This window comes from Pipistrellus hanaki (assembly GCF_964339955.1).
Source record: "Pipistrellus hanaki genome assembly, chromosome: 1".
In the NCBI taxonomy this organism is placed as follows: Eukaryota; Metazoa; Chordata; class Mammalia; order Chiroptera; family Vespertilionidae; genus Pipistrellus; species Pipistrellus hanaki.
Window position 1 is genome coordinate 69762551 of NC_140503.1, and position 72089 is coordinate 69834639.

Here is a 72089-nt window from a genome sequence, read left to right on the forward strand (position 1 = left end):
GGTGTTCCCTTCTCCGCCAGCCACAAGCTCTGAGCCTGGGAACAGGACTAAAGCCAAGTTTTCTTCATCTTGACATTAAAATAGCCTTAAGGGAGAGGTTAGCACTTTCCTAATGACACAGTTAAAAGAAAACTCACAGTTCGAAGGTTGGGGTGTCCTCTTGGAACGGAGTAGCCTAGATCTCTGTGCCATTGTATTTACAATGAACAAAAGGGACCTGCAAACCTGTGGCAGATCTCCAAGCTTCCTCCAGTAAATGCCACTCCAATAAATTTGGTGAGTGTGCCATCTGCCCAAATCTCCACAGGTGCTGGATTTAAGCCTATGCATGTGTTTATTCGTTTTCTTTTCCCCCCGAATAAGAAAACCTGAACACAGAATGTGAACTCTGAGCACTTAAAAATGGGAAAGCAGAATGGGGGCTGGGAGAGAACACGTGAAACATAGATGTAAACCCATATTCCAAATTCCATCTAGATTAAACTTTTGCCCAGGCCAAAGCCTATATTTCAGAAACACTTCTCTCTATTCCCCTTTATTCAAAATAGTTAGGTTCCTCCAGGGCTGAATAAACCACAGAATCAGAGAACACCAGGAAGAAAAAAAAGTTGCACCAAAAACCTGAATTCCAGAAGGCTGCCTGTGTTGAAGTAGTATCTATTGGTGCTACTCTGTTATGATCATTTGAGCACAGTCTGATGCTCACTTTCCAGAAAATCCCACAGGTATGTATGGAGGGTGGGGGTGAAGTGTGGGAAAGGATCACTCAGGAAGGATGGCAGATTCTACTAGGTGGCCTTAATACAAGCTACAGTGTAACTATCAGGGACATGATCCTATCATATATTTTTTTTATTTTTATTAAATTTACTAGAGTCCCAGTGCATGAAATTTGTGCACAGGTAGAGAGAGCTTCTATGCCTGCCTGGCTGGCAATCAAGGCTGATCTGTGGGGTGGCCAGAGAGGTGTTTGGGGGGGGGGCCCTGTTGGCACTCACTTTCACCAGCCTGGTACTGCCCACTCACCAGCCCCAGCCCCCACTGCTGCCACTGGTCACCTCCCTCTGTGGGGCAACAGGTGGGGATAATTGAGAAGGAGGTTCTGCTGGCACCCACCTTAGCTGGCCTGGGGCCTGCAGGCTGGGGCAGCTCCTACATTGAATATCTGCCCCCTGGAGATCAGTGCACGTCATAGTGACCGTTCATTCTACCAGCCATTCCACGGTTTGGTTGATTTGCATATTAGGCTTTTATTATATAGGATTGGGGCAACATTGGTTAATAAGATTTTATAGGTTTCAAGAATATATATCTATGATACATTATCTGTATATCGCATTGTGAGCCCACCACCCAAAGTCAAATCTTCTTCTGTCACCATATATTTGACTTTGACCCCTTTACTCTTAACTATCCCCCACCCCCTGTCCCTCTGGGAACCACCATACTATGTCTGTGTCTATTAGTTTTTGTTTGTTTTTCTTGTTTGTTCATGTGTTGCTTTCAGTTTTATACCCCACATACGAGTGAAATCATATAGTTCTCAACTTTTTCTGTCTGACTTATTTTGCTTAACATGGTATTCTCAAGGTCCATCCATGATATCTTAAATGGCAGTATTTCATCTTTTCTTATGGGTGAGTACTAATCCATTGTATATATGTATCACATCTTTATCCACTCATCTATCGAATGACACTTCAGTTGTTTCCATGTCTTGGCCACTGTGAATAATGATCACTTAAAATAATAATGGTGATCCCTACAAGGAAAGCAGTTTATATAGAATAACATAAGCACTCTGGTGTGTTTGATGGGTAAAAATTTTCTTAAAAAGAAGCTTATTAGGAAGTTGTAATGGGTGTGGTTTGTGGGGACTGAGGAGTGCCCTCCTATTCATACACACACACATACACACACATACATACATATACTTAGCCTGTCACATGCTAAAATTCCGCAAACAAAAACATTCCTTGGCATTTTGAAATTAGCTAAATTTATAAAGATTAACAAGGGATAGTTAATAAGATAGCATCATAATAATAACATAAAATCTTATATAATAAAAGGCTAATATGCAATTGACCAAACTGTGGAATGACTGGTCACTATGATGTGCACTGAGCACCAGGGGGCAGACGCTCAACACATGAGCTGCCCCCTAGTAGTCAGTGTGCTTCCATAGGGGGAGAGCTGCTCAGCCAGAACCTGGCGGTGGCTGGGCAGGCTGCTTCCATGGCAACACTAAGGATATCCAACTGATGGCTTAGGCCCGCTCCATCCCCTGGGGGCTCCCAGACTGTGAGAGGGCATAGGCTGGGCTGAGGGCCTCCCTCCACTCCCCCCTCCCCCCGCACGCCCAGAATGTATGAATTTTGTGCAGCAGGCCTCTAGTAATAACATAAAATCCCTGAATGGGTTTGTTTTTTGTTTTTTTTTTAATGAATAGTTTTTAATAATTTAAATTTCTGTAGCATTTTATAATTTGTAAACTGCTTTTGTACATATCATTTTATGCAATTTTCATGCCATCCTTGCTATGGAGGTATTATTATTTTTTTAAAATATATTTTTACTTTTATTGATTTTAGAAAGGAAGGTAGAGGGAGAGAGATAGAAATAGTGATGAGAGAGAATCATTGATCACCTGCCTTCTTCTTCTTTTTTTTAATATATTTTATTGATTTTTTTACAGAGAGGAAGAGAGAGGGACAGAGAGTTAGAAACATCGATGAGAGAGAATCATCAACCAGCTGCCTCCTGCACACCCCCTACTGGGGATGTGCCCGCAACCAATGTACATGCCCTTGACCAGAATCGAACCCGGGACCCTTCAGTCCGCAGGCCGATGCTCTATCCACTGAGCTAAACCAGTGTTGGCTGGAGGTATTATTATTATTCATATTTTACAGAGCAAGTAACATAGTCTCAGAGCTTAAGTCTTTCTCCAAGGAAATGCTCCTCAAGATCTATAATCCCAAAGCTATGCTCAACTATGCCAGTGGACTCCAAACCTGAGCTGGAGCCAAAAATCTACATCTTTCAAAGGTTCCTCCACAAAATTCTGATAATATCAAAGTCTGGAGCCAATGTACCACACCATCCTACAAAGAGAGAAATATATAAAAGCCTAAGCAACAGAACAACCAAATGACCAAATAACCAGTCAACCAATTGCTGGGATGCACACTGACCACGAGGGGGCAGACGTTCAACACAGGAGCTGCCCCCAGTGGTCAGTGCACTCCCACAGCAGGAGCGCCACTCAGCTGGCTGACAGGTGCCAACCACAGGCTGGTGACCCTCTTCCGCCTCTGCAGCAGTGCTACCAAGTGGCAGCAGCAGGTGCAGTGGGGCTGGGATGAGCGGGAGTGACACAGCATCTAACCTGGGCTTGGGCTCCTCCCTGGCCACCTGCTGCTTTATGCACATCCCTTGGGGGGTGTTGGACTACCGATTTTCGGCCCAATATTCGGCCTGTCCTGTAGGGACCGGGCCTCTAGTATATTAATAATGGCCTATAAATGGTCACTTAAAGTCATTCTGTAGTTATTTTCACTCCTGGCTATTGAGCTTCATGCTCCCTCCTTCATGTCACTTACCTGATATTACTGTTTTGTTCTGTATATTTCTCAGTTCTGGTTGTTTTAGGATTGAATTGCCCATGTTAGAGTTTACATCTCATTTTTAAAACGTATCTTTATTGTTGAAAGTATTACAGATATCCTCCTTTCCACCCCCCCCCCTTCATTTTACATCTCAATTTAGCTTTAGCCAGCCACTTATCTGTATTGTATAGACCACATGTGTCAAACACAAGGCCCGAGGGCCAAATCCAGCCCACCAGGCCTTGCAATGTGGCCCGCACTGCGCTGTCATCACTGCACTCTGCTGTCAGTTTATGACATTGTCAGTTTATGACTGTTCAGTAAACCATTCGGCCCGCGATTTAGGCTGGATTTTAGATTTTGGCCCCTTCTCTGATTGAGTTCGACACCCCTAGTATAGACCAACGTTCTTCAGAGTTGGGTGTACTAGGAAACCCAATGAAGGATGCAGAAAGGAAATATCTGAATGCCTACTTTTATTTTAATTCTAAGAAAGTCTTTTTCAAAATATTTACCAATACTTATTACAGTGATTGGTAGTAGTTTGTATACAGTTTAAAAGCAAATAGTCACATATAAGAGAGTGTACTCAACAACTGTATTGTTGGGGTGCCCAGTCAGAAACAGAAACCACCGGTCTAGGCCACTTCCTCTATGAGCAGGAAAATGTGCTCGCTCTCCTGGGGAAAAATCAGGAGGCAAAATTCTCTTTGTATATGTAATTTCTGTTGTAATCCTCACAGGATGGAAGAAAATGACCACAGAGCCCAGTAACATTTCTCACACTGTGAGTGAGTTCATTCTCCTGGGCTTCCCTTGCCGCTGGGAAATACAGATCCTCCTCTTTTCCATATTCTTCGTGACTTACATCCTGACCCTCTTTGGAAACATGGCCATCGTGTGTGCAGTGCGCTGGGACCACCGGCTCCACACCCCGATGTACATTCTGCTAGCTAACTTCTCCTTCCTGGAGATTTGCTATGTCAACTCGGACGTGCCCAACATGCTGGCCAACTTCCTTTCCAAGACCAAAACCATCTCCTTTGCGTGCTGCCTGCTCCAGTTGTACTTCTTCTTCTCACTGGGCACTACCGAATGCTTATTTCTCTCCATCATGGCCTACGACCGGTTCCTGGCCATCTGCCGCCCACTGCACTACCCCACCGTCATGACCATTAAGTTCTGCAGCAGCCTGGTTGTTTTCTGCTGGGTGTATGGTTTCCTCTGGTTTCTGATTCCGGTGATCCTCGTCACACAGCTACCATTTTGTGGCCAGAATGTGATTGATGACTTTCTGTGTGACCTGGGTCCTCTGCTGGCCCTGGCTTCAACCTGTGCCCCAATTCCAGGGACTGTTCTTCTGTGTGGCACCATGAGCTCCCTCCTCATATTTGCCACCTTTTTCTACATTGTTGGCTCCTATACCCTGGTGCTGAGGGCCGTACTCCAGGTCCCCTCGGTTGCTGGCCGGAAGAAGGCCTTCTCCACCTGCTCCTCACACCTGGCTGTTGTGTTTTTATTCTATGGTTCTGTGATGATGACGTATGTAAGCCCAGGGGCAGGACAAGCAGAGAGCATGCAGAAGTTCACAACTTTGTTCTACTCAGTTTTGACCCCTTTCTTCAACCCCATGATCTACAGCCTTCGGAATAAAGAAATGAAGGATGCCTTCAAGAAAGTTCTAAGAGGTTCCTAAAATTGGGTCTGCGACTTAGTGACTTATTCCCCAATGAATTAAAACTGTTAGCTTTCTGTCAGTGAACAGTTAAGAAACTGGAAAACAGGTGTGAACTTTTTGAAGGAGCCATTTCAAAATCTAAGTGCTAGGACACTAATGAAGTCTTTCCTTGGGCAGAATTAATTGACTCTCCCACAGCACATTACTTATACTTCTATTTAACATATCCTTCCTTCTTTCTTGAATTATAGTTAGCTGTTTACAAATCTGTCTCCACGTGCTTCCTCATCCTTATTAGACTGTGAATTTCTTAAGAGCAGAGACTATGCTTTATTAATTTCTATACTCTCAGAACCTAGCACAAAAATGTCAATAATTTTAATTTAAATAAAAATATATATACTATTCATAGTTCCTCACTAGACTATCATTCCTAAAATTTAGGACAATATATAAAGAAGCTATACAAATTCTGTAAGAACCTGTATTTTATATGTCCTATGGATGAAATGAAAAAAAAAAAAACTTTCCTAGAAAAATGTGAGATTGACCTGGATTGATTGGACCAGTCATTACATGATAATCCAATCAATGGAAAAGTCTCACCAAATGAAAATTAATGTCTAAGAAATTATCTGCTTCCTGCCCTTCACCAATCCCTTTTACCTGATAAGGTAGCCACTTTATTTCATTCTCTTATTACTAACCATACTTCCACTACTGCATATTTTAAAACATATTATGCAACCCTTATCACTGAAATATGGTTTGGGGATCATTTTGCCAGGCATCACTAGGAAATATTTATTTATTTATTTAATATATTTTATTGATTTTTTTACAGAGAGGAAGGGAGAGAGAGAGCTAGAAACGTCGATGAGAGAGAAACATCGACCAGCTGCCTCTTGCACACCCCCTACCAGGGATGTGCCTGCAACCAATGTACATGCCCTTGACCGGAATCGAACCTGGGACCTTTCAGTCTGCAGACCAATGCTCTACCACTGAGCCAAACCGGCTTCAGCTATTTATTTATTTATTATTGAAAACTATTTTTCAAATTTTATTTTTCAATTACAATTTACATTCAAAATTATTTTGTATTAGTTTCTGGTGTACAGCATAGTGGTTGGACAATCATATACTTTACAAAGCGATCCCACTGGGAGCTTTTAGAAGGTGGGATTTCAGGGCCCCATCTTAGGCCTATTTTCAGAATCTGTTTTCTATCTTCAGTAGATTATTATGCACATTACAGTTAGAAAGCCACTGATCTACAACAGGATGTCTACAAGGCTAATATGATGTTGATGTCCTCTAATGTTTTCTTCATTTCAGTTATTGCATTTAACATTTCTGATTGGTTCTTGTTTATGTTTTCTATATCATTGCTGAAATTCTCACTGAGTTCATCTATGCTTCTCCCAAGTTCATCGAGCATCCTCATAACCAGTGTTATGAACTCTTTATCTGACAGATTGCTTGTCTCTGTTTTATTTAGTTATTTTTCTAGATTTTTGTCTGGTCTTTCATGTGGGACATATTTCTCTGTCTCTTTATGTTGACTGTCTCTCTACATTTGTTTCTATGAATCAAACAAAAGAGTGACCTTGTATAGGAGCTACTCCTTTGTAGAATGTGGGTGCTGGGTATATCTTTGGTGGGCCAGCTGGAGCATGTGTGGGTCACAGGAGGCAAATCTTACCAGGGCCTGGAGTGGTAGCTAAAATGGAGAGGGGCCAACAGCACGCTGCACTGGGACCATCTTGGCAGGCCAATTGGAGTTGCAGGTGGAGTGGGCTCAGGCCTTAGGTAGTGCCACATCAGGACATGGAGCTAAAGATAGATTAGGTGTGACTTGTAGGAATTCCCAGAGGTAAGCCACTCGGACTATAGCTAAAGCTGATCTACACGAAGTCCAGGGGACAAGCCACACCTGGGCAGGAGCTGTATCTAGAACTACAGCTGAGGAAAGTCACATGGCTGGAAGCTAGAGCTACAGCAGGCTGCAGAGAGACCTGCTTCTGTGTCATTTCTCTCTATCATGTGCAGAAGCTGTTCATTTAACCCTCAGTAAACTAGATGTGTTCCTGGGAGGAGGTGAGTTCAGTATCTTCCTATCCCACCAGCTTGGACTGAAAGCCAAGCTAATTTTTAAATTCATGTGGGAATGCAAAGAACTTAGACTAGACAAAACAAAGTTGGAGGAGTAACACTATCTGATTTTTCAAAGCTTAAATAAAATTACAATGATCAAAACAATGTGGCATTGACAGCTTTTCCTCAAAAAATTAAAAATGGAGCTTCCATTTGATCCAGTAATCCCACTTCTAGGAATATATCCCAAGAAAACAGAAACACCACTCAGAAAGAACGTATGTACCCCTATGTTCATAGCAGCACTTACAATAGCTAAGATTTGGAAACAGCCTAAGTGCCCATCAGCAGATGAGTGGATTAGAAAACTGTGCTACAGCTACACAATGGAATATTATGCTGCTGGAAAAAAAAAGGAATTCTTACCATTTGCATCAGCATGGATGGAACTGGAAAGCATTATGTTAAGCAAAATAAGCCAATCAGAGAAAGATAAATATCACATGATCTCACTCATTTGTGGAATACAATGAACAACATAAATTGATGAACAAAGATAGAACCAGAGTCATAGAAGCATCAAACAGACTGCCCAACCTATGAAGGAAGGTAGAAGGTGAGGGAGTAAGAGATCAACCAAAGGACTTGTATGCATGCATATGAGCAAAACCAATGAACACAGACAATGGGGGGTGAGGCATGTGCTGGGGGGGTGGGGGCTGCTGGGGAGAGGTCAATAGGGAGGAAAGGAGATACATGTAATACTTTAAACAATAAAGAATTAAAAAATAAATAAAAATAAAATAGCAATCACTCGTTTTAGCCAAGAAGGGAGGATATTTGGTAGTGTATGGGTGGTACAGTAATCTTGCTTTTTCTGCGCTTAGACAAAATTACAAAGCAGTCTAATTTTGTCTCATTTTATCATGGTCCTAGCTCCATGGTCGGCAAACTGCGACTCATGAGCCACATGCTGCTCTTTGGCCCCTTGAGTGTGTCTCTTCCACAAAATATAATGGCCTGGGTGAGTCTATTTTGAAGAAGTGGTATTAGAAGAAGTTTGAGTTTAAAAATTTTGCCTCTCAAAAGAAATTTCAATCTTTGTACTGTTGATATTTGGCTCTGTTGACTAATGAGTTTGCCAACCACCGTCCTAGATGAACCTTGACTGAGATTTTACTTGTGATGTTATATCCAATACCAGAACAGCATGACCTATCTGAGAGTGGCAGCAGAGTTTGTAATAATTTTGAGGCCTAGTTGTGAATGTCAGGTCCATTATAAACATCTGGAGCTACTTTTATCCCCTTCAGGTTCGTAAAATTCTTCATTGACCACGTAGTCAGCACTTAGGGAAGTTAGAGATACGCTTTCTGGTGTGTTAATTTATATAACAATCCATTTTTTGCTAATATTTCATTCCACCTGGGAGAGGTTTAAAGCAAAGGCATTATTTAAACTTGAACAGAAAAAAGAAAAAAAAAAGATGGCTGCACAGGTAAACACCTAGCCGCAGCCACACACAACAATTTCAATAAAATATAAAATGGACATTACCCAGAACTACAGGAAAGTCAACTGACTGGAAATTCTACAACGAGAAGCAAGGAGAAAACCAGAAGGAAGAGCGGAGGAGCTGTAAAAGCCTAAGGTACAGAGATACGCGGCAAGCGCGAGGAGAGGATGGAGCTGGAGAGGAGGGAGGCTGAGTGCCTGGCTGGCGTTCCCTAGCAGGAAGGAGATAAAAGCTCCGACTGTGCTGGGCCCCAGTTCCGACTGCTCTGAACCCCAGTTCTAGGCCAGACCCCGGGGACCCAGGCTCAAAGAGAGGGAGCTGGGCTGTAAGGCGGAACCCCGGGGGAGCGGCGAAAGGAGGTTCCAGAGATGCGCACATTGCGTGCAGAGAAGAGACGGTTGGCTATGCCGTGGGATTGCCCTGGTGGGAAGGAGACAGGGCAGACTTCTCTGAACGCCACCTCCAACTCCACTTCCAACTGAACTGAACCCCAGTTCCAGGCTCATTGGGGGAGAGCCTAGACTGTTTGGTAGCAGGCGAAAATCGAGGGCACCTTTCTCTTAGAGGTGCTTGCAACAAATACTGAAGGACCCTGAGACTCAGGAGCCGCATAGGGCAGGGCTGACAGAAGCCAAAGCTGTAGGCTCCACCCTGAAACCCCGCCCCATCAGGGAAGCTGCGAAAATGCCAAAATGAAATAGATCACAAACGAAAGAAATGGAGGACAAAAAGCGACTGGATATAGAGTTCAAATCTACGCTTATAAGGATAAGGTTTTTCAAGAATTTCCTAGAAAAGATCAATAAGACCTATGAGGATATGAAAAGGGATCAACTAGAAATAATAAGGAATCAATGAGAAATGATAAGGGATCAACAAGAAATAAAGAATACACTGTCTGAAATTAAAAAAATATCATAAAGAGTCCTAAAAACAGAATGGAAGATCGCAAGAATCAAGTCAAAGATTTGGAACATAAAGAGCCAGAAGACACTCCTCCACAGAAGCAAGAAGGTAAGAGAATCCAGAAAGTTGAAGATAATGTAAGAAACCTCTGGGACAACTTCAAGCGAACCAACATCAGAATTATGGGGGTCCCAGAAGATGAGAGAGAGCAAGATATCAAAAACATACGGAAAGAAATAGTGACATAAAATTTCCCCCACCTGGTAAAAGAAATAGACTTACAAGTCCAGGAAGTGCACAGAACTCCAAACAAAAGGAATCCAAAGAGGACCACACCAAGACAAATCATAATTAAAATTCCAAGAGCAAAAGACAAAGAGAGAATATTAAAAGCAGCAAGAGCAAAGCAGGTAGTTACCTATAAAGGAGCACCTATACGATTGTCAGCTGATTTCTCAACAGAAACCATGCAGGCTAGACAGGAATGGCAAGAAATATTCAAGGTGATGAATAGTAAGAACTTACAGCCAAAGATAATCTATCCAGCAAAGCTATCACTCAGAATCGAAGGCCAGATAAAGAGCTTCACTAATAATAAAAAAAAAAAAAAAAAGCTAAAGGAGTTCATCACCACCAAACCAGAATTATATGAATTGCTGAAGGGGGTTCTTTCAGAAGAAAAAGTAAATAAAAATAAAAATTATGAACAACAAATACGTAACTATCAACAAGTGAACCTAAAAACCAAGGAAATTTTTTAAAAAATCTGATGAACAATATTAACTGGTGAATATAATAGAATCAGAGGTACTAGCTTTTGGCAGATTTGCACCATGCGTGAATATAAGCTAGTCATTCTTGGCTCAGGAGGTATTGGAAAATCTGCTCTGACTGTACAGTTTGTTCAAGGAATTTTTGTTGAAAAATATGATCCTACGATAGAAGATTCTTACAGAAAGCAAGTTGAAGTTGATGCACAACAGTGTATGCTTGAAAACTTGGATACTGCAGGAACGGAACAATTTACAGCAATGAGGGATTTGTACATGAAAAATGGACAAGGCTTTGCATTAGTTTATTCCATCACAGCACAATCCACATTTAATGATTTACAAGATCTGAGAGAACAGATTCTTCGAGTGAAAGACACTGATGATGTTCCAATGATTCTGGTTGGTAATAAGTGTGACCTGGAAGATGAAAGAGTTGTAGAAAAGGAACAGGGTCAAAATCTAGCAAGACAATGGAACAACTGTGCATTCTTAGAATCCTCTGCAAAATCAAAAATAAATGTTAATGAGATCTTTTATGACCTAGTGCGGCAAATTAACAGAAAAACTCCAGTGCCTGGGAAGGCCCGCAAAAAGTCATTGTGTCAGCTGCTTTAATATACTAAATGCATTGTAGCTCTGAGCCAGGTCTGAAGAACTGTTGCCCAATTCAACAGTGTCAGCATTCCAACTTTGTTAAACCTACCAACATCTTAAATGGACTTTCTGTGGTGGTACCCTTTAAGAGGCGGATGAAAGCTACTACATCAGTTTGCACATTCTAATCACTTTCCAGTATCACAAGAGAGATTTTTACTTATATAATAGCCCTAGTGTATGCATCTGGTAAAACCAGAAGCTACAATCCAGTATTACTGCTAAGAGACATTTTCATCCACCAATGTTGTACATGTATGAAAATGGTGTAGTGTATACTATAACACGCCCCATACTTTGTTTTGGAGAGTACAATAATGTAAGTCCTAAAAGCACCACTATTTTAGCATAATAAAAGAAAGTCCAAAAGGGGGGGGGGGAAGAAAAAAGAAAAGAAAAACAGAAATTAAGGCAGGCCCCAAGGGAAGTGAATAACAAGCATAGAGAAGTCTCTTGACACCATTCCTTGTAGGCAGCAGTAAAGGAATCCTCAAGGACCAGGAAGAACAGGGCTTATTTCCTGGCAGGCTGTGCTTATAACGCCTCCCTCCTTCAGCACACACAACCTAGGATCCTTATCAGAACCATTTCCCCTCTTTTCTCCACTCCAATTATTGCCAAGAAGACTATCTCTTCTCTCTATGAAAGCAAAAGAGAAATTTTTGAGAAGTTTCAGTTTAGAATTTCCTTTGCTGATCCAGGTAATAAGGTTATGTAGTGTTAAGAAGAGTAAAAAATATAATCTACTAGTCTTTACTGATAGTTCTCTTTGAATTTGCTATGGTCATAAACATATAACCAATATTTCTTAAGCATGGGTCAGGCAATTATCAAGGTACTTACACAGATACTTACCTCATTTAGTAATCTTTATAACAGCCCTTCAAAGAAGACATAATTATGCCCATTTTATAGCTTAGAAATCTGAGTATTAATTTCCTATAACTATTTTTTTTAACCTCTTGACTTTAAATTCAATGCTTTTCCTATTATATCCAGCTGCATACCAGTCATCCCAATCTTGAAAATTATCCTTACTCTTAAGTATTTTCCAGAAATAGATTTCCCAGGGTTACAGATGTGGCAGCCCCCACACAAACGAGATAAAGGAAAGAATTGAATTGTCATCAGATATCTCTGGACTGGCTGTGGAGAGAGGGCCAACAAATAAATATAGCAAGATTTCTACTGTACTGAACTTTGAGAATTAAATTATCAGGGAATGTCTTCCTCACAATGACATAATCTACCTCAACCTTTCTGGAGTTAACTAATTTAACAAGTAAACCATAAAAAGGTGATTATAGTTAATTGACTCTACTGGTGTGCGCAGCACCCTCTGCAGTCGATGAAAGATGATGACTTAACCAGCCTAAGGTGAGTAACAATACAGTCTGGTTAAATATATTAGATTGAGCATAAAATGGTGATGGCCATTCCTGTATTCTAAAATACCTCCCTGATTTCTTAAACAGCTTTGTAAGACTTTCTGACAGAGTTGTTCTGAGAGGGAACGGCTTTTCTCAAAAGTCTAACACTATCATTTGTTTTGGGTTGGGTTGGTTTTGTTTTGTCTTCATTTTTAAGGCACACTCTGCTGCTGAGTGGAAATGGAGGGTACAGCGGTAAACAGAGGCGAGGAGCTCTGTTAGGATGCTTCCGCAGAAGTCCAAGGAAGAAAGGATGATAATTTGAACTTGGGAGATGACAGTGAAGACAAAGCGAAGAGAATTGTATGTCATATTTTAGAAACAAAAGCATCTTGCTGGTGAGTTGGATGTGAGGGGTAAAAGAAAGGAAGATATGTAACATTAAAATAGACTAGAGCGGTAAAATAAGTCCTTGAACATTAACTAAACTATTCAAAGTGCTAAAAAAAATAAATAAAATAAATAAATAAATAAATAAATAAATAAATAAAAATTAAAAAATAAAAACTTTTTTTGAGATGATGGACAAAGTGATTATCACACAAAATAACCATTTAGAAACATCCTGCAGAATAATTTGATTAAAGATGCCCCAACCAGCCCTCACTGGTTTGGCTCAGTGAATAGAATGTCGGCGTGCAGACTGAAAGGTCCCAGAATCAATTCCGGTCAAGGAGACATGCCCAGGTTGCTGGTTTGATCCCCACTATGGACAATCCAGGAGGCAGCTAATCAATAATTCTCTCTCATTATTGATGTTTCTATTTCTCTCTCCCTTCCTCTTTGAAATCAATAAAAATATATTCTTTTAAGAAAGAAAGATGCCCAACCACAATTACTAACAAATTATTTTGACCTATTGAAGACTAAATTACTTTTTTCTGAGTTGGTGGTAAACCTATAGGCCTAAAAGGGACTTTTTTAACACTGTGGAATTTAAAGTCCATATGTGATCGTCACATGTTATAGAAAATTTTCTTTTGAGTCACTCCTACAATTCATTAGCAGTTGATGTATTCTTATGGCCCCAACATTCAAAAAATGAGGCATTTGGGAAAATGGTTACCTCAGAAAAGATCATATACTGAATATTTTCATCCTTAATGAGGCTAATGTAAAATAAAGAAAATATTTATTAAATATTTTATGTCTGGTTTAAGTTCACTTTCAAAAAAGATGACTATTTCTATCTGAAACTTAATCTCAGTCCATAGTCACATATCCTTAAAATGGAAAAAAGAGGAAAGGGCATTTAGAAAGTGTAAATTTGTGGTATAAGAACCAAAACCAGTTCATCTCACAGCTAAGCCACTAAAAGATCCAAGGCAATATAAGTTAATGCATAGACTAGCAGGATCATGGTAAATTTTATTGACCACATGAGTTACCCGTGTCATAGAAATATAAAATTCAAAACTAGATCTGGCTCAGAGAGGGAAGCTTTTGTACATATTTTATAAGTTCCAAAATATTATTCATTTTTCTGGTCCCCTGTCACACATTTTCTTGCTCTCCAAAAACAAACAAAAAAGTACATTATAGACAACTAGCTCTCCCTTGGTACCTTCTACCATTTATCCAGGGAGGTCTTACTGTTTTTGACTATTCCAAAGAGACCACTGGCAGACTCCTTGGATAGCTATGCCAATACTTGAAAATAACTTATTACTGATTAATTGATGTTATATTGGAGATAATGGAAAATAAGTTATTTTTCATGTTTCTATTTACAGATGCTATAGTAACCCAAACCAAGTCTAGATGCAGAATTATTTAACAAAGGTTGGGGTAGGGGTTTTTTTACTCAGAAAAACATAAAGTCATTATGCAAATATATAACCATCCAAAGTCATTCTGCCTTGAGGTGTTCCCAAGAAGTGATTAGGAGAGAGAGCAAAAAAATTTAAAGTTTTCTCTTCTTTACAAGTTTCCTGCTACATGTATCTTAACTTTAGATCCATAACATCAGGTTTTACAGTTTATATGGAATTTTCAGCATCATATTTCTGACCTAGACAATCAGAAATCTATTTCAGCAAGACCAGATTAGTACTAGTCTACTCTGGATAAACCAGGACAGTATTTCAAGTTTAGGAAAAAATAGTAACTATTCATACATAAATGTTTATTGCATTCCCCACAGTGGTGTCATGTATGTATATACAGTCATTCAATGATTTGACAATTTTTTTTACAGCTCACAAACCCATGAAAATTTTCAACAACTCCAGCACCATCACTGGCTTCATCCTCCTGGGCTTCCCTGGCCCCAGGGAGGGGCAGGTCCTCCTCTTTGTAATCTTCTTTGTTGTCTTCCTCCTGACCCTCATGGGCAATGGTTCAATCATCTGTGCTGTGCATTGGGATCAGAGACTCCACACCCCCATGTACATCCTGCTCGCCAACTTCTCTTTCCTGGAGATCTGGTATGTCACCTCCACCATCCCCAACATGTTAGCTAACTTTCTCTCTGACACCAAGGTCATCACCTTCTCTGGGTGCTTTCTCCAGTTCTATTTTTTCTTCTCCTTGGGTTCTACAGAATGCTTTTTCTTGGCTATTATGGCATTTGATCGATACCTTGCCATCTGCCAGCCTCTACACTACCCAACCATTATGACTGGACGTGTCTGTACCAATCTTGTGGTCAGCTGCTGGGTACTTGGTTTCCTCTGGTTCTTGATTCCTATCACAGTTATTTCCCAAATGTCCTTCTGTGGCTCCAGGGTCATTGACCACTTCCTGTGTGACCCAGGTCCTCTGTTGGCCCTCACCTGTACCAGACACCCTGCAATAGAGTTAACTAGCTCCACCTTAAGTTCTCTGCTCTTATTTATTCCCTTTATTTGTATCGTGGTGTCCTATTCTCTGGTTATACAAGCTGTGTTGAGGGTTCCCTCAGCAGCTGGACGAAGAAAGGCTTTCTCTACCTGTGGATCCCATCTGGCTGTGGTTTCTGTTTTCTATGGCTCCGTGATGGTCATGTATATAAGCCCAACATCAGAACATAAAGCTGGAATGCAGAAGATAACTACTTTACTTTATTCTATAGTTACTCCACTCATTAACCCGGTAATATATAGCTTGCGGAACAAAGATATGAAACATGCAATAAAGAAATTATTTGGGATAGAAACAGGGGCATGAATACATGAAACAGTCTGACAGCTGTCAGAGGGAAGGTTGGGAAGGCTGAATGAAAGAAGATGAAGGGATTAGACAAAGAACATACAACTCATAGACACAGACAGCAGTGAGGTGATGCAAGAGGGAAAGGGGGACTAGGAGGAAGAGGTAAAGGGGAGGAATGGAGATATCTATAATAGTGTCCATAATAAAAATAAAGAAAAAGAATTATTGGGGACATAAAAGTAAGAGTCTTGATTTAAAATATTTTGGGGGACATAATCTGTTTTTAATATCTTAATTAAAAAAGACTAACTGGCCCTAACCAGTTTAGCTCAGTGAATAGAGCATCGGCCTGTGAACTGAAAGGTCCTAGGTTCAATTCCAGTCAAGGGTATGTACCTTGGTTGAGGGCACATCCCCAGTAGGGGGTGTGCAGGAGGCAGCTGATCAATGTTTCTCTCTCATCAATGTTTCTAACTCTCTATCCCTCTCCCTTCCTCTCTGTAAAAAAAATCAGTAAAATATATTTTTAAATAAATAAATAAATAAGACTAACTGCCATCACTCAGAAAATTGTTCATTGCTTTGGGCAATGAGCACATGATGCAGTGTGCAGATGATGTTTTGTTGAAACCCATATGTCTTTGTGAACTGATGTCACTCCAATAAGATCAATAAAAGGAAAAAAAATTTTAAGAAATATTTAAAAAAGAAAATTGTTGGTGGGGTTTTTTGTAGTTGTTGTTTTGTTTTGTTTTTGTTTTGTTTTGTTGTTTGTGTGTGTGTGTGTGTGTGTGTGTGTGTGTGTGTGTTTATTTCCAAGAATTTATAGGGCTATAAGGAATCTCAAAGATGTACTCCATCTCCCTAATTTTATAAATGATAGAACATACATTGAAAAACTGAGTTGAGTTTGTTAGGGAAATGTAGTTAAAAATAAATCTCCTACCAGCCCAGAAAAACCTCTCCACATGGATAGAAAATAATAAAATAGTTTTATTATAATATAAATAAGCATGAAAGCAATGGAATATGTACATCACAGGCAATCTACTAAGAGATGGCAAAGACAGAAAGAAAGCTGATCTTTTTATATAGTCAGGCAAATACATCCAATACATACATGGTCTCAAGATAAACAGTAACTGGTCCTCGAAAGACTTGACCGCATCATTTATCACGCAGAGTTAATCCTAGGTTCACCTGGTAATTGGCTCATACAAAGGAGAAATAAGCCGAAACCGGTTTGGCTCAATGGATAGAGCATCGGCTTGGGGACTGAAGGGTCCCAGGTTCGATTCTGGTCAAGGGCATGTGCCTTGGTTGTGGGCATATCCCTGGTAGGGGGTGTGCAAGAGGCAGCTGATCGAAGACACTCTCTCTCATCGATGTTTCTAACTCTCTATCTCTCTCCCTTCTTCTCTGTACAAAATCAATAAAATATATTTTTTTAAAAAAGGAAAAATAAACACATCTGAATGGACAAAGGGTTGTTTTGCAACTTGGAAGTTAGGGCACCAAAGTTAGACTCCTACCCTCCATAGGAACTGGGACACTGGGAGAAACCAAGATGGTGGCATAAGGTAAACACCTAAATGTAGCCTACCATAACAATTTTAAAATTATAACTGGAAAACAGAGCAAACATCGTCCAGAACCACCAGAAGGCTGGCTGAGTGAACGCTCTACCAACTAGGAAAGGAAGAGAAAGGACGCTGGGCCTCAGGAACTGTGGAGGTGCAGAGATCTGTGCATGCAGAGAGGGCGGCCAGCTGAATATGCTGCTGGCTTACTCACAGCGCACGCAGAGAGGGCAGGCAGCTAACGTGCGGCTAGCTTTCTTGTTCAGGAGGGAAACAAAACCTCCTTACTGCACTGATAGCCAGCTCCAGTCAGAAAGAAATTGGACTGTCAGGCAGTGGGAAAAACTCAATCAGAGGTGCACATGGCCAGCAGCCATAACTGCAGGACTTGGTGAACAGGACTCTCTTAGGGCAGAGCTGATGGGAACCAAAGCTTGTCTGTGCCACCCCGAAACTCCGCCCCATCCAAGTGGAGCACAGTAGCCCTTCCAGTGGCTAGCTTTCTCATTCTGGAGAAAAACAAAACCTCCCAATGACACTTATAGCCAGCACTGGTCTGGGAAGAAACTGAATGTCAGGAAGCAGGCAAAACCAGTGAACAATCTTCTCCCAAGAGGTGCACTTGGTCAGCAGCCTTGTTGTGGGACTCGGCAAACAGGACCCTCTAGGATGGAGCTGACAGGAACCAAAGCTTGTCTGCACCACCCCGAGATTCGGCCCCATCCAAGCTGAGGACAGAAGCCCTCCTAGCTGAGACACTGCTGATCCTCACAGCCAATTGGCTTGGAAATCATCTCTCCCCGGTGATACCAACAACAAGCAAGGCTTAACAACAAGACTTCAAACACAGCCCATAAAGGGCTGCACCAAGTCTGTCCATCTCAGGTAATTGGGGAGGCTGAGCTACTGGGCCCTGCTAGGACACCTAGCACTCAAAGTCACTCCATCAACCCAGGAAAGCAGCGAAAATGCAGAGACAAAGAGGCAGGCTACAAATGAAGGAAATGGAGGAAAGCAAAAGAATGGATATAGAGTTCAAAAACTACAGTTATAAGGTTTTTCTTTTCTTTCTTTTTTTAAATATATTTTTATTGATATTTTTAGAGAGAGGAAGAGAGAGGGATAGAGAGTCAGAAACATTAATGAGAGATAATCATCGATCAGCTGCCTCTTGCACACTCCCCACTGGGGATGTGCCCGCAACCAAGGTACATGCCCTTGACAAGAATCGAACCTGGGACCCCTCAGTCCGCAAGCCAACTCTCTATCCACTGAGCCAAGTTGGTTTCGGCGGTTTTTCAATAATTTCCTAGAAAAGGCTGATAAATTAAAAGAGACCTATGAGGATATGAAAAGGGATCAACTAGAAATTAAGCATACACTGACTGAAATAAAAAATATTATACAGAGACCTAAAAACAGACCAGAAGATTGCAAGAATCAAGTCAAAGATTTGGAATACAAAGAAGCAAAGGACACTCCTCCACAGAGGGAAGAAGAGAAGAGAATCCAGAAAATTGAAGATAATGTAAGAAACCTCTGGGACAACTTCAAGCGAACCAACATCAGAATTATGCAGGTCCCAGAAGAAGAGAGAGAGCAAGATACTGAAAAACCTATTGGAAGAAATAATGACAGAAAACTTCCTCCACCTGTGAAAGAAATAGACTTACAAGTCTAGGAAGTGCATAGAACCCCAAACAAAAGGAATCCAAAGAGGACCACACCAAGACAAATCATAATTAAAATTCCAAGAGCAAAAGACAAAGAGAAAATATTAAAAGCAGCAAAAGAAAAGCAGTTAGTTACCTATAAGGGAGCACCTATACGATTGTCAGCTGATTTCTCAACAGAAACCATGCAGGCCAGATGGGAATGGCAAGAAATATTCAAAGTGATGAATAGCAAAACCTACAACCAAGATTACTCTACCCAGCAAAGCTATCGCTCAGAATTGAAGGCCAGATAAAGAGCTTCACAAGTAAAAAAAAAAAAAAAAAAAAAAAAAAAAAAAAAAAAAAAAAAAAAAAAAGCTAAAGGAGTTCATCACTGCAAAACCAGGATTATATGAAATGCTGAAAAGTATTCTTTAAGAAGAGGAAGAAGAAAAAGATAAAAATTATGAACAACAAATACGTAACTATCGACAAGTGAATCTAAAAACCATGGGAATTAAAATATCTGATGAACAGTATTAACTGGTGAATATACTAGAATCAGAGGTATAGAAAGGGAGTGGACTGATGATTCTCAGGGAAAAGAGGAGTGGGGGTGCAGGAAGAGACTGAACAAAAATTGTACACCTGTGGATGAGGACAGAAGGGGGTGGGGGAGGAGGGGAGCAATGGAGGGGGGAAAAGAGGAACAATTGTAATAATTTGAACAATAAAGATTTATTAAAAAAAAAAGAAGAAGAAGAAGAAGAAGAAGAAGAAGAAGAAGAAGAAGAAGAAGAAGAAAAGAAAGTTCTCCTGAAAGGGAGCTAATATCCAACTGCATAGGACAATTCCTGTGGAACTGGTTCTCTCTTTGTGTTCATGAAAAACGTTTCTTTCACACTGTATGTGTGAAACACTTGGGCCCTCACTGGGGCCCAAGTGTTTCACACATACAGTGTCTAGCACATAGACGAGACTTAATGTTAAATGAAGGGAAATATATTTATTGTAAAAATACACAACAAAAAATATTCTTCTTCCTTAACAATTTCCTGACATAATGTCACTACCTCCCATGTTTTACTTCTGCCATTCTTTTCTGATAAGCATGAGAGAGTGCCTGCGGGGACTACAGGATATGGGATTAAATCCTGGCCTTGTTTTGAATAATCATGTTCACTTGAAAGTGCTGGGTCTCAATTTCTTCTGTAAAATCTATAAACTGGGGATTGTTTTGGACATTTAAATAAATACCTCTCTTGAAAAGGGGTTGGACATATGATAAGTGCTTGTCAAATGTTAACTATCATTACCATACTCTTCATCAAACTTGGATTGTGGTATACCTCTTTGTGGTTCTCAACTTTGAATGTGACAGTTGTGCTTTAAGCATTGTTGTTGAGGAAAAGGCAAATCTGGAAAATCCTGCCATAAGAGAGAAAACCATGAGGGGGGGGCGGGGGAAGCACATTGGTGAAACCCTGTGTTTCTGAGCTGGGATGGATGAATTGGTTAGTATTTAACTTAAGATGAAGGAGAGGGGTGATGTTTCCTTGAGTCCCCATTTCAGACACACAGTCATAGCTCTTTATTGAGAGTAGGACCTGGGCAAGGTGCAGGCAAAAACTAACATGTAGACAGAGAAGGAGAATTTAGTTACAAAAATGGTCAACAATGAAGGTGTAACTAAATCCAGAGAGCAATACATCAATGAGTCAGCTTCAGACCTGGTGAAACCCCGCAGCTAATGACACTGGCCTGCTTGCACTAGCAAATGCCCACTGCACTTCCCTTGGGAATGGAGAGCTCCAGGATGCAATGAATGGAAACCCAAGTCTGGGGAAATTATTTTAAATCCCTGCCTTCTTCGTGGGTTCCAGCATGGTGGAACTCTCAGTGTGATTGGTCCATTGTATCCAGGTAACTGCGGAATGTGTTCTGATTGGCTGGCAGCAGCCAGGAGCCCAGACTTCAGTTGAGAAGCAACTGTGGAAGGAGAAGGAGCTTTGGCTGTGCTCTCTTCCCACTGTGGTTGTAGCTCTCAGCGCTTGTCTGATCCCTGTCCGATTTCAACAAGTCGTGTTGGTTGCTGTCCTCACAAGAGTCGACCAAAGAGGTGCAGCTTCGGGGGGGGGCGGTGGCTGGGCCCTGAGCCCCACCTGGGGCCTGGCATCCCAGAGGCTGAGCAAACAGTGAGTGAGATCTACATGCTTGTGCGGTGAAGCCTTGGGGCTGCCTGCAGGCCTAGCCTTACTTGGGGGGAGGGACTGCTGAGGGCTGTGGGGTGGGGGGAGGGGAGTGGGGTGTGAGTGAACCAGCAGTAGCAGAGAGGAGTGGAGGTGAGCCATGGGAAACACGCTGACTTGCTGCCTGAGGCCCAGTCCCAGTCCCAGGGCCAGCCCCAAGCTGAGTGGGAGCTCCAAGCAAGTTAAGTTAAAGTGTGAGTCTATGGTTCATGGAGAGGCTTCTGAGGACACAGGGGCAGTGGAAACAGTGCCTGCTACCCCCGAGTCTGAGAAGATGGAGTCTGGGAGGTTGAATTCCTTAGCCCTCAGGGGCTACAACCGGCAGAACATCAGCGACCCAGTGATGGACCAAGGTAAGAAGCAGCAAATGCCATCTGCTCTTTGGTGTCCCTCTTGTCTCCGCTGTCCCCAGAGTCCCCTGGGAGGGACTCCCTGCCTTGGGCTCCTTCCAGCTGGAGCCAGCTTTCCTAGGGATGGGCACCTGCTCTCCCCACCCCTGTTTCTTCCCCTCTTGTGTCCAGATGTTTTTCCCTCTTTACTACCTAAGCAGCAAGGTAAGATTTTGTCACTCCTGCTTGCCTGCTTACTTTCCTCAATGCTTTGTTCAATTGAGTTTACTTGCTGGAAAAGCCACACGTGGCCAGGTGTTTCAGTTGATTATGACAGCAGAAGTACAAGGAATGAGGGTTGCATTATATTTGAAGGAGTGCAGCACAATAAAGCATGGGGTGTCCTATCCACGTGTTCATGAGGTGTGTGTGTATTTTTCTTGTTTTAAGCCGATCGCTTGTGGTTAGGATCACTGTATTTCTCAGTTTCTTCCAGAGCCCTGAGTGACTCACAGTAGAGTGGAGACAGTAAAGGAAAAGCTACACCATGGCCCTCTCTTCCCTCATAAGGGACTGTTTCTGTGGTGCCCATCCCAGACCATAGGGGGCAGTGTGGGAAACGGTACAAGACCCTATTCAGAGCCTTTATTCTTCTTCCGGCCTTTGTGAGAGCAAAATGATATTGTGTGCTGTAGACATAGACAATTAGGTTAGCATAATTGTTTTATTTTTTAGATATTTTTAAAAGAATAGTTTATTGATTTTTGAAGAGAGATAGAGGGAGAGCAAGAGAGAAACATTGATGAGAGAGTAACATCGATCTGTAGCATTTTGCACACTTCCTCCTACCAGGGATCAAGCCCAAAACACAGGCATGTTCCCTTGACCAGGAAATGGAATGGGCAATCTTTTAGTGCATGGGATGATGCCAAAAAAACAGAGCAACACCAGCCTGTGTCAAGTTAGCACACTTTTATTTTTTTTATTTTTTATTTTTTTAAGAAAGAGAGTGGAAGAGAGAGATGGACAGAAACACCAAGGTGAGAGAAACGCAGGATGCAGGCCAATGCTCTATCCACTGAGCCAAACCGGCTAGGGCAGCACACTCATTTTAAAATATACATTCGAATAGGTTACTTTCCAATTGAGCAAAGACCCATTGATTTTTAGTGAGGGATTTTAGTTGATTACAAATAAGTGATTCAGAACATTTCCAGGGAAGCTCATGAGCCTGGGGACTAGTGCCTGGCCAGAAACTGGTTCTCAGAGCGTCAACTGTTAAATCCTGGTGGTTCAAGTGAGGTGGGTATAACTGTACAGCAGACGCCACTACTGGGTAGAGGTTCAGATATGCACCAGCTACACTTTTTCATTAGCTACGTTTCTCACCTGGTCTAATTTGCTTTGCCTTTTCTTCTGTACATGGAGAGTCTTTCATTTCTACCTAATATAGGTGATATGTTGGGTCAAAAAGTAAAAAAAAATTCTAAGTTTTTAGATTTTACTTTAGGTGGTTCATCTTTCCAGGTATTTCAAATTGTAAATTTTGTTTGAAATTATTGAAAATGGAATAACATTTTGCCTCATTTTGTATGCTGTAGTCTGTTAGATAATCAGCTACTGTTATTTTTCTGTGGCATTTGTATCAGAACTGATCAGTTAACTTTTTTTTATTCTTAGAACAAGACATGGAGAACGATGATGTAAGTAAACAGTTGAAATGTTAAGTAAGAAATCCTTAGTTTGGCCGAAGCTGGTTTGGCTCAGTGGTAGAGCGTCGGTCTGCTGACTGAAAGGTCCCAGGTTCGATTCCGGTCAGGGGCATGTACATTGGTTGCGGGCACATCCCCGGTGGGGGGTGTGCAGGAGGCAGCTGGTCGATGTTTCTCTCTCATCGATGTTTCTAGCTCTCTATCTCTCTCCCTTCCTCTCTGTAAAAAATCAATAAAATATATTTTTTTAAAAAAAGAAATCCTTAGTTTGATATAAAAGTAGTCTGCCATGATTTCTAAAAAAATTAGCATGAGCATCTTTTTGTAGGTTTTCTCAATATTGATTATTCTAGCTTGAAGGAGAATTTATTACTCCAAATGCTTAAACTTTGCACAAATATACCATTTGGAATTTCAGATTAATAAGGAAAAGGTGGCTTTGCAGTGAAACTATTGAAACAAGCAAAATGGTGTTTTATACAATAAATATGGATCTTTCTGATTATAGGTTACTGGAAATGTTAAAATGCTCTGTATTTTAAAAGGCATCAAGTAGATTATTCCCCAGCCTCATATCTTGTACATTTGTGGGGAGTGCTGATGGGAAAGTATGACAGCATGAACAAAACTACTTTCTATGAAATGAGGAAGACTGGTGCATCTGAATTAGTTTTAAAAAAACAACAAAACCAAGCATGTTAAAGTTATTGGTGTTTTCTGATATTTAAAAACAAGACTATTTAAATTATTTACAGTGATTAGTCATAGGCATGAATTTCAGGAAGAGGATTGTCAAAACATAGTTCCGGCTGTGTCAGTATTTGATTATTGCTGAATTGTTGGGCTCTTGACAAATCAATGGGTACTTCTCCAATAAATGGGTACTTCTAAAGTGTGGTAAGGATAGTTTGTTCTCCAAAGGTCCTCAGACCTTTTCTCGTCACCTCTCCAGTACCACAGCAGATGAATTCTACGTTGTATCTGCAGTGAGATGTACGCCCAGATGTAAACGATGTAAAGAACTTGTCAAGCACTCACACTGCCGCTTTGTCCCAGGTTCTGTGCTCAGCGGCTAGAGGCAGGAGAGGAGTCAGAGTCCTCCCTTCCCTGGAGAAGCTTAGTTTCTATGGGAGAGACACCCTGTCAGCAGCTGATGCCATGTGACAAGGGGCCACTCAGCTGTGGGAGTGTGCAGGGGAGAAGTTGGGTGGTGTGGCTGCTGGTGAGAGTATCCTGGAGGTAGACGGGGAGGAGGGAAGCTTGCTGGACAAGGAAGAAGAGGCCTTGTAAGCAGAGAGCACAGCCTGAGTGAGGCAGATGGAGGTGAGTGTCAGATGGCCAACGGAACAGAACTAACATTAGAAATGAATGGAAACTACTCTCTGAGGTTCTCACTTGAGTAGTGTAATGATAGTCTTCCTTAAACGTGAAGTGTGAGTTGACTTCTGAAAGTTGTTTTATCTGTTTTTTGGGAAAGTGAGCCTCAGAGAGACCTGTGGCCTCCAGCTTTTTGGCAAATGGGCAGCCCTGGCACATGCACACTTCTGACCAAACATGCTTGTGTGTCTCTCTGTCTCCTGAACTTATGATTGGCTTTCATTTACTGCAATGAAGTGGTCTTGATTTATCATTATATAATGCATTGCATTTAATTATAGTAAACGAATGGTAGAAATATAAAATCTCAGCTTCTTTTCATCACTTAAGAAAAACAACAATAACCCTGAAGTCTAATTCTAATCATTTTACACTATTATAATGGGGGTTTATAACAGGGGTTTGCCAGGTTTGATTATAGGTACTTATCAAAGGCAGCATTTTATAAGCCATTCCTCACATCTCCCCTGTGGAAGGTAGACTATATACTGGACTCACCATAGGGCCTCACATGATACCACACTCAAGCAGTTCATGGACTGTAAGAAATGCTTACTTGTTTGACATTTTAACCGAGAGAAAAAACACACACTATTATAGGTTGAACATACGTACTGTGACATTTTCTTGTCTTTCCCTCTTCGGTAGGACTTTCCAGGGCACCTTATGAAGCGCTATAGGTCTTTCCCCACGGTCTTTCTCTATGATAACACAGTGAGCAAGCCGGATTTCAGCTTCGTCCTCCAAGCGTGAGTACAACCAGGATGCCACAGGCTGAGTGACAGACCACTTTATTCTTAGAGTGAATGGAAGAAGGAAAAGGCAGTTAGCAAATAAGAAATCCCCCCAAAAGCACTGACATTTCCTGATGCATTTCTGTTTTTAAGACATTGTTGACCATAATAAAAAAGGAGAGCTGCTTTTTGTGGGGTGTTTCTGTTAAAAAGTTTTTCTTTTGGTAGGAAGAGAAGCTTGAGGCACCATTTTCCTCTTGATTTGGAAGATCTATAAGATGAAAGTATTTCTTTATGAGACATGGGCACAGAACAGTGCACCACACTTTGGAAGCTACTCCTGGGAAAAGGAACAGCTTGCCCCCCAACTGGCACCAGAGTGTATCGGCATTAAAAGTTAATTGGATTTTTAGCAGATTTTTCCCATCATACATTGTGTCTACACTATTTCTGTGTGGAAATTTACTTTTCCTACCCCCCAAAGTGGGATGTATCACATCAGTGTTAAAGAACAACTTTTCAAGATAATTCCTATGTGGGTAAAATTTGTTCACCTGAATTTTTAATAGATACATAAAATTTAATTATATATATACGTATAAATATACATATATATCTTCAAGACACTACATCAATCCATATATATATATAAATCACCAAGAAAAATTTTGAAATAGGTAATGTTTTGGAAACATAGCCATAGACAGGTTTATATTTAAGCAACCATCAACAGTGTTATGCTGATGAAAAGTATTTATTAATTTCCCCATAGTCTACCATTGGAGATGAACTTTTAAAACATCCTAAGATGAAACTTGTAAGCTTGTTTAAGAGAGAAAATACATGTACTGACAAGCTTCCTGGCTCCCATGGGGGTTGTCCAAACACAGTATCAGTGTCTCTGGATTTTCCAGAGCACATTTTGGGAAATGCTCCCTGACAGAATTAATATATTAACTTTAGTTGTATTTTTCAGCCTTAAACTCATAATTAGCTTTAAAATGTAATTTTTATAATGTACCACTTTTTTGCTACTTAAATTATTAGTAACTTTTACTTTAATTAAAAATAGCAAGTTAACAATTATAATACTATAACTTTCTTCTCACACTTACAACAAATTGTGTTTCAGCAAAAATTGACCCCCATCTCTCTCTAAACTCCTGAGCTTTGGGACCTTTTGAGTAATCACTGAATGTTTTTATTCAGCCAAGACACTAAATCCAAAAAAAAGATAAACACTCAACTATGGTTGCATTCTGTAGCCTCTTTTGAATTCAAAATTCTCTGATGTTACAGAATAATTAAAAAGTAGTTTTAAAGGTTAGCCTTGCTCAGACAAGTAGGTTTCATGCTTCTTTCTCCAAATTAGTATAATTTTGGAAGTACAGTAAATTTCAATTTCCTGTTTTTACATTTTTTTAAATGGTCATCAATACATGCACTATTGGTGAAATAATGGTTTACTGAGAAAATTAATAGAGCTAATTGAATGTTAGGAATGATTTTGAAAAATGTTCATCATGGTACGTTGTTCTCAATTGGGTGCAGTTTTTACTAGGATCACTTATGCAATTTATTTCAAAACAATGTCTCTAAGTACATGCATTTCACCGCCACTATCCCAACACAGTCTCAATGTCACAACCTTTGACAAGTCGAGGAAAACTGTGAGGCATGATCACCTGGGCAAAAGCATCCAGGGTGGATCTGCTCTTACCCTAAGTCCTGTGTTTCCAACTCTGGAGCACATTGCAGCTCCTGGGAGCTCTATAAACCGCCCGGGTCTTCCCAACGCCAGAGCAGGCTGCACATCTCTAGGTGGAGGTGGGCAGTGTCTCCAGCTCCTCAGGGGACCTCAGGGAACAGCCAAGCTCGGGGCCTCTGCCTGGTTAGAGCGGAGGAGAGAGGGACTCCTCGCTGTGGGCAGGACCTGGAGCAAGTAAGTTTCAGCCTCAGTTTCTTACATGTAAAATGGGCTGTTGGATTAAATGTCACCTAAGGTTCAGTGGTCCTTCTCCGCTTCTGTGGTTGGAATTCTGTGACTTTAAAGTCAGTTTGAAGATGAAGCTGTTCGAAGCCCAATAGAGGTATCCCTCTTGGATGCTCCCAGTGTTACAGGCCTTTTTACAGCGACTCCTATTCCACAGACCCAGTTACGACATTCAGGTTTACCTTCTCTCAGGGAACTTGAGCTCCTTTTAGACACGGAGGGCAAAGGGAAGAAGCTTATCTCTTAACTATGAGGACCCCTTTGTTGCCTATGACACCACTCCTGTGAATGATCTAAAAATCCAGTCACTTACACAGGATCTGAGGACTTGCATCTGATCATGAATATTTCATGTAATCTAATTAGGAAATAAGTGTTATTAATATTACACTGTGAAGCATTGTGCTGTGTTGTTGGCATTGCTTGTGTCAGGATAGCTAGACCTACTGATGTTGTGGGCTCTTACACTCGCCACTCGACTTCCTAATAATTATGTAAAAGTGATGTTAAACTTTTTTTTTAGTACAGAGCATTTTATTTACTTTTAGGAAAATAATGGAAAATGGGCAGGTAGGTGGATAGTGAACTAAGTCTCCTGAAACTCAGGGCCTAACGGCTTTTTTAAAAGCACAACAACTGTATGGCTTAAATTTAACCACGGGCACAAATACATATAACATGTACAGGAAGAAAGGTTCTGTATGGCTACAAGGGAAAGTGATGGGGGAGTGTGTACTAATATGTACAGGGTGGGGCCAAAGAAGGTGTACAGCTGCGAGTATGTGAAACAGTTGATTCTTGTAATATTATATATTAGTTACTATATCATTTTCCATACAAACAACTGTACACCTGCTTTGGCTCCACCCTGTATCATAATAATCAACCGACAGGTGCCTTCTAACAGCATGTTACCTAGCATTTTGGTTCACCTATTTGTGCTGAAAGCAAAATAGCTAAAAGTCCCTTTATATGATACAAATGAGAATGAGGATTTCAAGGCCACTGGGCAGCTGGGATGGTCTTCCCGCTCCCCCTGACCCATTAAAAATTGTCATCAAACCTAACATAATAAAATCAATTGTTACAATTTTTTTTTCTTCCACAGCGTGAGTATGGCCATATATAACAACATCAAGTACAGGTGAGTTGTAAAACCACTATTGTTATTCTAGCTAATAAATGTACTAGAATAATATAGCAAGTTGAGTGTTATGTAGTAACTGTAGACATTTTTTGAGCAAGCTACAGAGTGCTTTTTATTATATGACTAGAGGCGTGGTGCATGAAAATTCTTGCATTAGGGGGTGTCCCTCAGTACGGCCTGTGCTTTCTCGCAGTCTGGGAGCCCTTTGGAGATACCCAACTGCTGTCTTAAACCTCCTCCCCACAGGCCTAAGCTACAGTCTGGCCTCCCTCTGCTGGAGGTGACCCCAGCAGGTCAATCTGGGGACAGCGAGCAGCTGGCCCTGCCCCAAATCACCCCCCTGTGGTTGCCAGTAGCCTCTCTCTGCAGGAGGTGACGAGGCAGGCGATCAGGGGATGGCGCTGCCACCCCCCCCCCCCACCCTATCACCGTCCCCTGCATCTGCCAGCTGGCACACACCTTGGTTGGCCTGGCGCCACCTGCTCGCTGACTCCACCCCTGCCAACCAGTCATCCCACTGTTCAGTCAATTTGCATATTATGCTTATATAGGATTGAAGTGAATTATTTGTTTATGTCTGAAGACCCATAACGGTTGAGTTATTGAGGATCCCAAAGAGTACTTGTTTATGTAGGTTATATGGATATTCTACTGGAAATTAAAATTGAGATTTAAGAAGTAAGTCCAGCCAAAACCGGTTTGGCTCAATGGATAGAGCGTCAACTTGGGGACTGAAAGGTCCCAGGTTCGATTCCGGTCAAGGGCATGTACCTTGGTTGCGGGCATATCCCCAGTAGAGGGTGTGCAAGAGGCAGCTGATCAATGACTCTCTCTCATCAATGTTTCTAACTCTCTATCTCTCTCCCTTTCTCTCTGTACAAAATCAATTATATATATATATATATATATATATATATATATATATATATATATATATAAAAGAAGTAAGTCCATTGTATGTTTAAAGAGTTTTTATAGCATTACTGAAATTCTGAGCTAGATAACCTTTGAGGTGGCAGATTGTCTTGCCCACAATAGGATATAATGCACAAGACAATATTAAAAAAGAATTACATGTTTTACAAAATCTTGATTTTTTTTTTGTTATATAGCTTGAATTGTGTCATTGAAGATAAATACCCAATTTATTTTTTCTTGAAGTGACAGGCTCCCTTTTTACTTTTGAGAGAATGGCAGTTGTATTCTCAAAATAAGATGTAATTCTAAGGGAAAAGTGGCTTTTTCTGCTCACAACTAACACACAAGCGCTTTTCCTTAACACAACCAAATTTCAGTATGCAGAAGTGCTTCAAGCATACTCTCCCCCTAGTGAGAATGTGAAAACAGGATCAACATTTCATACTACTATTGCTTTTTGTCAAGGATATCCTAAAGTAAGGCAGAATTATTTTCCAAATGCAAGTGGCAGTAAAGAATACACTGACTGCCAGCACAGGGTGGTACCACGGCCTTCCTTCATGCTCACAAGCCAGTGTTGCTCCTCTTTGCTTTTATCCAACATTGCAAAGTCAAAGTAGACTCAAGCAATGCCTTAATGTTCCTATAATGTTTGTGTTGGCCGCAGGGGCCTCCTGAAAGATGGGAACCGACCCCGGTGGCCTGCAGAGCTCACTGGTTCCAATGAGCAGAGTGTTTTAGTGCAGAGAACACTTCAGTCGAGAGATTGGTCACTTTTGAAGTAGAAAAGCACCTTTTTAATTCAACTTTTAACAGATTCAAAACAAATACACAATAATAATATAATACAAGAAAATGATAAGTGGAAAAACATGAATGTCACATCCACATGGATCAAAATTCTAAAGACATTCTTGTCCAACACTACAGTGTTATGTAGTAACTGTAGGCATTTTTTGAGCAAGCTATAGAGTGCTTTTTATTATATGACTAGAGGCCTGGTGCATGAAAATTTGTGTCCCTGTGTATTCCAATGTGAGCTGGAGGGATGGAAATGTATTTGGTTTGCCAGCATTGCCTGTTAGGGAGAGTCAGTGTTTTGAAGGCAACTCCAGCTGCTCAGTGCAGAAAACATGGCACAGAATTTGATGTACTGAGTAAAAAGAGGCCAGGAAACCCTCTGACAGAGTCCAAGACAACGCTTTGTAAAACTGCTTTGTTGAAAGTTAAGATTCCCCCTGAACCCCCTCTCCCTCCTAGATGATGTGTTACTAAGAACCTAACATTCCCTGAATTAATTGTTAACTGCATATTCATGTTTTATAGACTTGGAGATAGATCCGCTGATATTTTCGATGAGAGAAAGCACCCCTTCAAAGTAAGTGTCATTTTTATTGAGGTTCTATTTGTCTCTCATACCGTGGTGCTTATTTCATACTGATCTGCTTTGAAATGAATTATTAGAAGAAAATTACTCCCTCCGGCTTGAAGTCAAAGTCATCTTCTTTCCAGTCTTATTCCCCACTGTATGTTGTAGCTAATGATTTTACAAAAGGAGTCTTATGTGAGGAACATGTCAGTAAGAACTGAGCCACAGCTTTGGATTCAGAGAGCTAAAGTGGATAAATGTGCCCCAAATATTATCTTTCTTAATGATATTTTTAGGAGCATCAAATAATACAAATGTCTGTAAATAAACCTAAAAGATATGTTAAGACTTTTTGAAAAAAACTGAGACAATTTTTAAAATTTTAAACCATTTAAAATGACAAAAATTTCCAACTTCCCTCTGAGGCTTTGTAGGGACATGTAGCTGGTGCCCCCTGTGGAGCATGGCACAGCCAGAGTCTCGGGGTCAACAGGAGTGTGACCATGTGTTTTCAGAGCTGATTGCAGAGAAGAGTGACATGGGGACCAACATGCCTTGTGAGCCTAAACTAGTAGTTTACATTTAGGTAGACTCCTGTGGGGAGGGGGACATACATAACTGTACTCAGGTTGTCCCTGTATTTGTTTCCAGTGGCTGGTGAGTAGAGAATCAGTGTTGTTTAAGATCCACTGTTTATACTTCAAAGACTAAAAGACGTGTCACTCAATCAAAGTGATGTAGGTCCAGGTGGGCACAGTGCAAGCTGCTAGCATGCGAGTTCTTACCAATGTTCTTCACTGGGCACTTATACTGCCTTTTCTCTTTCAGCACAAACTGAGCAGAAAAACCCACATGTTTCGTGACCCTGAACTGCACGTTATCTACAGATTCGTCTGCGACCTTTTCAGTGCTGAGCACCTCACCGCTGAGTGTGCGATTGTGACCTTGGTAAGACAGCTCTTCCACAGGCTGCTTGTCTGTCCTGTCACAGGCTGTGGTCCTGCTTTGCAAACCAAAGTAGGTTCCTGAAATGACCCTCAGAACTTGACTAAGAGAAGCTATTAAAGGAAGTGTGAACCCCCACAGTGGGGCTAAATATTCCTTGGGATTGAAAATGTTACCATCGCTGTTTCCATCACAAACCATTTATATTGAAGACATGAGGGAAGATCTCTGTTTCTTCCCCCAATTTCCCCCCTACCTCACCCCCCAAACCACAGGAGACACAGGGGCATGCAGTGCACACACACACACACACACACACACACACACACACACACACACAGTGTACTGGGCGGGCAGGATGGACGCAGTAACAAACCATCCGGCCTTGGGACAAGCTGACTGGGTGTAGGACTAAGCTGAGTCCCAGGCTGTATTCCCCGAGCAGTTCTCCTGTGCCTCCTGACTGGGAACTGGAGCCCTGGTTCTCTGTTCCTTCAGTGATGGGTGCTAACCCATTCCCCCTGTCCTCCGGGGCCTGCCTCCCAGTCGCCCAGGAGGAGAGAGCCAATAGCACCTGGGAAGGCTTTGCTAGCTGCCAGCTAAGCTACAGCTGTGTAAGGACTTTTGCGTCATCTGCACAGAATTCCTCTGTTAATGTTTTGTCATTGGAAATAGGTGCCATGCTAGTGAGACATGGTGAGATTTGTTATAACTCCCCACAGCCAACCTGAGGGGAAAGTCTGCTGCAGGGTCGGAGGGAAGGAACACTTAGGGCAGCGCCTCCCCATTGAGCATCCAGGTACTGCTCTGGAGAGGCCGCTTGTGCTTCTGAATGGAGACTTCAGTGGGCACCGGGCAAGACACAGGCCATTTCATGGAGCTGCCCTCCCTCTGGAGAACTGAGCACCTGCAGGGGAAAGGCAGGAGCGGAGCTTCCGTGGGGAGAGCTGAGTCACACGGGAGGGAGAGCATCTGGGTTGGAAGAGGGGGAGTTTTTTGTGGACACATTAAGCTTTGCTCCTGGGATCCAGCGGAGAAGCAGGGTCTCTTAATTGTTTAAATAGAGGGAATTAGAGCGAGAATCTGAGCTAGAGGCGAGGAAGTAAAAGTGGCTGTTCACATGCAGGAAAAGCATAGGAATAAAAAGTGGGGGAGAGAGAACGATGGCAAAGAGCAGGCATCGCGTGAGTCCTGCTGGGCTGAGCACGCTCTGGGCAGCACTCAGCAGCTGGACCACACTCTCCTGGCCCTCCCTTGTCTGGGCTTCTCTTCGGTGCTCCTCTCCTTGTTTTCCCAACCATCTAGCCACTTCCGGGGACGTGTCCCTTCTGTGCTCACAGTCCTTCCAGGTCTGCGTGAGGTTAGAAGAGAGAACGGGTAGGACAGAATTCATTAAGACAGAGCTTATATTCTAGAGAGGAAGACATAGGTAGTTTTTTAATGAGTGCTTTCATAGAGATGAGCACATCAGGTGGTGTAAGCAGCAAGAAGACAAAGCAGGATGACGTGGTAAGGTGGTCACAGGGGTTTATCTTTAGGCAGAAAGGTCAGAAGAGCCTCTTTAAAGAGGAAACATGGGGGCCGTGCCTGGGCTGAGCTGAGGAGGATGAGGGGCTCTGGCGTTGTAGGCAGGGGGGCTAAGGCACACTTCTGAGATGGGCACAGGGTTTGTGTTCAAGGAGGGGCCTGTGTGGTCAGAGTGGAATGAGAAAAAAAGCTGAGGTCACAGACGGGCAGGATCCCATCTTACTGGGCCTGGAGGCTGGCAGGCTGTGGGCAGACCCTGAGTTGGGGGTCACGTGCTCTTAAGGAAAGAGGCTTTTCTGGCTCCTTGGGGAGAAGAGGCTGCTGTTGGAGGTCCGAGTGGAGGCAGTGAAGTGTGTCAGGCAGAGTGACCAGGTGAGAAGTGGCCAGGGCACTGGGAGGCGGTCAGATTCCCACGGAGAAGGGGAGGCAGGAAGTGCTAACAGACTGGAGCCAGCTAGCTCAAGTGGAGGCTTTTGGTCCCAGCGACGAGGCAAGTGGCGGTGCCCTCTGTGCTACGAGAGCGGCTCGGGGAGTGGGCCGCCAGGATGAGGAGCTGTGGTGCGCAATGCGAAGGCTCCGATGCCCTTAGCAATGGCAGTGCCAGGGGAGGGATAGCGCCAGGGGCAGACTAAAGTGGGTGAAGGAGGGATGGGAGGTGAGAAGCAGCATCAGGCGTTGGCCCTGAGCAAGGTGAGAGGAAGCATTCTAGAGACTTGCTGTGGCCGGAGGGTCCTGGGCAAACACAGTCACACTGGGGGCATCTGGGCAGACGGGGAGGATTCTTCCAAAGGAGGCGGGAGTGGGAACAGCGCTCTGCAGAAGTGGGCTGGGACCCACTTCACTGAAGGGAGGTCTGCCTCGGGGAGAAGAGACATTTCAGTTCCACCGCCACAGAAGGGCACGTGGGGTGAATGGCGAGTAATGGCACATCCTGAGTCTGCCAGGAAAGGTGGCGGGAAGTCAGGAGGCTGTGGGTGTGGAACAAGGGCCTCTCATCATTCCCATTAAGCAGAGTTGGTCTGTAAATAGCTCCTTAAGAAGCTGCGAAAGCTGAGTTTTGAGGAATGGGCACAGCCTTTCCCTGAGAACAAACACATCCTGTTCAACAGGCGTTTGTTTTTGAAAACACAGTTGAGTGTGGCAAATCTCTGTTGTCAAAAACCTTCAGACAGTAAACATATTTGTAAATTGAACTTTTTTTCTTTGTGTCAAATGGCATATACACTCTTCTGAAGCCATGCCCTGAGGTAACAAGAAGTCACAGCTGAGCTCTATGGCCCACGTGGCTGCTGCCTCGCCCAGTGCTGTGGCGAGGAGATACTGAGTGCGTGTCAGAGGCGTCAGGAGCCTCCCCCGCTGCCTGGCAGGGTGAGCGGAGCCCCAGGGACAGAGCCTGGCAGCTCTGTCTCCCCCTTGAGACCAACAGCACTGAGTGCGCCTCAGCTTATGTGAGACAGAGCCGCTGTGCCCACAGTGACCCTGGGGATGTGAGCATGAGGGGCAGGAGGAGGACTGGCCTTTGTTTGCCGCGCTCCTCCCAGAGGCACTAAGACAGGAACGCGGGCAGGTGCACAGACCAGCCTGCAGCTCACCTGTGTGTACTGCCTGACCTGCTGCCCCACAGCAGCCTCTGGGAGGCGACCTGGGCACCAGTTTTTATCTCCAGCTTGTCCCACAAAAGGGCTAGTTACTGTGCAAAGATAGCAATGTTTCCGGCTTCACCAGGGATTTACATGTCCCAGAGTTATGTAAGATCACCGTACATATGCGAGCCAGGTAGGACGGTGGCACCTGTAGCCACTCAAGTGTTTGTCGAACAACTTGGATCGATCCTGGGCCTTTATATGCCCCTTCACGAGGGGGAAGGGAATAACAGCCCCGTGCATTGCTTCGGGAAATCCTTTGCTAACATATCCATTCACTCTTGAACGTTCGCATGGACAAAGTGGGCAACAGAAGTGTCGGGTTTACAACTATGACTTGGCCTCTGGCTTTGGCTGGCCGAGCAGTGTCTGTAGAACCTAAGTATAAAAAATCTTTAACACTGGCCCATGTGGCTCAAGGGTTATCAGCCCTCTCAGTAGCAGGTCACAGGTTCCATTCCTGGTCAAGGGCACTTACCTGGGTGGCAGGTTCCATTTTTCTCTCCAGGCAGGCAAGGGCGGTGGCAACCAATCGATGTGTCTGTCTCATATCAATGTTTTTCTCCCTCTGCCTATCTCTCTCTCTCCACCACCAACCCCCTCCCTTCCTTCCACTCTCTCTAAAAATTAATGGGGGGGGGGGGGGAAATAAAGTAAAATAAAAACCAATAGAAAAAAATATCCTCAGGTGAAGAGTAACAAAACAAACCAAAAAAAAAGGAATTTCAAAAATGGATTAAATCTGTCATTTTGAATCATTGTTTTCATGGCACTTATGTGATCTATTTTTACAGATTTACCTGGAGAGGATTAAGCATTATATAAAAGCTTTTGATGTGTGTCCCATTAATTGGAAAAGATTGCTTTTGGCAGCTGCTATCGTTGCCTATGAGCTGTGGGACAAACAGGCTGTGTGGAGTGTGCCCTTCTGCCAGCTCGTCAATAACATCATTACATTCGACGACATGTGAGTTTGTAAGGTTTGGGTAAACCTCCTAACCCTTTTCCCATACCCCATGTGCCCCCATAAAGCTTACACGTTAAGAAATATTTTTAAAGGTTGCATTGTGCAGAGAACTGAAATAGGCATAAAATGACATGCTTCTTTCTATCTACCTTTTGTATACCAATTCACATTCTGGTCATTAATTAGTAGGTCTTGATGTATTGTTGCAAAACGTGCATAGTAATTTGAAATGTGTTTCTCTGGTGTCTGTTGACAAACATTTCACAAGCTAGCTACCAGAACAACAGTGCAGTAACTACCTTCATGGCTTTCTTTCTTTCTTTCTTTTATCATTGATTTTAGAGAGGAAGAGAGAGAGAGAGAGAGAGAGAGAGAGAGAGAGAGAGAGAGAGAGAGAGAGAAACATCAATGATGAGAATCATTGATTGGCTGCCTCCTGCACGCCCCCTACTGGAGGGGCATCAAGCCTGCAACCCAGGCATGTGCCCTCGGCCTGCATCAAACCTGAAACCCTTTAGTCCGCAGTCCTACACGCTATCCACTGAGCCAAACAAGCTAGGGCCAAGGCTTTCTTAAAACCATCTCCCAGTTCCAGTCTGTTTTTAAGGGACAGACACTGGCTTTGAAATAGATGTTTGACGCTAAATCTTAGGGCCTCTAGACTATTGAGGGGTTACAGCCTAAAGCTGACCCACACATTGTATCCTGTGTCTGACCCACACATCTCACTGGTCTTTCCCTTCTTTTCATCTGATGTTCCATTGTTCAGAAAACCATGGGAGAAAACAGGGCCCCTATAAAAGTTTCAGACCTCTGTGCACTCTCCTGTCCTTTTAAGAGAATTGCACGTGTTTACAAATAGGTCTGATGACTTTGGCAGCTCCTACCTCTCAGGCAGCAGAGAAGCCTCACTGGGCATCGCCCAGGGCCCGCCCCATGGGAGAGTTTCCCGGGCACGGAGCAACCACAGCCGTGCCTTGTGGGGGCCTAGGCTAACAATGCAGGGGCCCCTCCGAGATGGCATGTGCATGAAACACCAGCGTCACGGAGGGCTTTCGGTGACTGCTGTGGAGGCTCTGGGGCTGGTCGGCGGGATGAGCCCAGAGGGATCTCAGCAGACTCGCAGAGCACCCACCTGCTGACAGGGAGAGTGTCTTTGTGGGTGGCACTTAGGGTCAGGTGAAGGCACACCTCTCCACTCTGTGGAAGAGCTCAGAAAGGTCAAGATCCTCAGGGGCAGAGGCAAGAGCCTGGTTTTGGAGCCTTTGCTCAGGACTCTGGGTGAGGCTCCTGCAGAACCACCCAAGTGCACACGGACAGCTGTAGGGAGGCCACTGGCGCCTCAGGGAAGGGACGGAGACGGCCAGCAGCTGGCAGAGTGGCTTTTGGTAAAAACGACCCTTTTGATAACGGTGCCAACTGAGGAGTCATAGTGACCTTGCGGGCAGCCATCTTGACAGACAGTTGGACAGCAAGTGGTGACTGGCATAAATGGGAGCACTGTAGAAAGTTGCAGAAGCTGTCGTCAGTCTTCAAAGCGGGCCCTTGGAGGCAGGAAATTTTATATCCGTGCCCCCAGTGATGGCAGCTGAACTTTTCTCAACACCCACAGCTCCTCTGCCTGGGCTCTGGTTAGAGGGACAGCGTCAGGGAACCACAGGGAGATGTGTGGGTTCTCTCTCCTGGGAGCTCCCGGGCAGTGGGGGCAGGGCAGGGGCCAGGTTGGCTAGTTGTAAACAGTGCTTTCTGTGCGTGAAGAGAGGCACGCGGGAGCTCTGTGGACAATAGGCTGCTTTTGTTAATGACCTTTGCAGGGTGGAAGGCATTATACCCGTGTTTAGTGTACGTTGGTTTTGTCCCCCTGCTGTTGGCTACCATTGGGAATGGTCACATTTTACATCTAAATTGAAAATTCATGTCTATCAGCTTTTCTTAAAACTTCCCAACACCTAGGTGTGTTTTTAGGTTATTATTTCCCTCAGAAGCACAAATAAAACGGAGCAGATGGTATTCAGGAAATTTGACTGTAAATGATAGGCTGTTCAGCCAACTCACCATTAAAAAAATAAAAATAAGCCCTAACTGGTTTGGTTCAGTGGATAGAGCATCAGCCTGCAAACTGAAGGGTCCAGGGTTTAATTCCAGTCAAGGGCACGTGCCGGGTTGTGCTCTCGATCCCCAGTGGAGGGCATATGGAAGGCAGCTGATCAATGATTCTCTCTCATCGTTGATGTTTCTCTCTCTCTCTCTCTCTCTCTCTCTCTCTCTCTCTCTCTCTCCCTCCCTCCCTCCCTCCCTCCCTCCCTCCCTCCCTCCCTCTCCCTCTCCCTTCCTCTCAGAAATCAATAAAATATGTTTTTAAATGAATAAGTAAATACAAATAAACAGAAGGTGTATATTCTATACTCATGCCTTTCTTCCATGATTAAAGGTCTATTAATAGACCTCTCTTAATCCTAGGAAGGGGCTATATTTCTACACAATTAAAAGATAGTACTGGAGAAAATATAGAAGGGATAGTAAATTTTAGGAAATAAATCCTGATTAACTGATTATCAAAACATGATCTGATTTATGTGTCTATAGACTTGTGGCCATAAGAATAGGAAAACAATTTTGGAAATAGGGTCTGTTGGGCTTAAAATTCAACAAATAAGAACATCTCCTGTCTGCTCTTATTCTGACCACTCTCCATACAGGAGAACATCTACTTTCATCAACCTGTCCAGTGGGTAACATATTAAAGCCTTAAACTAAGAAAACAGGTTTGTTAGAATTTAAGCCTCTCTCAGGATTGTTCTGGTGTTTGTCATTTTTCTGCTGAGCAGGGCAGGAGGCAGCCCCACATGGGAGAAGAGGGTCGGAGTCTGACTCTGTGCCCATCAGAGGTCAGGTCCTAACGGGGGCTTAGTCCAGCCAGGTCATCTATCTCCCATGGTTCTGCTTTTCATAGCTGAAAAGGTGCAGCCTGTCCTGTCAGTAGGATAAGGTGAGCAGAAGCTTCCCTTTTGTCCTCTGCTGTTCGTTCCATGCACTGGGTAGGGGAGGATTTCTTTTCCCATAAAATGTGGCTTATTTACTTATTTATTCTCAATGACGCCTTCTTGCCTCAAGAGTGTTGCTCCCTTAGGTAGTAGTGGTGGCTTCCTGTGGATCCACTGTTGCCCTGGTGATGTGCCCGCTTCATTTCTTGGTCCTTCTAGACTTCCACAAGCCCCTTCCAGTGATGGGCCTGGGGGAAATGCCTGCAGGTTTTTTTAGGGCCAAGAAGCAGCACACATCATTCCTTTCCTCTGAACACGACAGCTCACCTGGTCAGTGAGCCAACAGCATGAATCCACAGCTGCACTCCAGGGACTCTGAGCCCCCCAGTCAGCAGCAGGAGAGCAAAAGAGGGGGTGGTGGGCGGTCACCTCTTCACAATTCTCCCAACTCCAAGTGCTGGGACGCAGGAAGGACCTCAAAGAGCTGCACCTTGCTTGATGGTTAGAGTCTTAGTATAGCTGGGTAACCTTGACTTGTTTCAAAACAAAATTCAGTCTCCTCCTCGTAGCTCAGAATGATACCTTTGAAGATAGCCCGGTTGACTAAAGTTGTTCTGTGTTGGTTTTGTCTCCTCCTCCTCCTCCCCTAGGATTGAGATAGAAATGCATTTTTTAAATTTCATTCGTTTTGATACTGATGTTCCTGCCAGTCTCTATGCTAAATATTACTTTGACCTTCGATACTTAGTCCATGAAAACAACCCTCTTGTTCTAGTTAAAAGTTTTTGCAAAGAAAGAACACAGAGCACAAAGGTAAGGCTGTGAAATCACTAAGTGGGGTTTTCTGTCAGTCATCTAAGCCAACATCTGTTGATAAATTCTGGGAGGCGATGATTAGGAAAATGGGAAGCTTTTTAAAGTTAACACATTAAAGTTCTTATTAACCCTATTGCTGGTGCTTTATGGTTTATACAGGATCCCTCATTATTAAAAATTTCTAGATATCTTTTGTGACCATAATTCAGAATATTTTAAAATCACATTTAATCTGTTAATGGTTTTCCATGTAGCCCTCTACCCTTTCTTTTAACCATGTATTTATTATAATTGTATATCTAATCATATTGACAAACATAATCCACTTCCCACTCATAAATTAGTTTGCAAATTCATCTAAGAGTTTAGTCCCATGAGTTTATTAGACAGAATATTAGTGACTAAACTGAGGGACCTATATTTAGAAAGTATAGTGTGTGTGTTTCAAATCCTGGCTATAGAAAGTACATGGTGTTTTCATGGAAATGGTAAAGTGCATGGGATAAAGAAGTGATATATGTGGCTTATGAATTCTGGTGAGAATACAACAAAATTACTCGCAAGTGAAATGGACACTTTTGACACAGACAGTGTCTGTGGTACCTTGGTGGAACTTTAGAATAAGATGTGTTTCTTCAATAATCAACGTGCAAGAGAAATCAGTCTTTATGATGCTTCAGTCATTTGACCTTCCCTACCATCCAGTAAAGTTCAGCACTTGCCCACTTCATTACAGTATGCTTGAAGTAGATAGTAACTAATGAAGATTGGATAGAATTTGAAAAGCTCGCAAAACACTGATTTTGCCCAAGTGTATGTTTAGTATGTTTAGGGAACAAATGTTCAGGCAACAGATGATATTGCTCCTTGGCATCATTGAGAACCCAGAATTTAAATAATTATAAATTCCCTTGCTCTGGCAATCTAATTGTAGCCCTTAAAGGACTTCCCTTAGTGAATTTGCAGAAAGAGGCGTCCACAGAGCCTGGCTGTGTGGACCTCAGCTACCCAAAGGGGCAGGAACTATACTCTATGTAAAGGAGTGTGAATGGGTGAGTGTCAATGATGCTTTTATTAAAGGTTGGAACCCTTTTTTTAAATTGTATTTGGTTTCCTTTCCTAGGCTATTTCCAGAGGCTATCAAGAAAAAGACCTGAGCAGAGCTTCTATAAAAAGATCTCTTAGCGCTGACAATGTTATTGGCATGCAACACATCAAAGCCATGCTCACTAAAGAAAATGAGGGGTTGTAACATCACGAGACCCTCATCTACAAAAACTACAGAAATAACACCTCTCCTCAAAAAGCAGTGGTAACAAGCATTTAAAGAAACAAAGTGGGGCCCTGCCTGGCTTGCCTCAGTGGTTAGAGCATCAGCCCACTCACCTGTGTTTGATTCCCAGCCAAGGATGTGTAACTGGGTTGCAGGTTTGATCCCTGGCCCCAGTTGGGGCCCATGTAGGAAGCAGCCAGTAGATGTCTCTCTCACATAGATGTTTCTCTCTCTCTCTCCCCCTCCCTCCTTCTTTCCCTCCCTCTTTCTACTCTCCCTCCTTCCTCCCATCTCTCCCTTCCACTTTCTCTATAAATCATTGGAAAAAATATCCCAGAGTGAGGATTAGAAAAAAAACACATAAACAAGAGGTTTCGCTCATATCATAGTGCAATTTTAAACTTTGATATTTTGTGCTTGGACATCCAAGGCACCCTGCAGAAGTATAAATGCTACAAATTTATAAAACATCATTTATAATTTATAAAAACATCATTTATAATTTATAATTTATAATTAATAAAAAGAAAACTTTACAGGACAGATCCAAGATGACTGTGTAGGAAAAAGTGGAATATCACCGACCCATAGAACTACATCAAAATTACAGCCACCATTCAGAACCACCTGAAATCTGGCTGAATATAAGTCCTATATCTAGAGAAATAAAGAAGTAAGTACATCTAGACTGGTACAGTGGATGAAGGCATGGAACTGGATGGTCTGACACTTATCAGAAGAGCAAAAATTTAAAAAATCCAAAAATATGAAGATAGTGTAAGAAGCCTCTGGGGCAACTTCAAGGGTGCCAACATTCCCATCATGGGGGTGCCTGAAGGAGGAGAGACAGAGCAAGTTATTAAAAATATATTAGAAGAAATAATGACAGAAAACTTCCCCTGCCTGAAAAAAAAAATACACTTACAAGTCCAGGAAGCACAGAGAATCCCAAACAAGAGAAACCCAAAGAGGCCCACACCAAGAAACATCATAATTAAAATACCAAGGTTTAAAGACAAAGAGAGAATCTTAATAACAGCAACAGAAAAGCTGTTAGTGACCTACAAGAAAGCATCCATATGACTGTCAGCTGATTTCTCCACAGAAACTTTGCAGACAGAAGGGAGTGGCAAGAAATATACAAAATGATGAATAGCAAGAACCTACAACTGAGATTATTCTACCCAGCAAAGCTCTCAATTAGAGTTGAAAGTCAGATAAAGGGCTTCAGAGAAAAAAAAAAAAAAAAAAAAAAAAAAAGGCAGCTAAAGGAGTTCACCACCACCAAACCAGTATCACATGAAATGTTGAAAGGCTTTCTTAAGAGGCGGAGGAAGGAGGGCAGGGGGGGGGGGGGGGGGGGGTTGGGGAGAGGAAGAGGAGGGAGAAGAGATAAAAAATATGAACAATAAAATGGCAATAAATATATATCTATCCACAATTAAATATAAAGATCAAAGTAAAAGAAAAAGGAGTCCAATGAACAAAACAAACCAAGTAATAAAATAGAACCAAAATAATGGAAACAAACAACAGACTGAAGAATCTCAGAGGCAAGGGGGCCATGAGGGTGAGAAGAAGTGAACCAAAGACCTGCCATGCCTACATGCATTATCTTTGGATACTGACAATAGGGTGGTGAGGGCCGGGGGCAGTGTGGGAATTAGGTGGAGGGGGACATCTGGAATACTCTCAACAATAAGAATTTTTAGCTCTAGCTGGTTAGGCTCAGTGGATAGACCGTCTGCCTGTGGACTGAAGGGTCCCAGGTTCGATTCTGGCCAAGGGCACATGCCTGGGTTGTGGGCTTGATCTCCAGAAGGGGGTGTGCAGGAGGCAGCTGATGATTTTTATTATTGATGATTTTTATAAATGATTTTCATCATTGATGTTTCTATTCTCTCCCTTCCTCTCTAAAATCAATAAAAACATTTTTTTTTAAACAAAGATTTTTAAAAATAAATAAAATTATATTTCTCTTAAACTTACCTAGTTTTGTAAGTTGTAAATAATAAGCTCTTAATTTTCTGTTTCAGCCCCCTCTTGAAAATGCCAAAGACTGGCTTAAACAAAGAAGTTTAAGATTTAAATATTAAACATTATTTTTGTTTTAGCCTTCATTGGATGAAACAAAATAGCTTAATATTTAAATATTAAACATATTGAACCTTTATGATTCATAACTCCTTGGCTGAAACAAAAAAAAATCCATTTTAAATGTTAAATATTTTGTTTCAGCCACAATTGGCCAAAAAGTATTAAAATTTTAATAGTGAGCTGTTTTGTTTCAGCCAATATTTGCATCTTGAAGAGGGGTCTGAAACAAAATTAAAAGCTTAATATTTAAAATTTATGAAACTAAGTAAGTTTAAAAGAAATTAAAACTTTCAAAAGATGTCTTGTAAATCAGTAGCATTTATACTTCTGCAAGTGCCAAAGCTTAAATTGCACTAAGATTTTATATCTTGTATTTTTATAGAAATGTCCTCCTCTTTTATTTTTTTTTAAATATGTTTTATTGATTTTGTAAAAGAGAGGAAGGGAGAGAGATAGAGAGTTAGAAACATCGATGAGAGAGAGTCATCGATCAGCTGCCTCTTGCACACCCCCTCCTGGGGATATGCCCACAACCAAGGTACATGCCCTTGACCGGAATCGAACCCGGGACCCTTCAGTCCCCAAGCCCACGCTCTATCCATTGAGCCAAACCGGTCTTGGCTGTCCTCCTCTTTTAAAAATAGTTCTCTGAGGTGGAGATCCAAGGTGATGGCCCAGTGGGTGGAAGTTACCCTCACCTCTTCCCAGGACCAAACTGCGGTTACAATTAAAATATAAAAGCAGAGATTTAAAACCATTTTCATCTCATGTAACACATAAACTAATTACAAAAATCCTGCAGCATACTAAAAAATGTATTTTCTGCCTATCTGACAAAACTAATAGATATAATCTTTATTCATTCACCCCAAATGGCTATTGATTTGTTGGCTGTTACCATTTTTATTTGACAGCCTAAGGGGAAAGGCTAAATAGTCAGGTATTACATGTTTTAAAATTGTTTGCAGCACACCAGTTGAAAATAAACTAAAGAATATATTAAATGCACACACACAAACACACACACACACACACACACAAATACAGCACCAATAATGTGAGATTCACAATGTCTTTCATAATAAATAAATAAATAAATAAATAAATAACGGGCAGGGAGCAGGAGCAGGGTAGAGGGGATCAACAGAAGAAAAAAGGGCACATCTGTGATATTTTCAACAATAAAGGTAAATTTTGAAAAATAAACATCATGCTTATTTTGAAAGAAGACAGGAAGAAATGAAGAAAGGAAGAAAGAAAGGAAGGAAAGAAGAAAGGAAGGAAGGAAGGAAGGAAGGAAGGAAGGAAGGAAGGAAGGAAGGAAGGAAGGAAGGAAGGAAAGAAGGAAGGAAGGAAGGAAGAAAGAAAGAAATCCTACCAGATACATAAAGGAGCATGGAAAATATTATCTATAATGAGAAGAAAAATCAACCAATTGAACATGACCCAGAAATAAGATGACAGCAGACAGGGACATTAAAAGAGTTGTTCTAACCATATAAGAAAGTATGGGCATGTTAAGGTGGGACAGGGAAGAAATAAAAATACATGAATCAAACTCTCAGAGATGAAAGAACACTTGAGAAGAAAACTGGGAATGTGATTAACAGTCAACTAAATACATAGAAAAGATTAGTAAACTTAAATATATAACAGAAAAAACTACACAAAGTAAGAGAGAAGATAAAAAAGAATAACAGAGCATCAGTGAACTATGGGCCAACTTAGAGCAGCCCAATCTATGCTTATAATACGGTAGTATGCAAATTGGTTGGGATGCATCACATGACGACTGATCAGCAGGAAGGCGGGGCAGTGAGTTATATGGGGTGGAGAGCTACAAGCAGTGGTGGCAGGACAGCCAGCTGAGGCAAGTGGCAGCGAGCTACTCATGCACAGATTCGTGTGCAGGGCCACTAGTATATATATCATTGGAATCCCCAAAGCAGGGTGGAGGAGGAGGAAATGGTGATACAAAATATTTTTCAAAATATCAAGAAGACAGCAGAGCAACACCTATAAAGGGCTGAAATTGTCAACATGGAAATCTTTTAATGATACAGACTTTTTCTGTTATATAAAATCTGAAAATATTCATCCCCTGCAAAGCTGCACTACAAAATTGTGAAAACAAGTCCGTCCCACAGAAGGATGATGGGACCCAAAGAAATCTGATACTACTAACGAGAGAATGAAGGTCTCTAAAAACAATAACTAGTTGGGGAAATATAAAATTATTTTCTCATTTTCATAATGACACTAAAATAAGAAAAAAATAAAAGGGTTTGCTTTATCCGCATCCTCGCCAACACTTGCATGATAAAAAGTTCTGGAAATAGTAGTGATGGTTGCATGCATTATAAATAAATTTAGTGCCACTGAATTTTACACTTAGCAAGAACTAAAAGGTAACTCTTTTTACTTTAATTTTATAGTTGACACTTTTATAGCTGTCCCCATTCTCCCCTCTTTGCCCTCCTCCACCCAGCCCCAGCCCCAGCCCCCATTCCTCCTGGCCATCTCCACACTGTTGTCTGTGTCAATGGGTTATGTATGATCTTTGGTTAATACCTTCCCCTTCTTTCATCCAGTCCGGCCTCCCCCAACCCCTCTACCAGCTGTTGGTCTGTTCCATGTACTCATGCCTCTGTTTCTATTATGTTCATCACTTCATTTTGATCATTAGATTCCACATATAAGTGAGATCATATGGTATTCATCTTTCTCTAACTGGCTTATTTCACCTAGCATACCAATCTCCAGGTCCACCCATGCTGTCACAAAAGGTAAGAAATCCTTCTTTTTATGGCCATGTAGTACCCCATTGTGTAAATGTACCAAAACATTTTTTATCCTCTCATCTACCGATGGGCACCTAGGCTGTTGCCGCATCTTGGCTACAGTAAACATCAATGCTATGAACAGGGAGGTGCATGTATTCTTTCCAAGTGGTGTTCCAGGATTCTTAGGATATATTCCCACAAGTGGGATCACTGGGTCAAGAGGCAGTTCCATTTTTAATTTTTGGAGGAAACACACATGTTTTCCACAGTGACTGCATCAGTCTGCATTTCCTCCAACTGTTCATGAGGGTTCCCTGTTATCCACATCCTCACCAACACTTGTTTATTGATGTATTGATGACAGCCATTCTGGAAGGTATGATGTGGTACATCATTGTGGTTTTAATTTGCATCTCTCTGATAATGAGTGACTTGGAGTTTTGTGTTTTTTGTTTTGGTTTTGGTTTGTTTTTTCATTTATCTATTAGACATCTGTAGGTCCTTTCTGGAGAAGTGTCTCTTCGGGTCTCTTCCCATTTTTGATTGAATTGTCTTCCTAATGTTGAGTTGCATAAGTTACATATTTTGGAAGTTTACCCCATGTCAGATATATTATTGACAAATATGTTCTCCATACAATGTTTTCCCTTTTCGTTTTGTTGATGGTTTCTTTTGAGGTGCAGAAGTTTTTGAGTTTGATGTAGTCCCATTTGTTTATTTTTTCCTTTGTTTCCCTGGCCCTAGAAGATATATTGGCAAAAATATTGGTGCAAGAGATGTCTCAGATTTTACTGCCTATGTAACAGGATCTTTATGGTTTTGCAACTTACATTTAAGTCTTTTATCCATTTTGAGTTTATCCTTGTGTATGGTGTAAGTTGGCGGTCTGTCAATTTTTGCCTATTCCTCTGCAATATTCCCAACACTGATCATTGAAGACACTCTTTTAACTTCATTCTATGCTCTTTCCTCCTTTGTTAAATATTAATTGTCCGTAAAGGTGTGAGCTCTCTTTTCTATTGTATTGGTCTGTATGCCTATTCTTATGCCAAATACCAAGCTTTGTAGTATAGTTTGATATCTGGTATTATGATCATTCCAACTTTGTTCTTCTTTCTCAAGGTTGTTGAGGCAATTTCAGGTCTTTTTCTGGTTCCAAATATGATTTTGGAATATCTGTTCTAGATCTGTGAAATGTGCCATTTATATTTTAACATGAGTGGCATTGTATGTATAGATTCCTTTGGATACTGTGGACATTTTAATGATGTTAATTCGTCCAATCCATGAACATGGTACATGCTTCCACTTAGTTATGTCATCCTCGTTTTCCTTCTGGAGTGCCCTGTAGTTTTCCGAGTGCGGTCTTTTACCTGGTTGGTTACATTTAATCCCAGATACCTTATTTTCTTGTTGCAATAGTAAGTGGGGTTGATTTCCTAGTTTCTCTTTATGAATTTATTATTGGTGTATGAAAATGCCACTGATTCTGAAGATTAATTTTGTATCCTGCTATTTTGCCAAATTTGTTTATTAGATCAAGGAGCTTTTTGGTGAAGTCTCCAGGGTTTTCTAGGTACAATTCCATGTCATCTGTGAATAATGACAGTTTTACTTCCTCTTTTCTAATTTCAATGCATTTTATTTCTTCTCCCGTTTTTGCTGTGACTAGAACCTGAAGTATTATATCGAATGAAAGTGATGAAAGCACACATTCCTATCTTGTTCTTGTTCTTAAGGGAAATGCTTGTAGTTTTTGCCCATGAGTATGTTAGCTGTGTGTTTGTCACATATGGCCTTATTATATTGAAGTATGTTCCCTCTATTCCCACCTTGCTGAGAGTTTTTACCATAAATGGGCACTAGATTTTGTTAAATGCTTTTCCTGCATCTATTCATATTATCATGTGGTTATTATCCTTTATTTTGTTTATGTGGTGTATCATATGTATTTATTTGTGGATATTGTACTGCCCTTGCATCCCCAGAATAAATCCCATTTGATGGTGGCACATGATCTTTTTTTTTCTTTAATCCTCCCTGAAGTGTACATTTTTCATTGGTTAGAAAGAGAGAGAGGGTTAGGGTTAGGGTTAGGGTTAGGGGTTAGGGTTAGGGGTTAGGGTTAGGGTTAGGGTTAGGGATTAGGGTTAGGGTTAGGGTTAGGGATTAGGGTTAGGGTTAGGGTTAGGACACTGCTTGTCTCTCTGTCTTTGCCACTGTGAAGTGAATACTGCTGTGATGAATATCGGGGTGCACTTATCTTTAAAAATAAACATTTTTAAGGTTCCAGTTAGATACCCAGAAGAGGGATTCCCTGGGTCATACGGTAACTCTATTCTTAATTTTTTGAGGAACTGCCATAGTGTTTTCAGTAGTGGCTGTACCAGTCTACAGGTCCACCAGCAGTGAATGAGAGTCCTTTTTCTACACAACCTCTGCACCACTTACCATTTGTCTTGTTAATAGCCATCCTAACAGGTGTGAGGTGCGATCTCATTATAGTTTTGATTTGCATTTCCCTAACATATTTTCATGTATCTGCTGACCATTTGTATGTCTTCTTGGGAGAGGTGTCTGTTCAGGTCCTCTACACATTTTTAAATTGGATTGTTTGCTTGGTGTTGAGTTTTATGATTTCTTTATATACCTTGGGATTAACCCCTGTGGAAGCTGTGTTTGCAAATATCATCTCCCATTTGGTCAGTTGCTTCTTTGCTTGGCTGGTTTCTTTTGCTGTGCAGAAGCTTTTTAATTTGATACGACCCCATTCACTGATTTTTGCCTTTTCTTCCCTTTCCTATGGGGTCAAACTCATTAAGTGTTCTCTACAACCAAGTCCCATAAATGTATTACCTATGTTTTCTTTTTTATAATTTATTGTTTCAGATTGTATAATTAGGTCTTGGTCCACTTTGAATACATTTTTGTGCATGAGAACAAACTGAAATCTACATTCATTATTTTGCCTGTGGCTTTCTAAATTTTTCAGCACCATCCTATATAATCTTATATTCTAGATTAGGGGTGTCGAACTCAATCAGAGAAGGGGCCAAAATCTAAAATCCAGCCTAAATCGCAGGCCGAATGGTTTACTGAACAGTCATAAACTGACAATGTCATAAACTGACAGCGGAGTGCAGTGATGACAACGCAGTGCGGGCGACATTGCAAGGCCTGGAGGGCTGGATTTGGCCCGCGGGCCTTGTGTTTGACACATGTGTTCTAGATAATAAAGAGCTAATATGCAAATGGTCACCAGACCCTCATACTGTCTTGCAGTAAAGACTCAGACACTCAACACTGGGGAGAGAGGAGAGAGGACCAGCTAGGCTGAGGCCCCAGAGAGGGGCAAGATGCCCGCCCCGTGGTCCCAGGTGCCTGCAGCTGCAGCCTGGGCAAAGCCACCTGCCCAGGGACCCCTGAGGTTGTGTCCAGCCCAGGTGAAGCCAGCCCAGGTCCTGGATGCTTGCAGCCAACCAGAGGAGGGAATTCTGTGTCCTAGGTGTGGGTTGAGGCAGAGGTGGTTAGGGGCAATCAGGCAAGCAGGGGAGCAGTCAGGAGTGATCAGGCTGGTTGAGGAGCTGTTAGGGGTGATCAGACAGGCAGGCAGAGGTGGTCAGGGGCAAACAGGCAGGCAGAGATGGTTAGGGGCGATCAGGCAGACAGGCAGAGGGGTTAGGAGCAATTAGGCAGGCAGGCAGGTCAACAGTTAGGTTGCCAGAGGTCCCAGATTGTGAGAGGCATTTGGACATCCTTCAAGGGGTTCTGCATTGAAGAGGGTGCAGGCCTGGCTGAGGTTCTCCCCTCCCCCGGGGCACAAATTTTGTGCCCCAAGCCTCTAGTTTATATTGAAAAGTCTTTTTTTTTTTTTTTTTTTCTCCATTGTGTAGTACTGGCTCCTTTGTTGAAAATTAACTGCCCATATACATGTGGTTTTATTTCTAGGCTCTGAATTCTGTGCTATTGATATTTATGAGAGTTTTTCTGCCAATGTCATGCTGTGTTGATGATCATAGCTCTATAGTATAATTTGAGATCACATAGCATGAATCCTCTGGATTCATTCTTTTCTATCAGTATTGCCTTGGCTATTCAGAAACTTTTTTTTCTATTTCTTTAAAAAATGGCATTGGGATTTTATTTATTTATTTATTTTTTTTTTTTTTAATAAATTTTTATTGTTCATATTATTACAAGTGTTCCTTTCCCCCCCCTTCCCACCCCACCCTCTGCCCTTTCCCCACTCCCCATTGTCCTCATCCATAGGTGCACAGTTTATATGTTCAGTCTCTTCCCACATTCCCCTCTCCCCTTTTCCCCAAGAATCATCAGTTCACTCCCCTTCCATACCTCTGATTCTACAATATTATATTCAACAGTTAATATTGTTCATCAGATTTTTTTTTAATTTCCTTGGTTTTTAGATTCACTTGTTGATAGTTACGTATTTGTTGTTCATAATTTTTATCTTTATTTACTTTCTCTTCTGAAAGAACCCCCTTCAGCAATTCATATAATTCTGGTTTGGTGGTGATGAACTCCTTTAGCTTTTTTTTATTAGTAAAGCTCTTTATCTGACCTTCGATTCTGAGTGATAGCTTTGCTGGGTAGAGTATTTTTGGCTGTAGGTTCTTGCTATTCATCACCTTGAATATTTCTTGCCATTCCCGTCTGGCCTGCATGGTTTCTGTTGAGAAATCAGCTGACAATCGTATAGGTGCTCCTTTATAGGTAACCACCTGCTTAGCTCTTGCTGCTTTTAATATTCTCTCTTTGTCCTTTGCTCTTGGAATCTTAATTATGATTTGTCTTGGTGTGGTCCTCTTTGGATTCCTCTTATTTGGAGTTCTGTGTGCTTCCTGGACTTGTAAGTCCAATTCTTTCCCCAGGTGGGGAAAGTTTTCTATCACTATTTCTTTCAGTATGTTTTCGATATCTTGCTCTCTCTCATCTTCTGGGACCCCCATGATTCTGATGTTGGATCGTTTGAAGTTGTCCCAGAGGTTTCTTACATTATCTTCAATTTTCTGGATTCTCTTGCCTTCTAGCTTCTGCAGAGGAGTGTCTTCTGGCTCTTTATGTTCCAAATCTTTGACTTGATTCTTGCGATCTTCTATTCTGTTTTTAGGACTCTGTAGAATATTTTTTATTTCAGACAATGTATTCTTTATTTCTTGTTGATCCCTTAGCATTTCTTGTTGATCCCTTTTCATATCCTCATAGGTCTCATTTATTTTATCGGCCTTTTCTAGGAGTCTCTTGAAAAACCCTATAAGTGTGGTTTTGAACTCTATATCCAGTCGCTTTTTGTCCTCCATTTCTTTCGTTTGTGATCTATTTGGTTTAGGCATTTTCGCAGGCAGCTTTCCTGATTGGGCGGGGTTTCAGGGTGGAGCCTACAGCCTAGGCTTCCGTCAGCCCCGCCCTATGCGTCTCCTGAGACTCAGGGTCCTTCAGTACTTGTTGCAAGCGCCTCTGAGAGAAAGGTGCCCTCGATTTTCACCTGCTACCAAACAGTGTAGGCTCTCCCGCAATGGGCCCGAAACTGGGGTTCAGTTCAGTTGGAAGTGGAGTTGGAGGTGGCGTTCAGAGCAGTCTGGAGCCTGTCTCCTTCCCGCCAGGGCAGTCCTACGGCACAGCCGGCCGGCCCTTCTCTGCGCGCTGTGTGCGCGCCTCTGGGACCTCCTTTCGCTGCTTCCCCGAGTACCGCCTTACAGCCCAGCTCCCTATGGGTGAGCCTGGGTCCCCAGGGTATGGCCTAGAACGGGGGTTCAGAGCAGTTGGGGGCCCAGCACAGTCCGAGTGTTTATCTCCTTTCCGCTAGGGAACGCCCGCCAGGCACTCGGCCTCCCTCCTCTCCGGCTCCGTCCTCTCCGCGCGCGCCGCGTGTCTCCGTACCTTGGGCTTTTACAGCTCCTCCGTGCTTCCTTCTGGTTTTCTCCTTGCTTCTCGTTGTAGAATTTCCAGTCAGTTGACTTTCCTGTAGTTCTGGGTAATGTCCATTTTATATTTTAGTTGTATTTTATTGAAATTGTTGCGTGCGGCTGCAGCTAGGTGTCTACCCGAGCAGCCATCTTGGATTCTCCGGCATTGGGATTTTAATGGGGATTGCATTAAATCTGTATATTACTACAGGTAATATGGCCATTTTACCCATGTTGATTCTTCCAATTCATGAATATGAATTATTTTTGCATTTTGTTGTGTCTGTTTCAATCTTTTTAAATAATACTTTGTAGTTTTCAGTTAGTAAGTCTCTCACATTCTTTGTTAAGTTTATTCTTAGGTATTTTATTCTTTTGGTTGCAATTGCAAAAGGAATTGTTCATTTTTTTTATTTTTCATTTCCTTTTCTGAAGTTTCATACAGGTAAGCAAACACAGACAATGGTAAGGTGGTTATCAGAAGGAATGGAGTTGTGGGTAGTAAAGGGGACTAAATACATGGTGGCAAAAGATGATTTGACTTTGGGTGGTGACACACAATATAATACACAGATCATGTATCATAGAGATGTACACTTGACATCTACATGATCCTAGTAACCAATATCACCCCAATAAATGTAATAAAAAATAAAATATAAATCCCTAGATATAGCCTAAGAACATAATCAACCTATAAAATGTATGCAAAAATATCTCCTAGATAGCTTTAACAATAAAAATTGAAGCAATTTAAACATGCAATATGAAATAAATGGTATATCTATGAGAAATATTATGTAATCACTTAAATTTTATCTACAAGTTTGATTGTTAAGGAGAAAATAATTATGCCAAAATGTAAATTTATAACATAAAGGGTACACTACATTGTATTTCTCTAAAAATTCACCTCCAGAAGAACACACTGTACAGCAATAACTGGAAGGGTATGTACTAAAATGTTAATCATCGTTCAGCGTAGTGAGACTATGCATATTTTTCTTCTTTTCTATATTTCAGAATTTGTCTCAAATAAGAAAGAAGTATTATTTTGAGCATTAGAAAAAAGTTAAACACTAGAAAAACATTTCTATGGGAAAATGTTTTCATGTAGCACCTCAAAAATTTATAAAAAGTGTATGCATTTATTATCTAAATTAAATCCATCAGGTGATTTTCAATATACTCTTATGAGAGTTGCATTAATTCAGGTCCCATCACCGCTACAGGTAATTTATTCCAAAGGATAACAATCAAAAAAACTTGAAACTTAACTGCAATTTGTGGTTTCAATTTGAAATCCATTACAAATTAATAAATTGTATGAATACGTCTATTTACATTCTAGCTTCCCTTTCCTTTACTAAGCAACCAATTCCTTCCATCTTTACCTTCTTGTGTTTTCTTATTTATTGTCTCTTGATTATTTTACTAGAGGCTCTTGGCATAAAGATTCATGCAATAGGCTTTTCTTTCCCTGGCTTCTGGCAATGGTTTTTTTTCCAGCACCCAGAACCCAGGCCATAATGAAGTCTTCAGTCTTCAGTATTCAGTGTTCACTCAGGCAGAGCGTTCAGTCTTTGCTCCATGCCTGTGCATGCAAATTATCCCACCATTTTGTTGAGTTACTTTGCATACACACTTCTGATTGGCTGGCAGGTATCCTGGAGATATGGTCAATTTGCATATTTCTCTTTTATTAATGTAGATTCTCTGTCATCTCAAGTTGTTGGGGTGCTAATCTCCAATTTATTGTATCCTGGCTGTACTTCACAGTGGATCATCTCCTCATGCAGTTTATAGATTTAATTGTGAGCACATCTTTAGCAAGGTGCATTGGTTTTTTTAGACATTCCATGTGTCTTTACTCATAAAAGTGTACCCTAGGGAGATTGTGCATCTGCTTTTATCACAGCTTTTGGGAATTCCATCCCATTCAGGACCCATTTTTATAATAATATCTGGCCTTCAGAATTTCAAACCATATGACCAATGCATGGGATTTTAATTTCTCAGAGGAGTCCCCTTCTCATGCACAAAGCTCCTAAGGCACAGACTGGCTTGAGACCATGGATGTGGGCTGCCTAGTGCTCTTGTCACAGAGGGGCAAGCTCTCCAGGATGCTGCTCTTAACCAGCGGTCTTAGTTCCAGCCACTTGCCTGGTGTGGGCCCTCACTGTGGCCCCCATCCTGGTATGGATACTGGAGTTCTAGGTTATGGTCATTCAGAACTCTGTCTGGCATGCATGCTCTCGGGAATTCTTAGACACGATTTCATAACGGCATAACTTTAGTTTTCAGTTCCATCTTCTGTGATGACCCCTAGTTATTTCTTTTCAGAAAACAAGCTTACTGCATTCTGTACAGAATCCTGCTGTTTGGAGTGGGAACAGTTCTGCACAACTCTTGAAACTTTTGGAGTGGGAAGCGTCGCCTCACTCAAAGCTGCATTTTGAGTTCAAAAAGTTTCCTAAACAAGAGTCTCTCAGACCATGTTATTAGAATCATTGGTGTGCTGCCATCTATTTTGAGGAGGTACACAGACATTAGCCATTAACAACTCTTAGAGCATCAATGTTTTTCAGTTTTTTACCTTTTAAAGTAAATTCAAGTCTCTCTTATTTGATATCATGATTCTCACTTTATGAAATCCCGTAAGGTAGAAATGTTTTAAGTATCTGATCTTTCAGTTGTGTTAAGGTTTGTAAAAAAAATTTTTTTTAAAAGCTAGGAATTTACTCTGGACTGTATTCACCACCCTCTTAGGTATCATCCGAAGGCACCCTCCACAGCAAGTTATTATCAAATTAGTCTTTAAAAGTAATCACCGTGCTTTATAACACGTAGAAAATGACATTTACTTTCTGTATCTTTTCCAAAATTTTCATTTTCATTAATTCCAAAGTACAGTTTCTTCAAATACATAATTTCTAAAGTACATGAAATGGTTGCCTAGTTACCATAAGAGGGAAATGAATTGGATCTCTTCTCTCATGGCAAATCCATTCCTAAGCCTATGCCAACAGCCCCAGGAAGCACAATGGACGCCTGTCTTATGGGGCCTTCCTCACTGAGCCTCTTCTCCAGGCCAGTGGCCACTCCCGCTCCTGAGGTCTTTGGCATTGGCGTCATGTTCTCCATATCGATAGGAGAAATAGGAAGTGTGGAGGGTTGGGTACCAGTACTGGGGGTAATACATTGGTAGGTTCTGATTTTTATCTACATTTACTGACATAGAGTTTTCCTCAATTATATGACACCTAAACAGAGTAATGGTAGGAATTATCTTTCAAAATCCAATATTGTTTCAAACTGTGTAGGACATAACCAAGACATATGTAAGCAATTTTTGTCATTTGTCACGGCATTGGCTTTAAGAGAGTTTCTAAGGAAAGGATGGGGATTATTGCTCATTTTACAGCAGAAGCTGCCCAGTACTACTGGCCTTTGGGTGTCCGCTGGGCACACCTGGAGCATCCAGGCTGGCACTGATCTGAGACCTTTCTTCATGCAAATTTTCCCTTTTGAGAATCTTTATTCAGTTATTCTTTCTAAAATAGGTGGGTCTAACCCTCTTATTCCAATTCCATGTCTCATCTCCACCACTATTTAATTTTCCACAGAAATTGCCATCCTTTTCAAATTGTATAAATGCTGACTCTGACTAATATGTAGCTTGTAGAGTAACAGCATGCTGGTGTAAGACTTCTAGGAACTGACTTGGCTGGTGCTGGTCAGTGGTTAGAGCGTCCACCCTTGAACCAAAGGGTCACGGGTTCATTTCCAGTCAAGGGCACGTAACAGGGTTGCAGATTTCAACCCGACTCTGTTGGGGTGCGTGCAGGAGGCAATAAATGTGTCCCTCTAATCTTGATTTTTTTTTTTCTCTCTCTCCCCCTCCCTTGTGCTCTCTATAAAAATCAATGAAAAATATATCCGCGGGTGAGAATGAAAAAAAAAAAAAAATCCTAGCAACTAACTTCAGAAGATACAGACTCTGACCTTCAATAATCCCAGTTCCAGGAGTTTTATTCCCTTCTTCGTGTGAAGGGAATAAAATGGTGCTTTTAAATGCAAGCTGCTGGGCCTGATAGCCCCCTGCTGTTTCCCAGCTTCCTAGAAGTTGTCAAGGTCACTTTATTTCTTTATGCCTCTTTAAATAGGTGAGTGTATCTGTCAATGAAAAAAACCTGTTTCTGAAAATTATGAAATCTATAATTTTTCATTGTCACTAAAAATTAAAATTATAAACTGCAGGACCAGGATGAAACAGAACCAGAAGGACCGAGACCAGGAGGACCAAGACAGGAGGACCGAGACCAGGAGGACTAAGACCAGGATGATCGAGACCAGGATGATCGAGACCAGGAGGACCAAGACCAGGATGATCGAGACCAGGATGATCGAGACCAGGAGGACCAAGACCAGGATGATCGAGACCAAGAGGATTGAGGCCAGGAGGACCCAAACCAGGAGGACCCAGACGAGAAGGATCAAGACCAGGATGATCAAGACCAGGAGGATCGAGACCAGGAGGACCGAGGCAGGAGGACCCAGACCAGGAGGACCAAGACCAGGAGGACGCACACAGGCCATCACTTGACCAGCTTCACGATGTATTGGAATGGACTGTGCAGGGCTGGATGCAGAGAACTTTTCAGTCCCCTCCCCTTGATATCTTTGTTTGCTTTCCCTCTCCTTCCTCACGAAAAGCCCAGCCTGCACTAAGATGTTGGGATGGACTTTGTGACAAGAGCCTCCCCATCTTCCTATTTGTCAAGCACTGGAATAAACCACCTTCCTTTTTTATCAACATCTGTCTCATGAGTTTGGCTTTAATGGCCCCAGGCTCCTGAACTTGGGTTATGGTTAACACTGGTAAATGCAAGATATGGTGAGCCAGCCAGGATACGTGGACCCTGGTAAGTCCCAGTGGGCCCAGCCTGGGTTCCCAGAGGGTTGTGGCAGGCTGACTCCATGACAGGTATGGCAGGAACTTCCTAGCAGCTGCCAAGAGCTCTTCAACTCATGGGTGTCCTGCTCTCCCTCCCAAGGCATCAGCCACCTGAAACACTTTGCTGGTGAAAGGAAACGGGTGTCTGGGAGTCAATGGACTTCAAAGCTGGGTAATGTCTGGTGTGCACACCAGGAGCCCCTGCCCCGCCATCTGGGAACCAATAGGCACTTCATGGAGGCAGCACGGCTCAGGGACTAAGAAAAACCCCTGTTCCCAGGTGTGGGATGTGGTCGGAGGCCTCTTTTGGTTTTGGCATTTGAATTTTGGTGTATTGTTTGCTTTTCTTCTTGCCTACCCCTTGTGGGGTGTCTTGCTGGTTGTGTTCTTGATTTGAAATAGTATTACTTGAATAAACTTGCAGAGGAGCCACATTGCTATAGAGCTGCTTGCTCCTTCCTGACTGTCTAGTTGTAATTTACTGTGTAAACCTTGACTGTTAAGCATGGGGCCTCCATATCAATACTAAGTGGCAACCCCCTGGGTAGCATTCTGGCCACGAATGGTCCACCTGTGGTTATGAGCCAATGGCCAAGAAAAATATGATTTTTTTAATTGTAACACAGCTTGGCCCCTGTACGTTTTGGGATTTGAAGAGCAATGGCCCCTAAATAGTTCTCTAAACCAGCAGTTGCCAACCGGTGGTCCGCAGACCACTGGTGGTCCGTGAGGTCCAAAAGGTTGGCAAACGCTGCTTTAAACTACTATACGTGTTGCAGCTGAAGTTGCTTTGCCAAAGACCTGGTCAATGTGATATGGTCTGTTGCATGCAAGCTTCCATGTTGTGGCATCATAAAAATTCTGCTCAGAAAGATGGAGAATAGTGGTTCAAAGTGGGGGGAAAGTATTTACTTCCCTCCCAGACAGTAAAACTCACAAGGAAAGAAGTCTTTTAAACACTCTAAATCTTCCTCCTTGAGGTTGGAGAACTGCCTTAGCCCAGGGAACAATGGGGAAATTAATGCCACCCCCAAACCCCGCACAGGCTGTGCGCGCAGCTGGAGTGACTGCCCCACCCCTTGCGTGTGAAGGGAATAAAATGGTGCTTTTATTTTTTTTTATTTTTTTTTTATTTTTTTTAATATATATTTTATTGATTTTTTTAGAGAGGAAGGGAGAGAGATAGAGAGACAGAAATGTCAATGAGAGAGGAACATCGACCAGCTGCCTCTTGCACACCCCCTACCAGGGATGTGCCCGCAACCAATGTACATGCCCTTGACCGGAATCGAACCTGGGACCATTCAGTCCACAGACCGACGCTCTACCTCTGAGCCAAACCGATTTCGGCTAAAATGGTGCTTTTAAATGCAAGCTGCTGGGCCTGATAGCCCCCTGCCTTTTCCCAGCTTCTAGAAGTTGTCAAGGTCACCTTATCTCTTTATGCCTCTTTAAATAGGTGAGTGTATCTGTCAATGAAAAAAACCTGTCTCTGAAAATTATGAAATCTATTATTTTTAGTTGTCATTAAAAATTAAAATTTATAAGAATTTAGAATTCTAAGTTGTTTTTTTCAGATCTGGTTGGTGGACAAATGGTGGTAATGCAGGTCTGACTGTCTCTGGTTTGGTCCTGGGCATCCTTTAGCAACACGCAGCTGCTGTTTGCTGGTATGGCGAGGTGTCGTCAGCATCTTCCATCTCTGAATTGTTTCTCTTCTGTCTTCATGGCTGGAGCAATTCTAAATTGAAAAAAAAAAAAAAAAAAAAAGTATATGCTTTTGATAATAAAAAGTATAAGTTAACACAATATTTTCTTAACTTGGAAGAAAATAAATTGTTCTTAAGTTAGTTATTTCTGAATTGGTTAAAAATCATAAAATGGCCCTAACCGGTTTGGCTCAGTGGATAGAGTGTCAGCCTGCAGACTGAAGAGCCCCAGGTTCGAGTCTGGTCAAGGACATGTACCTTGGTTGTGGGCACATCACCTTTCCCACGTCCCGCGGTGTTTTAAAAAAAAATTGGGACTTTTTTTAAATGTCACGGGACGTGGGAAAAATTGTTGAAAATTGGGACTGTCCCCCCAAAAGCAGGATGATCTGGTCACCTTACCAGTAGGGGGTGTGTAGGAGGCAGCTGATTGATGTTTCTCTCTCATTAATATTTCTAGCTCTCTATCCCTCTCCATTCCTCTCTGTAAAAAAATATTTTAAAAACGGAAAGTGACTAAGAGAGACACAGAGGTTCATGGATGTCACAGAAAGTTCATGCAAGTTGCATAGGGTCTTTGCAAGTTGAAGGATTGTATAGAGGTAAGAAGGAAAAACAGAAAGAATAAAAGGTAATTGAAAAATGAAAAAGAATCTTAAAGGGGACATACAGATTACAGGAAGAAAAGGCAATGAAGGAGGAATGAATATTCATGAAGGTAAATGGAAATGGGGGTAGGGAATACGGAACAAAAAAAAAGATACTTAGATAGTAAAACCGAGTGGTAATTTTAATGGCGAAAGAAAAAGCCAGGAATTGCCATTTAACTTTCAAAACAAGCCAGAGGAAAATCATTTGGGGGCAGGGAGGGATGGGGGTGGGAATGAAAAAGGATCCCAAGTCAAATTTATAGAAAATATTCCTTTATTAACTTTTGGTCGAGAATATGTTTGTATATTTTCAGAAAACAACTCCGAGACCATCTGGAATCCTGTAACAGAGAGGAATAGACAGAAGTGCTCCAGCCATGAAGACAGAAGAGAAACAATTCAGAGATGGAAGATGCTGACGACACCTCGCCATACCAGCAGTCAGCAGCTGCATGTTGCTGAAGGATGCCCAGGACCAAACCAGAGACAGTCAGACCTGCATTACCACCATTTGTCCACCAACCAGATCTGAAATAACATGGCTGACATGTACACATAAGGAACTATTTGACATTGATATTGGGACTCAAAAGAACTGTTGGCCCAGAAAGGAACTCACTACAGACTGATTCATTTGCCTCTCAGCATAACCATTATGGCTTGTTTCAGTTTAGGTTCTTATAAGGGTATTTCTTAGATCACATGATCTCACACACCTAGAGGAAATAATGAACAACATAAACTGATGAACAAAAACAGACCCAAAGAAAGAGAAGCAGTGATCAGACTCTCAAACCTCAGAGGCAAAGTAGGGGAGGGTGGGGCTAAGGGGAAGAGATCAACCGAAGGACTTGTGTAAATGCATATGGGCCTAGCCAGTAGCCATGGACAACAGGGGGGTGAAGGCATATGTAGGGAGGGGTTTGGGATGAGAATGGGGGGATGAGGACAATTATGTGATACCATAATCAATAAAAAAAATAAATAAATAAAAATCAATTGTAATTTCCCCATTGGAATCCCAGGTACAACTGACACTAGAGAACTAATTAATTGCTTTCTTAATCTGATATACTTTCATTTTGAATTCTAAATGTTAGCTTAAAATATTGTTACAAAGAAAGCAATTTCTTTTGTCAATTGCATTATAATCAAATCTATAGCCATTTCATTTTAAATGTTTTTTGCCATTTATACACAGTAATAATTTATGCATTTGCAAAAAGATGTTACATCTTCTGACTTATTCTAAATATGAATTTTTAAAGAATAAATTTTCAGATCATACCTTTAAAATAAATAAAGATTTCTAGAACTCTAAGAAGTAACTGGCCGAGACTGGTTTGGCTCAGTGGTAGAGCATCAGTCTGTGGACTGAAAGGTCCCAGGTTTGATTCCGGTCAGGGGCATGTATGTTGGTTGCAGGCACATCCCCGGTGGGGGGTGTGCAGGAGGCAGCTGGTCGATGTTTCTCTCTCATCGACGTTTCTAGCTCTCTATCTCTCTCCCTTCCTCTCTGGAAAAAAAAATCAATAAAACATATTAAAAAAAAAAAAAAAGAACTGGAGTCATAGAAATACTGTCAAATAATCAAGATAAATAAGAACTGATTATGGGACTGAATAAACTAAAAATAATTATTCTTTATAGCTTTTTTCAAAATATTGCTGATTTTTAAATCTTTTTCTTTGTTTTCTTAGAGTAGTTTTGTGAATTGTACCTTTTAATAATCAATATTAAAACATATTTTTCTCCAAACTTGATCTCTCCAGAATTTAAAAACTCTTTTAATAAGTGACTATTCTTATTTTCATGGCAATATGTTTGTTTGCATGAATCCAACAAGAATCTGATTTCTTCATAACAGACCAATTGTAGTTTTATTAACCAAGACTTTGACTGGAATGTTATGTTTGCAAATGTCATGCCTAGACTCTGTCAGGGGGGAAAAAAAAAGAAAAAAAAAACTTTAAAGAATAAAGATTGACTTTAAAGTCAAGAAAAGTCATTGTTGAAAATGTCCTGGCACTTTTCCTGGAAATGACAAGGAAAGAACCTGAAGACATTTTGGTGAACTTGAAACATGAGGAGTTTACCCAAACCTGTAGGTATTACAGGCAAAGTCTGATGGCAACTGTGTGGTTTGGCTTTTTGCCCTGGGAGGCGATTTAAAATTCAATGAAAATATCTTGTGAAATTCTAGCAAAACAGATTTTTCAACGCCTATGTAATGAATTGCTCTTTCTATTGTGTTTATGCAATAATAAGGCTAAATTGAAACAGGTCTTGATACACTAAATGAATTGGTTCTAACTTGACTGCTTAATAAAAATAAGAATAATTTTTTAAAAATAAGTTTCAATAAAATCTATAGCACAATTATAGATATTAGACTCTAATTCAGTTAATTGTTGGTAAATGTTATTTTTTGCCTATAACCTAGACTGGATCCTAAATTCTTCTATTTTTCTGAAATATTTTGGACATAATGCTCTAATTTCCATGGAAATGAAAGAAAATTTATAAGTTTTGACCTTGTTTCTATAAAAGCTGACTGACTAATGTGTAGTTTTCAGATAACTGATTAAGTAAATTATTGTATATCTATAGATTGGAATATACTATATCACTATTAAAAAAGAAGATGTGATCTGGCCAGTGTGGTTCAGCAGTAGAGCATTGACCCAGGAACCAAGAGGCAGCTGGTTCGACTTGGTTTGATTCCTGGTCAGGGCATATGCCCAGGTTGTGGGCTTCATCCCAGTAAGGAGTGTGCAGGAGGTGGCTGATCAGTGATTCTCTCTCATCATTGATGTTTCTATCTCCTTCTCCCTTTCCCTTCTCTTTCTAAGAATCAATAAAAACATATTTTTTAAAAAACAAAGATCTAAACATGTCTATTGACATAAAAATATCCTCAAAGTGTACTGTAAATGAAAAGTGAGATAAAAGAGATCCGGATCCTGGGCTATCTTTCATGTGAAGAAAAATCATGTAGATATGTTTATGTTTATAAATACATTGTACGCTTCTTAAATAAGAAAAAAAATTAGTGACTGAATGCTTTTGAGAAAGAGAATTGGGTGTCTGGAGACAGAGAGGGAAGGAGGCATTTTCATTTTATATCCCTTTATATATATATATTTTTTAATATATTTTATTGATTTTTTTTTACCCCCTCCCTCCCTCCCACGCATCCCCTCCCTCCCCAGAGTTTTGTGTCCATTGGTTGCACTTATATGCATGTATACAAGTCCTTCGGTTGATCTATTATCTCCCCCAGATCTTCCTCCCGTCCCCACTGTAACTTGACAGTCTACTTGTTGATATACTGTCTCTATATCTATCTTATGGTTCACCAGTTTATAATGTTCTTTATTATCCACAAATGAGTGAGGTCATGTGGTGTTTCTCTTTCATTGATTGGCTTATTTCACTCAGCATGATGTTCTCCAATTCCATCCAGGATGCTGCAAATGATGAGAAATCCTTCTTTTTTATGGCAGCATAGTATTCCATTGTGTAGATGTACCACAGTTTTTGGATCCAATCATCTGCTGACGGACACTTAGGCTGTTTCCAAATTCTGGCTATTGTAGATTGTGCTGCTATGAACATAGGGGTGCATATATCCTTTCTGATTGGTGTTTCAAGTTTCTTGGGATATATTCCTAGAAGTGGGATTACTGGGTCAAATGGGAGTTCCATTTTCAGTTTTTTGAGGAAACTCCACACTGTTCTCCACAGTGGTTGCACCAGTCTACATTCCCACCAGCAGTGCGCGAGGGTTCCTTTTTCTCCGCAACCTCGCCAACACTTGTCGTTTGTTGATTTGTTGATGTTGGCCATTCTGACAGGTGTGAGATGGTACCGCATTGTTGTTTTGATTTGCATCTCTCGGATAATTAGTGACTTTGAGCATGTTTTCATGTGCTTTTTGGCCTTCCTTCTGTCTTCTTTTGAAAATATTCTATTTAGGTCCATTGCCCATTTTTTAATTGGATCATTCATCTTCCTTTTATTTAGTTGTATAAGCTGTTTGTAGATGTTGGAGATTAAACCTTTATCAGTGGTAACATTTGCAAATATGTTCTCCCACACAGTGGGCTTTCTTGTTGTTTTGTTGATGGTTTCTTTTGCTGTAAAAAAGCTTTTTATTTTGATGTAGTCCCATTTGTTTATTTTCTCTTTAGCTTCCATTGCACTAGGGGTAGTATCAGTGAAGAAGTTTTTTTGGCATACGTCTGAGATTTTGTTGCCTGTGGATGCTTCAAGTATTTTTATGGTTTCCCTTCTGATGTTTAAGTCCTGTATCCATTTTGAGTTTATTTTTGTGTATGGTGTAAGTTGGTGATCTAGTTTCATTCTTTTGCATGTATCTGTCCAATTTTCCCAACACCATTTATTGAAGAGACTGTCTTGACTCCATTGTATATTAGTGCCTCCTTTGTCAAATATTAATTGAGCATAGTGATTTGGGTTGATATCTGGGTTCTCGATTTGATTCCATTGATCTATATGTCTGTTTTTGTGCCAGTACCAGGCTGTTTTGAGAACAGTGGCTTTGTAATACAGTTTGAAGTCTGGTATTGAGATACCTCCTACTTTACTCTTCTTTCTCAGGATTGCTGTGGCTATTCGGGGTCTTTTATTGTTCCAAATGAACTTTTGGAGAGTTCTTTCTAGGTCAGTGAAATATGCCGTTGGTATTTTAATGGGGAGTGCATTGAACTTATAGATTGCTTTAGGAAGTATGGACATTTTGATGATGTTGATTCTACCAACCCATGAACATGGTATGTTCTTCCATCTGTTTACATCTTCCTCTATTTCTTTTTTCAGTGTCGTGTAGTTTTCCGCAAATAGGTCCTTTACTTCCTTAGTTAAGTTTATTCCTAGGTATCTTAATTTTTTTGGTGCGATCGTAAATGGAATTGCTTTTTTAGTCTCTGTTTCTATAAACTCACTGTTGGTGTATAGAAATGCCATAGATTTCTTGGTGTTAATTTTGTATCCTGCTACATTGCCAAATTCATTTATTAAGCCAATTAGTTTTTTAATGGAGTCTTTTGGGTTTTTTATATACAATATCATGTCGTCTGCAAATAAGGATAACTTTACTTCTTCTTTTCCAATTTGGATGCCTTTTATTTCCTCCTCTTGTCTAATTGCAATGGCTAGTACTTCCAGTACTATGTCAAAGAGGAGTGGCGATAGTGGGCATCCCTGTCTTGTTCCTGTTCTTAGAGGGAATGGTTTTAGTTTTTGCCCATTGAGTATGATGTTTGCTGTGGGTTTATCATATATAGCTTTTATTACGTTGAGGTATGATCCTTGTACTCCCACCTTGTTAAGAGTTTTTATCAGGAAAGGGTGTTGGATTTTATCAAATGCTTTTTCTGCATCAATTGATATGACTATATGATTTTTATCTTTCAACTTGTTTATGTGATGTATCACGTTTATTGATTTGCGGATATTGTACCAACCTTGCATTCCTGGTATAAATCCTACTTGGTCATGGTGTATGATCTTTGTGATGCTCTGCTGGAGCCGATTTGCTAGAATTTTGTTGAGGATTTTGGCATCTATGTTCATGAGGGATATTGGCCTGTAATTCTCTTTCATTGAGTTGTCTTTATCGGGTTTTGGTATTAGGGTGATGCTGGCTTCATAGAAGGAGTTTGGAAGTGTTCCTTCCTCTTGAATTTTTTGGAATAGTCTGAGGAGGATAGGTTTTAGTTCTTCCTTGAATGTTTGGTAAAACTCTCCTGTGAAGCCATCTGGCCCTGGGCTTTTGTTTGCTGGAAGCTTTTTGATGACTGTTTCAATTTCTTCCCAAGTCACTGGTCTATTGAGATTTTTAGATTCTTCCTGATTGAGTTTTGGAAGTTTGTATTTTTCTAGGAATATGTCCATTTCCTCCAGGTTGTTCAGTTTGTTGGAATAGAGTTGTTCGTAGTATTTTGTAACAATCCGTTGTATTTCGGTGGGGTCTGTTGTTATTTCACCTCTTTCATTTCTGATTTTGTTTATTTGGGTCCTCTCTCTTTGTTTCTTGGTTAGCCTGGCTAGAGGTCCATCTATCTTGTTTATTCTTTCAAAGAACCAGCTCTTGGTTTTGTTGATCTTATGTATTGTTTTTTTGGTCTCTATGTCGTTTATCTCTGCTCTGATTTTTGTTATTTCCTTCCTTCTGCTTACACTGGGTTTTTCTTGTTGCTCCTTTTCTAACTCTTTGAGTTGTAGAGTTAGATCATCTGTTACTATTTTTTCTAGTTTTTTGCAATAGGCTTGTAAGGATATGAACTTCCCTCTCAAAACTGCTTTTGCTGTGTCCCAAAGATTTTGGATTGTTGTGCTTTCATTGTCATTTGTTTCCAGGATGTTTTTAATTTCTTCCTTGATTTCTCTGGTAACCCAGTCCTTGTTTAATAGCAAGCTGTTTAGTCTCCATGTGTTTGATTTCTTTGGATTATTTTTATTGTAGTTAATTTCCAGTTTTATGCCATTATGGTCTGAGAAGATACTTGATATGATTTCTATCTTCTTGAATTTGAAGAGACTTTGCCTATGTCCCAAAATGTGGTCTATCTTTGAGAATGTCCCATGTGCACTTGAGAAGAATGTATATTCTGTGGCTTTGGGGTGGAGTGTCCTGAAGATGTCAATTAATTCCATCTGGTCTAGTGAGTCATTTAGGATTGATATTTCTTTGCTGATTTTTTGTTTAGATGATTTGTCGAAGGGTGACAGTGGGGTATTAAAATCTCCTACTATGATTGTATTGCTATTAATCTCTCCCTTAATGTCCTCTAGCAGTTTTTTAATGTATTTGGTTGCTCCTGTATTGGGTGCATATATATTTACCAGGGTTATTTCTTCTTGTTGGATTGTTCCCTTTAGTATTATGAAGTGGCCTTCATTATCTCTTGTTATGTCCTTCACTCTGAGATCTAATTTGTCAGATATAAGTATTGCTACCCCAGCTTTTTTTTCATTTCCATTTGCCTGGAAAACTTTTTTCCATCCCTTCACCCTCAGTCTGTGTGCATCTCTTTTTCTGAGGTGGGTTTCTTGTAGACAACAGATGTATGGGTCTTGTTTTCTTATCCAATCTGTTACCCTATGTCTTTTTATTGGAGCATTTAATCCATTTACATTTAAGGTTATTATTGATAGGTACTCATTTGACGCCATTTTTATTCTATACCCGTGTTCCTTCTTCACTTCTTATTTCTTTATTTTTACAGTAGACCCTTTAGCATTTCTTGCATTGCTGGTTTGGTGGAGATAAATTCCTTCAGTCTTTTTTTGTCTGTGAAGCTCCTGATTTCCCCTTCAATTTTGATTGATAGCCTTGCTGGGTACAGTATTCTTGGATTCAGACCCTTCCTTTGCATGACTTTGTATATTTCATCCCATTCCCTTCTGGCCTGATAAGTTTCTGTTGAGAAATCAGTTGCTAGTCTGATGGGGGTTCCTATGTATGTAACTTTCTGTCTCTCTCTGGCTGCTTTTAAGATTCTTACTTTGTCGTTGTTGTTTGCCACTTTAATTATAATGTGCCTTGGAGTCTGTCTTCTGGGATTCATTTTGCTTGGGACTCTGCGGGCATCTTGGATTTGTGTGGGTTTTTTCTTTTCTATTTCAGGAAAGTTTTCTGTCATTATTTCTTGAAATACTTTTTCCATGTCTACCTCAGTTTCCTTTCCTTCTGGAACCCCTATTATTCGAATATTATTTTGTTTTGTTTTGTCCCAAAGCTCCCGTAGGCTCTCCTCCTGCTTTTTAATCTTTTTTTCTAGAAGTTGCTCTACTTGGGTATTTTTTTCCATCTTATCTTCTAGCTCACTGATGCGGTCCTCTGCTTCATCTAGTCTACTCTTGATGCTTTCTATTGAGTTCTTCATGGTAGCAATGTCACTTTTCATTTCTTCTTGGTTCTTCTTCAGTTCCTCATGGCTCTCCTTCATTTCCTCATGGTTCTTTCTCATTTCTTCTTGGCTTTTGTCAAATTTCTCTTCCATTCTTTTTAGCCATGCTATGATCATTACTCTGAATTCTTGCTCTGGCAGGCTGCTTACCTCTGGCTCGTTTACTTCCTTTTCTGGTGATGCCTGCTTTTCTTTCAAGTGCGGACTATGTTTTTGTCTCCCCATGGCCTCTCTTTTCAGGATGTCTGGTTATGTGGTATTCCTTCTCCTGCGTTGATTTTGAGGTACAAAATACAACACTACCAGGTACAACACAAGCGGCACTTAACAGGAATGTATTTACAATATTAATAACCTCTAATAAAGGTGACCACTAGAGAAAGGCAACTTAGGGGATAGGAGAGAAGGAATAAAGGTAAAAATAAAATAAAGAAAAATTTAAAAAAAAAATAAAATTAAAATTAAAAAAAAATTAAGTAAATTAAAAAAAAAAGAGGGATAAAGAGATAGAAAAAGAAGAAGAAGAAAAAAGTAATGACAAAATGAAGTTGGAAAACAGGGAAAAAAAGAAGAGGGAGAGAGAGAGAGAGAAAGAGAGAGAAGAAGCAAACTAAAAGAGAAATGGGAAACAAACTATATATATATGGAGAAAATTGCCATAGAAAAACCTCTGGACCCAGCCAATGCCAGTAACAATACTTGGAGATTAATACAAACTACAATATCCACTATTATTAAGTAAGGCTATGATATACAGAAGTAAAATAAACAAACAAAAACAGAGGATTTAAAAAAAAATACAAAGCAACAATAACAATACAGGAATAAGCATAACAATTTCACTAAAAGGCATAAAAATTCACAATAATCAACCTTCACACATACAATGCGAAAAGGATAGAGGGGAGAATGGATTTTTTTTTTTTTTTTAACTAGTTAATATAGTGCAGAGATTGGTATTTATACACTTGGATCAGGGGTTGGAACTTAGGTCTATAAGTATAGTGAGAGCTTTAGCAGGGGGTATAGAGAGAGAATAGAGGAAAAACTAAAGCCGGAAAGGGATAGGATAAACTGTAGACTAAAGGGTAAAGTTTAGTAAGAGAGTGATAGTGTAAAGGTTGAGTTGAGATAGGGTTGAATGATGCTATAGTAGAGATTAAAATAGAATGAAGGTTACTCCCAATGTAAAATAAAGAAAAAATAAAATGGTACTAGAGAGAGAAAAAAAAGAAAAGAAAGAAAGAAAAAAAAAATAAATAAAATTTTTTTTTAAAAAAAATTGCAAAATAGCAGTAGTAATAGTGATAGAGATTGAAAAATGTAGTAATTGAAAAGGTAAAATCAAGTAAGGAAAAAAGAAAAAAAATTGTTTCTTAAGTAAAAGATATGAAAAATGAAAATTAAATAAGAGATGTAAAAAATGAAAATAAAATAAAGTATAGCAAAATTAGCATAAAAATGACCAGTACTGGTCACTCACTTCCTCAGTTAATGTATTTGGCACTTCTGATTCTCGGACCAGACAGTCTTGCAGTTCCCAGCTTTCCACTGCACCTCAGTTTTGTAAGGTAATCCTTAATTTTTAGTAGACTATATCTTAGATATTTGTGTCCATTTATTTTTGATTAATTAAAAGACAAAAGAAAAGAAAGGAAAAAAAAAAAAAAAAAAAAAAAAGAAGGGCAGTTTGTAATTCAGCTCTTAGGTGTCAGTGTTTCCGGTTTGACCTCCCAGTCTTTTTGGTTGCTCCGGCCTTCTTTCTCTATGGCTCTAGCTGGCAGGGTGCCAGCTGGCTCCTAGACTATCTCTTCTGGCTCCGATCCCTTGTTTCCAGGGAGGCACTTTCTCCCTGCAAATTCCCCGGATATGCCCAACTAGGCTGATCTTCCCTAGTATTCCGAAGCTAGGGGTTGAAGGGGATCAGGCACCGAGGTGTCCAGATGTTCCGCCCTTGGCGGGACAGCCGCGATTCTTAACACTCTGTCCCGTGTCCCCTGGCTTTTTAAAAAAAAAAAAAAAAAAAAAAAAAATTCCCGCTTCTGGGGAAGCTTATGCCAAACCCAGCACTAGATGTCGCTGCAGCCTTCTTAGGGCTCAGCTTTGCGGGCGCTGCATGGAGGCAGGGCCGGAACTCCCCGGCTACTGTGGCTGCCGGCACCGCGGGACCGCGATCTCTCAGGCTTTCCCCGCAAATTCTGACCTTTCCGTGGGTGACCGAAGAACTCCTTTGAATCCACACGCCAGCGCCAACTCGGGCGTCTCAGCTACTGGATGGACCTCTCCGCAGTGGGCTTTCCAGGCCTCAGAAAAGCCACTCCTTTCTCACAGCGCCGCCGCCGCCGCTGCTTCTGCCGCCTCCGCAGCCGCCGCGGCCGCCGCTGTGGCTGTGTTGGCCACCGGCTGGAAATCCTGTCCAGCGGATCGCTGCCTAGCTTCCTTGAAACCTCTGCTGCCCCTCAGCTGCCAATCAACCCTCCCTGAGCGACTCAGATGTTACTTTTATCTGTTCTGGGACCAGAGTCAGAACAAGTCCGACTGTTCGGTCGCCATCTTCAAGCTCCGCCCCCCTATATCCCTTTATATTTTTTAATTTTCATTCTATAATATATGCATGTATCAATATTAAATATGCATTTAAACAACATATACTATTTAAGTATTTCGCTATAAAATTAGAACTAGGGAGATATTTCTTCATAATTCTTTGATACTTTGGGAAACTAGAAAGAGGACTAATTGTTGATGGAAAATGAAAAAGAACAAAACTGATAACCTCTGGGTATAATCTCACTAAAATTCTTTGGTTCTGTTGGAACAAAGTAGTGAATGTCTCTTATAAGAGTAAATAAAATATAAAAATTGAAAGCAGCCTTTTTTTTTTTAAATCTTCAACCCAAGGATATTTTTCCATTGATTTTTAGAGAGAGTGGGAGAGAGAGAGAAAGATAAAGAGAAATATCTGTCATTTCCTCTCTCAAAATGAAAGAAACATCAATTGCATTGTCTCCTGTATGAGCCCCAACCAGAACCCAGGACTCTTCAGTTCCCAGGCTGACACTCTTATCTACTGAACCCAACCGGCTTGGGTGAAAGTGGCCTCCTTCCCTCTCCGGTTTGGCTCAGTGGGTAAAGCATTAGCCCATGGACTGAAGGGTTCCAGGTTCAATTTCTGTTCTTGAAAAATAATTAAACATAGGAAGAATTACCATATGATCCAGTAATTCCAGTTCTAGGTATATACTCAAACTAAATGTAGGTAATCAAATAGATATTTGTACATCCATGTTCATACCAGCGTTGTTTACAATAGCCAAAAGGTGGAAGCAACCTATGTTATTCAATAGATGAATGGATTAAAAAATACTATATATAAAAACAATAGAATATTTATGTTTTTTAACTTTAATTCTTTTCATCACCATTTATCCCCGCAAACTCACTTTCACCTCCCCTCACCCACTTCCTCCCTGCAATCACCACACTATTTGTGTCAATTAGCTCTTTTTTTTCTATCTGCTCAATCCCTCCACCCTTGCTTACCCCTCCTCAACTGTCAGTCTGCTGTCTATCTATGAGTCTGTCTCTATTTTGCTTGTTTATTCAGTTTGAAGACCATTAGACATATGAAAAGATGCTCAATGTCACTAGTCATCACAAAAATGCAAATTGAGACCAATAAGACATCACCTCTGTGAAGTCTGTCAGAATGGCTGCTGTCAATGAATTAATAAACAGCAAGTGTTGGCGAGGATGTGGAGAAAGGGAACCCTCTTGCACTGTTGGTGGTAATGCAGATTGGCACAGCCACTGTGGTAAGTGGTGTGAAGTTACCTCAAAAAAGTTAAAAATGAAACTGCCTTTTGTCTCAGTAATTCCACTTCTATAAATTTATCTGAAGAAACCCAAAACACTAAAGAGTAGATGTACCCCAATGTTCATGGCAATATTATTTATAATATCCAAGACTTGGGAGCAGCTCAAGTGTCCATCAGTAGATGAGTGGATAAAAATGTCCTCCAGTCATAAAAAGAGTAGGAAATTTTACCCTTTGCAACAGCTTGGATGGACCTGGAGAACATTATGCTAAGTGAAATAAGCCAGTCAGAGAAAAACAAACACCGTCTGATTTCACTCATATATAGAATCGAATGAGCTAACAATGAAATATTATGCAGCCTTTAAAATGAAGGAAATTCTGACAGATGCTATAAGTTCTTTCAATGGTCTCACTCTGAGTAGTTAGAGGCCATATATTTTTTCCTGGAAGTGTACCCAACTAAATACCTATGTGACTACAAAAGTCTTAATTCACTGGACTGCAACATACAATGAAACTTTTAAAGATTTCCCTAATGAAATAATAAAATGGGAATCCTATCTGAGGGAAATCAGACCCCCCTGAAAGGTTTATTATCAGCTTTAGGACAAGTATAGGTAGCCCCGCTATCCAAAAGTAGAGCATCCCTATGGACCCTTTCTTAAGGCTTCGCTATAAAGTGAAGAAGCAATTACCATCCATTTACAGTGAAAATCTTCTAATTTCTTATAGTTAGCAAAAACAGGTACTAATGTAGTTATTTCATAAAAGCAAAGTAGCATAATGCAAACTTTTGAAGCATGGGGGATACTGTAGTTAAATGTGCAGTGTTTTTTTTAAGTTTTATTTAGGTATAATTAATATATAAAACAACTGCACATGTTTAATATGTATTAAAGGTGCAGTGACTTTTAACTAGCCATGAGACATTTCTATAATCTTTGACACTCGTCGTTTATACCTAATCTAGAATCTTATCTAAACATACTTTCTCTCAATTAAGAGAGAAAGAAGAAAAAAAAAAAAAAAAAACTTTTCTTGCCCATAAGAAACTCTGTTGCCCTAGCTGCTTTGGCTCAGTGGATAGAGCATCCACCTATGAACTGAAGGGTCCAGGCTTGATTCCAGTCAAGAGTACATGCCTGAGTTTTGGGCTCAATCCCCAGTAGGAGATGTGTGGGAGGCAGCCAACAA

At 41.0% G+C, this 72089-nt stretch overlaps 4 protein-coding genes across 4 annotated transcripts; all 4 read left to right on the forward strand.

The window, feature by feature from the left end:
- Nucleotides 1-4365: 4365 nt before the first annotated feature.
- On the forward strand, nt 4366-5307 carry LOC311610677 (olfactory receptor 11H6-like; the record flags this gene model as incomplete). Its single annotated transcript, XM_084862196.1, has 1 exon — nt 4366-5307. One exon carries the CDS (start codon nt 4366-4368, stop codon nt 5305-5307), a length of 942 nt encoding a protein of 313 aa, XP_084718322.1.
- Nucleotides 5308-10617: 5310 nt separating this feature from the next.
- On the forward strand, nt 10618-11597 carry LOC311610916 (ras-related protein Rap-1b-like). The gene has a single exon (XM_084862495.1). The coding sequence runs from the start codon at nt 10642-10644 to the stop codon at nt 11194-11196; it is 555 nt and encodes a 184-aa protein (XP_084718621.1). The 5' UTR covers nt 10618-10641; the 3' UTR covers nt 11197-11597.
- Nucleotides 11598-14861: 3264 nt separating this feature from the next.
- Nucleotides 14862-15812, forward strand: LOC311610999 (olfactory receptor 11G2-like; the record flags this gene model as incomplete). The annotated part of the gene is made up of 1 exon (XM_084862670.1): nt 14862-15812. Exon 1 carries the CDS (start codon nt 14874-14876, stop codon nt 15810-15812), a length of 939 nt encoding a protein of 312 aa, XP_084718796.1. The 5' UTR covers nt 14862-14873.
- Nucleotides 15813-21483: 5671 nt separating this feature from the next.
- On the forward strand, nt 21484-40994 carry LOC311620460 (cyclin-Y-like protein 1; the record flags this gene model as incomplete). Its single annotated transcript, XM_084879893.1, has 8 exons — nt 21484-21634; nt 23291-23313; nt 25348-25448; nt 30818-30869; nt 31689-31808; nt 35770-35942; nt 39577-39739; nt 40866-40994. 8 exons carry the CDS (start codon nt 21484-21486, stop codon nt 40992-40994), a joined length of 912 nt encoding a protein of 303 aa, XP_084736019.1.
- Nucleotides 40995-72089: the final 31095 nt, after the last annotated feature.

What these genes read in the sequence shown, in the direction of transcription:
- LOC311610916 (XM_084862495.1), top strand. Translation starts at nt 10,642, where the DNA reads ATGCGTGAATATAAGCTAGTCATTCTTGGCTCAGGAGGTATTGGAAAA.